The 72,089-nt window shown below is 40.5% G+C and overlaps 1 long non-coding RNA gene and 3 pseudogenes across 4 annotated transcripts in view; all 4 read left to right on the top strand.

The window, feature by feature from the left end:
- The window catches only part of LOC311050186, an 11,096-nt gene extending 6,142 nt beyond the window's left edge, over nucleotides 1-4,954 (top strand). Inside the window, exons 3-4 of the long non-coding RNA XR_014601271.1 lie at nucleotides 2,233-3,854; nucleotides 4,590-4,954. This is a non-coding gene — a long non-coding RNA (uncharacterized lncRNA). The remainder of the gene's footprint in view (nucleotides 1-2,232; nucleotides 3,855-4,589) is intronic.
- A 4,025-nt stretch (nucleotides 4,955-8,979) lies between these two features.
- Nucleotides 8,980-14,812, top strand: LOC311050081 (corrinoid adenosyltransferase MMAB-like; annotated as a pseudogene). The gene is made up of 3 exons: nucleotides 8,980-9,035; nucleotides 9,241-9,377; nucleotides 14,220-14,812. The product of its transcript is annotated as a corrinoid adenosyltransferase MMAB-like (transcript).
- Nucleotides 14,813-19,149: 4,337 nt separating this feature from the next.
- Nucleotides 19,150-22,555, top strand: LOC311050080 (corrinoid adenosyltransferase MMAB-like; annotated as a pseudogene). The gene is made up of 2 exons: nucleotides 19,150-19,312; nucleotides 21,963-22,555. The product of its transcript is annotated as a corrinoid adenosyltransferase MMAB-like (transcript).
- Nucleotides 22,556-26,888: 4,333 nt separating this feature from the next.
- On the top strand, nucleotides 26,889-60,917 carry LOC311050079 (corrinoid adenosyltransferase MMAB-like; annotated as a pseudogene). Its single transcript has 3 exons — nucleotides 26,889-27,051; nucleotides 29,702-30,273; nucleotides 60,855-60,917. The product of its transcript is annotated as a corrinoid adenosyltransferase MMAB-like (transcript).
- Nucleotides 60,918-72,089: the final 11,172 nt, after the last annotated feature.

Raw genomic sequence — 72,089 nt, 5'->3', positions numbered from 1 at the left:
TATTGTTCAATAAAAGGCTTTTTTAATCCGATCGGTGGCTAAGTTCTATGTATTTCCTATTGTTGGTATAATGTATCAGAGTGCAATACACCTCCCAGCCGATAGGGTCACGCAATTGAAAGCATATGAAGACAATTCGGAGAAAATGGTTGGCTATCGGATTAAAAAGCTTTTTATTGAACAATACAGAAGATTCGGGTACTTAGACCCGGGCACTTTAACTTGTAACATCCGTGACCGTGGGGTCAGTATTTTAAATCTGAACGTTTATGTAGATGTACTGGTTGTAAATGTAAAATGTAAAATGTAAAAAAAAAAAAAAAAAAACAGGAACAAGTAGCGCCATGTATGACAGTCATGTTTCAGGGCTAGTACACGCAGTACAGTGTTATAACGTTAGTTTAATCATTGGTTTAGGAGTAGAACCGAACAGTCAAACTATTCTATTTAATCTAGTGTTTAAAATAAATAAATACACATTTTGACTAAATAATTGATTTAAAAAAAAAGATTGTAGATCGTCTATTTTCCCCAAAAAATTGGGCCGGAATTCAAAATGAGTAAAAGTATGAAAGTATTTGCATCAAAGTGGAAATGAAAGTCTTGAGTAAAGTACAAATGCCTCAAAAAGTACAGTACTTGATTACACGTACTTATTTACTCACCTCTGTAATTTAATTCATGAATCCCAGGATCCATTCACTTTTGGACTCCTTTAGACATGATCTGACAGCCTATATGCCTCCTACAGACTATGGTACTTAACAGGTCACACTTGGACCATTGATATGCAGGAGTAGGCAGCTTTTAGCTTTGTTAAAGGTGCGAATGGGGCAGCCAATGCATCACTGCTGTAACGTGAGCCGCCGGCCGCAGTAATGTGTCTTGTTGTCGGAATAGAATTGTTTTTTTTCTGGCAAATCTTGCCCAGGAGTTTGAGCAGCTAGACGGGGTAGGCAGGGTCTTTACTGACTGGGCCATGGCCCCACTGGCCCTCATGACGCTATGCCTCTGGTACAAAGGACCGCAATGGAAACAAGTCATAGTGCTTTCTTGGGTTTAAAATCCTCTTTACAGACCTTGTTTTGAACCGTACTGCCCTGTGCTTGTCTTTGCAAACTGTTAATAAAGTATTCAATCAACTAATCAACCAATCAACTACTTTTTACTATTTGTTTTACTTCTATAGTCAAAAGTAGTGAATTGAGGATGCAAATGTGTAATCTTTCTACACCTGTAGTACATGTACTCAAGTACTGTACTTAAGTGCAATTTTTAGGTATTTGTACTTTACGTGAGTATTTCCAATTTCCAATACTTCTACTTCTACTCCACTACATCTCAGAGGCAAATAGTGTTTAACTCCATTACTATTATTTGACCACTTTAGTTACTAGTTACTTTGTAGATGTAGCTTACAAAACATACACACAACTTCAGCCCTTAAACTTTGGCTATTTGAAAATAGCCGATCTACAAGCTCAAGATCTGCCTTTTTCAAAGCATTTTGTATACACTTGAAAAGTTGCGAAATGGGACCTTCTGCATAATGAACACTTTTACTTTTGGTACTTTTAAAGAGCTGGTGCCATGTTTTTGCACTTTTTCTGTTTTTCATGTGTCTATGAGGTTGATAGAACTTCATTAAGCCCCCCGGTGGTGGTTTTATGGTGTTTTATTATGTCTTCTCTGATTATTTGGAGTTTCTTCCTGGAGGCTGAAATCTTGAGGGTCAAACGTGCCAATAGAGAAACAGCCCTTTAGTGACATCACAGAGCCCCCAAAAAACATACCCTCCCCCTCATTATCATAACACAACAGGTGTGGGCATGAGGAGGAGGAGGGACTAGGACAGGTGGTGCTAAGGTGGTGGAGGAGGTGCTAAAATGAGAACCAGGCATACTTAATGAACTGGAGGCGTGTCCACATAAACATTTTTTTTTTAAACAATTTCTGTACACTTTTTTTTTTTTTTTAAATCCTTACATAATAATAATACCTTATGATCAGGTTTTAGGGTTGAAAAATATCATGACACTCCATCTTTAAGTACATTTTGATACCAATATGTTTGTGCTTTCACTCGAGTACATTTCGAATTCCGGACTTTTACTTGTAACAGAGTATTTCTACATTGCCGTATTGATACTTTTACTTAAGTAAAACAAATTGAGTACCTTTTCCCACCACTGCCTCTCACCTGTCTTCCCGTTGTTTTTGTTTTCAACGCAGTGTGGAATCATCAGGTCCGGCTTCCCTGTGCCGCCAGCGGTAAACGATCAAAGAAGCTTGGATAAGCCCGAGACGCCGCCGCTGGGACCAGTGTTGGACAACAACACCCTTGTACGGACTTCAGAGAAACACCAGAGAACTCGCATCGTAGAAAAGCGTAGAGGAAGAATGGAGGAGCCATGCCGTGACCCGCACGGGGACAGCTGTGTGCCAAAATCTAATTTAGAAAAGCAACAACAGGGAGCTCACGGCGTCGGTGCCAAAATACATTCCGAATTACCGCTGTTGAGTTTATTTCTCAAAGGTCGAGTCGTTCCCTTTTTGGCAGACACGGGAACGACCGTGTCCGCTTTAAGGCAGCAAGATTTGAAATGCTCCTGTAAGAGATGCATAGACACCATAGAGTCCGTCGGTATCCCGATTTATTTGAACGGCAAGATAGTTCAGCATTCGTTTCTCGTGAGCTCTAAGATTCCCATGTCCTTGTTGGGTTGTGATTTATTGAGTAAACTCAGTTTGTAAACTCAATGTTGACGTCCACGTTGAGGTCTTCCTGTGCCTCCCGGCATATGCACTTTAAGACCTGAGGCCGATTCTACAAATCTCTTTTAAATCCTAACAGTTCTCTGAAACACTTGTGTTGCTATAATATCAGTGGTTCTCAGACATTTTCATGTCAAGGACCCCCAAAATGATATGTATTTGGCCGCATAATGTATAACATAATGGTTAAAGTGGTTAAAAAAATAAATAAAAAAAAAGACAGATGCGTTCACAGTCTCAATGGGTTACGCCTCTCCACATGATCCAGAATGCCGCAGCACGCCTGGTCTTCAACCAGACAAAATGTTCACGTCGTCCCCCTTCTCCGCTCCCTCCATTGGCTCCCGGTTTACTGCCCGCCGCACAGAGTACAAAACACTGACGTCGGCCTACAAAGCAACCAAGGGTATGGCACAATATTCAAAGCCTGATCCAACCCTACAACCCATAGATATAGAAACCTAGATACCTCATTGGCCTCTGCAGTTAGTTGTAGCGACTGGTATCTCAATACAAGGCTCTTCCGCAGGGCTGTTTGACTACTGACCAATCACATCGCGTTAACTACTGGCCAATCACAGCACGTCTATCTGACTAGTTTCTGCACGGCTGCCTCTTAAGAAAAGACCCGCCCCACATGCCACTGATTGGCCTACCGAACGCCCCCTTCTGTGACGCACATAGAAGTTTCCAGCTTGCCCTGCTGAAGCGGAAGGAAGTGGAAGGCTAGCCCAAGCCTTATATGGGCTAGCCCTGCGGAACAAGGAAGCGCGCCCGAGATACGAACGCTTCGGAGCCGAAGGAGGCGTCTGCCTTTATATGTCTATGCTACAACCCCTCCCGTTCACTCAGATCAGCTAACACACTGGGAAGCTGTCAGAACCTTCGCTAAAACATCCGGGACAGCGCTTCACACATCCCAGACTCTTCTCCCTTCTGGCTCCCAAACTGTGGAATGAACCCCCCATTGCGGGTAGAACTGTAGACTCACTCCCAATCTTCAGCCGTAATCTGAAGACTCGCCTCTTCAGACTCAACGTTAGCCTGTTACATTTGCCCTAGCCTCGACGGCCTTTCAAGTTTATACAAAGGCTCGCCTTTTATATGAAGACTCGCCTGCAGTGGTGGAAAAAGTACTCAAATGTTTTTCTTAAGTAAAAGTACCAATACTGCAATATAAAAATACTCTGTTACGAGTAAAAGTTCAGAATTAAAAATGTACTTGAGTAAAAGTACAAAAGTATTGGCATCAAAATGTACTTAAAGTATTAAAATTAAAAGTACTAAATATTTGAAAATAGCAGATCTACAAGCTCACAACGCGTCGCGATGCGACGCGTTGTGAGCTTGTACATGTGCTATTTTCAAATAGCCTAGGTATAAAATAGGTTTAATGTGATTAATGGATGTTTCATTATATCATAATTTATATCTGAAAAGTAACTAGTAAATAAAGTTTTCAAATGATTGTAGTGGAGTAAAAGTACAATATTTTCCTCTGAGATGTAGTGGAGTAGAAGTATTGGAAATTGGAAATACTCAAGTAAAGTACAAATACCTCAAAATTGTACTTAAGTACAGTACTTAAGTAAATGTACTTAGTTACTTTACACCACTGATTGTGGGTAGAACTGCAGACTCACTCCCAGTCTTCAGCCGTAATCTGAAGACTCGCCTGTTACATTTGCCCTAGCCTCGACGGCCTTTCAAGTTCATACAAAGGCTAAAATGTAATTTAGATAGCATATTATGTAGACAGATGCCAGGCCATTGTTGATCTGGCATCCTATAGTGTGTATAGTCTCAATGTACAGATTATTGATATTTTTTGATATTCTACTGTTAGACTGATGATAGGTTCTTGGTTTACCTATGATCCTAGATGACCATTTCTATGCATTTGATGTAATCACCTTGTGTTGTCCTTGCTCTGGATTAAGAGCGTCTACTAAATGCCTAAATTGAAAATTGTAATCGTCCGCATTGGGTTGTGATTTATCGAGTAAACTCATGTTGACGTTCATATTCGGTCAAATAAATACACATCAATGATGTTCTTTGCGTGAAACATGATGCTGATGTAACCAATTCATTCACAATTGGTGGAAACAAGTTGAAGATGATAAACATGAAATCTGTAGATTAAACTTTTTCATACTTTAACCCTTTTACTAAAATGTTTTGGAAAGTAAACCTGATGTCTCTCAGTCTCTGCTAGTTGTTATAACATATTAAATGAGACGAACTGGCAGAACAGATCTACCAGTCTCTTATGTCTTTGGAGTTACCAATATATTTTCATGTGTTCAGTTGAGGTTCTGGCTAGAGCAGTGGATCTCAAACTTGTTCATGTCAAGGACCCCCAAATTGACACTTATTAGCCCGCGGACCCCCATTTGAAAAGATAAGCCAGGGACCCCGATAAAAATATTTTTACGGCTCTAGCAGTGATTTTCAATCATTGTAATTTAAAGACCCCCCCCCCCCCAGTTTGACATGCATTAGGCTACGGACCCCCATTTAATGGCATTTCTATCTCTGGGACCCCAATTCATATTGTAAAATCAATGTTAATTTAACTCTGAGAGTGTACAAATGGAACCAAATGGACCCGTTAGGGTCCATTTGGTTCCATTTGTACACTCTTAGAGTTACAGACCCATAAGGGTCCATTTGGTTCCTATAAATCATTTAGCTGGGGACCCCCTGGTATCCCCTCAAGTACCCCTGGGGGTCCCCGGACCCCACTTTGAGAACCAATGGGCTAGAGGCTCTGTCTTTCGGTTTTCATCGGCATCTTCACTTTCCACTGCGGGTAACGGCAATGATGACCCATCGTTGCCCCGTTTTCATCATCACCTTCACCTTTCACCTCTAATCTGTGGAGGCCCTGGTTCCCTCCTGCACCAGGCTGGGGCTGTTCAGTGAAAACCTCTTTAAACACAGGGAGGTCCAGGAAGTCTAGGCAAAATATGACATCAGAGAAAATCATTAAATGTTTTACAATTTCTTTATGCTTGTACCCTCCATTGCTGGCTAAACGGTGCATTGCGTGTAGAGCAGAGGAGGGCTGTGGACAGTTCGCAAACTCGCCTACCGGTGACATCATCGGTAGGCAGGTTTGGTGATTTTAAACAATGACAAATGATTTTATTTTGTATTAAACGAGACCAATGGCTTCTATCAAACATGTCAACTTTCCAGGAACAGGAAGCCTGCTGTTTCTATTAGGTTGAATTCCCCGTTGATGATGTCATTGGTAGGGGGATATCTGATATATTTCCACAGCCGCCCTCTGAGACAGAGTAAACCAAAATTGTACCATAATATAATGAGCATTAGTGAGGACCATTTATATGAAGATAGGTTGAAAATGGCTGAAATGGTCCTTTAAGCTGTGCTTGCACTCTGGAGTCAAAGCAGAAAAGACGAAAAAGGTCAAGAGGGAAGGAAATTGTAGAGTTTTAAGCATGATTAAAGAGTAAAAAATCCAGTATTTAAACTTGTTACTATTTCAAAGAAAAAAAATGTAGGTGCTGACTGTTGATAAAACTGTTTCAAAGAGAAGAGCTCACACAATGCAATAACTTTTTTTTATCATTATTTCTTCACCCTGAAGAAGACATATTACTGTGTCGAAACATTGGTGAAATAAAAAGTTATTGCATCGTGACTACGAGCTGTGCGACTTCTTTTCTTTGAAACAGTCGTTTTATCTCCCGTCCTGTTCAGCACCTCCTCACTACTGGTGTGCGCTCCTGTTCAATTGTTTGCCTTCTTTTTTATTACTGAAATTAATCATGAACGGAAGTTTTTGAATTACCTTTAGAGGTGAATTTGCAATATTTTTTACTATATCCTTTACTTGTACAGTATGTGGTAAAGAATTCAATTTAAAGACTCACAGTGGACTCATAATTGTAGAATTTGTAGCAATTTGATACGTAAAGCCTGTCCTGAACTAGACTGAAAGAACGAGCCCAATCGATGGTCTTGAAGGGCGGAGCCAAACCCAGGCGCTGGATTCCAGCGCCTGGGTTTGGAGCACTCTGATTGGTTAGGAGATAACAAGGTCCTAAGACCAGCGTTCCTGCAAGGTTCTCGCAGGCTTTTTTTCTTTTGAAACAAAAAAAAAGGCATGGGTTTCCGAGGCTAGTCCTGAACCATGATGGTTCGACCAGTCCATTAACGCATCATTCGACCAGCTGTGCTGTGGACACTTAAAACAATGGACTCACACACTGTTCAGTGTTCATACAGCTCCTGCGATAACACAGGTAAGCCTTTCAGAGCGCTGTTTCCTGACACAATAGCGTCCAAATATGCTTGTTTGTCTTAACAAAGCTCTCTTACTGAAGCAGATGGACCTGCATGTCAAACACTACTGTTACCCATCAGTATAAATGTGCACAATAGTAGTTTATTGTAAAGTGCAATGAAAAAAACATTTTTGTGTTTCATGACCCTAAACCTAACTTCCTCTTAGTTTAAAAAGTAACACATGAACAACATTCCATCTGTTCTCTGTAACTGCTATCCATTTTGTATGATCTGCATCTATTTACATGTAAAACAAAACAGCTCTTATGCCCCTGTGTGTGAATGGGAGTATCTCTGCCCTCCACATATTGACCAGTTTAGTCTCTAGAAAGCACATTTGCAAATGATCGCTCCAAATTCCTTCAGAACAGAACCCAGGTAGAACCAGGCGGTGAATACACTACTGTTCACTATACTGTGTTGACTTGAAAATATGTGATTGCACATCACAGCATCTTAGTTGATCTGTGACAAATTGTATATTCTCTAAGATTACAAAGTGTGTTATGGCTTCCAAATGATATGTCATGTTTTTGACTGAAGTGACCACAGTTCACCAATAAACCACACAAGGGTCTAAAAGGTTTGAAATTATTATTTAAAAGACAAATACAGCTACAGTAATACAAATGCTGTGAAACTGTGAGCAAGTCTATCAAAGATTAGTATGTAATGTAACTATATATCTTTAATGAATATGTGCATAGACTATCAACAATGAATGTTGTGCTGTTTTCATTATCAACTGACTTTGAGTGACTTGGAATGTAATATGATTACTATAATTAACATGAACACAGAACTTGAATAGTTCACTGTCAACCTCATTTGCAAATGATTGCTGAACATTCATTCAGAACAATAGAACCAGGCAGAACTAGTTTAGGTGGGAAAACAACTGCTCACTATATTGTGTTGAAAATTATGTGATTGCACATCACTGCATCTTAATCTATCTGTCAGAATGTGTATGTGGCCTGTGTGTTATTGCCTTCCCAAAGGTTATTGATGTTATTGCTAAAATTACCACACAATATATCACCACACAGTACTCGTATAAATCACACATCACAAACCACCTCTTAATTTTTAATGTTTATTAGAAAAAAAGTGTTACGCTGTATGTCAAAATACTTAAAATACGTACAATAATAAAGTTTAATCCAGTGTGATATTATAAACACAGCTACAATACACATAGCTTACAAATACTAACCTTTCAGTCTTATCAGTATACATGAATATATGCATAGACTATCAACAATGAATGTACACTGAATACAGTCTCTCAACTGTGTTTTAAGGCTGAACATGCAAGTGAAGTAACAAACACACTGATTTGGGTTTTGTTCCTGTGTGAATTCCTTGGTGTACTTTAAGGGTTGACATTTTAGTGTCACATCCATAGGGTTTCTCTCTAATGTGAATTTTCTGCTGTATTTGGACATTTTAGAGAAGTCTTACCACAAACTAGCAAAGATTGATAGACACCAGGTTTACTTTTAAAAACATTAAGTAGCCTACTTTGAAGTAAAGTGTGTGAAGTTGCAGTGAGTGTGAAAAAGGTGAATCCACAGATCTAATCAAGTTGTTGTTTCAATCAAGTTGTTGTTTGTTTCAACCAATTGTGAGTGAATTGGTTACATCATCACGTGACACGCAAAGAACAACATCATTTGTATTTATGTGATCGATTGTGAACTTCAATGCCATCAGGTAAACCTCAACATTGAGTTTACAAATTGAGTTTACTCAATAAATCACAGCCCAATACGGACACAGGAAGTTTAGAACTCACAAGAAATGAATGTTGAACTATCATTCCATTCAAATGAATCGGGATAACAACAGACTCTGTGGTCTTTGTGCATTTTGTACAAGAACATGTTAAATCCTGCTGCCTTAAGACAGAAACGGTTGTTCCTGTGTCTGCCAAAAAGGTAACCATTTTTCCTGACAGATACAAACTCAACAGTGGTAAATCTGAGATTTCTTTGGCAACACCACAATCTACCTGTTGTTTCTCTGAATTCAATGTTGTCATACAGTTGTCCCCAAGCTGGTCACAGCATGGGTAATCCAATTTCCCAGTCCACTTTTCTCCAAAGTGAATTCCCTGATGTGTTTCAAGTCTGTACATTTTAGAGAAGGGTTGTCCACACTGGTCACAGCCGCGGTGTCTCGCCTTATCCAAGCTTCTGTGTTTGTTTACTGCTGGGAGCACAGGGAAGCCGGACTGATGATTCGACACTGGGTTGAAAACAAAGACAGCGGGAAGATAGGTGAGAGGTAGAAAGAAACATTACACATGTGCAATCACATCAAGTTGTTCCACATCCTCGATTGACTACGACTAAATAGAAGTAGTCCGAGAGCGATTTGATTTCTTTATTTGGCCTTTTTGAGCAAGCTAAATGAGAACACAAGAAAATAAACCACAACAATCCAGTTGATATACTGTATAACAATAGTACAACTTGACTTAAGTAATGGTTAAGGTTCTAGGATTCTTGAATCAAAGCGTTGTCAGACAAAACAAACAATCAAAATCTAACACACAGCAAAGTTAGAGGTCCGAAACCTCTAACAAAACCAAATATGATAGAACAGGAAACACAAGAGAAAGGAAGAAAAAAATCTTACTGGGGTCTTGATGGTCTTTGGATTCCTCCTTTGGGTTCCTCATCTTCACCTGAAGTCTGGAGTCCACAGACAGATCTGATCAGAACCCTTCTTATACTTGAGAGCCTGAGGTGGGACCACTAACTGCTTTGAATGATTGGCCAAAGGTGGTTCAAAGAACAATTCAACCATCTCTCCACCAATCAGAACCCAACTTACTCCAATACTAGCTCCATCCCTCCCTTCTTCCCTCACACTCATTCAATACCTTTGCCTGCTAAAGCAACTGGCAACTGGTCAATTGATGATCAATGATTTTTGTAGGGCAGTATAATTATAGTTTAAACTTAAAATCAGTGGTTTTCAACCTTTTTCGCATCAAGGACCCCCAAATTGATACATTTTAGATATGCCAGGGACTCAACCATTTAGATTTCTTGGGGGTCCCAATCTACACTGTATCACCATCATCAGTGTTCATTTAACTCTGAGAGTGTACAAATGGAACCAAATGGACCCGTTAGGGTCCATTTTGTTCCATTTGTACACTCTCAGAGTTACAGACATATAAGGGTCAATTTGGTTACTGCTGCTAACTATTAATTTGGCTGGGGACCCCCTGGAACCCCCTCAAGGACCACTGGTGGTCCCCGGACCACTGGTTGAAACCCCCTGCTTTAAATGATGTTCCATATTATCTGTGCCATATATTAAAATATATGGCACATAAATGGTACATAACAATCAGCTCAGTGGCCTTGTGGTTAGAGTGTCTGCCCTGAGGTTGGGAGGTCTCAGTTTGTCCACAAGCCATGATCTGAGTTGAGTTGTGCTGTTTTCATTTAAGTATCTAAGTGACTTTCAGAAGGGATAGTTTTCCTTATTTGGCATTTTTAAGTCAGGGTTAATTAAACAATAGTGTTGCTCTGTATTGTTATTCCTACTGAATGACGATATATCGATGATATAATACAAATTAATAAAAGGTGACTTGAGTAATACTAAAAGCACTTGGATTCTAAAGTGAAGCAACATATAAACAAACTGTGAGACTTTATACTCCATGTGTGAATGCGAGTCTTGTGAATCAAGCAGCCATTAAGATGGATAGGCCAAGTACCTTTAGACAACTCATTTGTATGCAATTACGCCACATTCCTTCAATTTGGGCAGAACAATAGACCATGGTGTGGTGAAAGATCATCTGCTTGTAATACTGTGTTCATAATATAGGGTTTACTTTACACTGCATCTTGTGTTATCTTGCAAAACTGTTATGTGCTCAAACTGATTTGTTGCCTGTCAAAGGGTAGCAGTTATGTTCTACCTAAAAATGTCATGTTTGACATCTTAAACTTGTTTCCATTTGGTTCGTGCTGATAGCTGGAGTACACTGCCTGAACAGGTGATTTGCATTAGTGTTCAGGGCAATTGGCCACTTGTCTATGTTACGATGGGTGCGTTTACATGCACAATATTTATTCATTCAGAATGAACTCATTCCGAATAGAAATGTATACCCAACTGTTTACATGGCACCTGAATAAAAGTATTCCTGTTCCTCAATCGTTTACATGAGCCAAGCATTCATTCGGAATAGAACTCTGGTCATGCGCATGAGTGCTTCGGGCCAGGTTGGGGACGGGGCGGGGGTGTTTGACAGGTAAACATCTGTATTATTTACCTCTGGCAGCCTTGGTAATGAATAATAACAATTTTGGCTACACGTACATGGATCTTTTTCTAAACGCACATTTGTGTGTGCGTTTGGGCCTTTCAGCCACACGCAAACGGTGTTTTTGGACGCTAAAACGGATATTTTTGTAAACGGATAAATAAGTGAAGGTTTTCCAAAACATGCGTTTCAGTGGATCTGTGTGGACATGTAATCCAGAGATTATGAGAAACGATAACGTCATCGCGCATTCGCACATGGTCATTATAATAATAAATAATACAATAATACATAAACACCGGACCGCTCATGGTCATTATAATAATAAATGAAGAGAGAGAGCAACACTTACAGTCTATGAAACAAGGCACGCTCATTTATGGCTAAATAATGTCATACTTAATAATAAGACAGTGGTGGGAAAAGTAGCTCATTCACTGTGTGACGAAAACCCTCTTTCTCTGCGCCAAGTAGAACACACGGCGCGCACACAGAGTGAATGTGGGGTCTGTCGTCCTAAAACACAATCGCCCCGGTGCCCAGAGTCCCTGCTTTATAGTGGTGTTCGATGTTTTTACATTGCCAACTCTCACATGTACATAAACGTTCAGATTTCAAATATAAAGTGCTTACCCCTGAGCCACGGACGTTACAAGGCGATCCGGACCACGATAAGTACCCGTATCTCCCGTATTGTTCAATAAAAAGCATTTTAATCCGATCGTCGGCCATTTTCTCCAAATTTTCTCCGATGCTTTCAACCATGCGACACCAATGGTTGGAAGGTGTATTGCACTCTGATACATTACCAAAATAAAAGAACAGAAAAAGAAAATGGCCGGCAATGGGATTAAAATGCTTTTTATTGAACAATACGGGAGATATGGGTACTTATCACGGTCCAGATTGCCTTGTAACATCCATGGCTCAGGGGTAAGCACTTTATATTTGAAATCTGAACGTTTATGTACATGTGAGAGTTGGCAATGTAAAAAAAAAACGAACACCACTATAAACCAGAGACTCGACAGCGTCATGTGAACCATGGCTACTGTTTGCGCTGCAGCTGAGCCCTAATAATGTTGTTTTCGTTTATGTTCACGTATGCTGTTCACGTATGCTATTAAAATAATGCAGCTATTGCAGTATTGGGCCTTAACATGTGATTACAAATGTATTTGTATTTGGCCCCTCATATATATAATTATAAAATAAATGTAAATATAAAATCTGATATAAAATTGAAACATGCAGCTGATCGATGCGTTTCTGCGTCTACGTGTGGACAGGGATTTTTGTTTATCTTTGTCATGTGGCCAGGGATTCTTTTTAAAAACGGAGGACTAAAATATCCGTTTAGTAAAAGATCCATGTACGTGTAGCCAAGGCCTTAAGTCACGGCTGCCAGAGAGAAATAATAACAAGCCACAGCTCACAATCAATCAAAGCTGCCAGCTATATAGGTAAATGAGGAAGAAGAGAAGAGAGACAATAAAACAAGTTAAGAGAGAGAAGGTAGAGAGAAGGTTTGGTAATGGAAGCACACCGCATCCTGGCTACGGCCATTGGTCTGCTATTGATGAGTTTAATGCAGCAAAATCAGCTCCTGTTATATTTGCTGCTGACCCGGAGGAGGAGCCGGTCGGCGGAGAACTACGCACGTCTGCGACTTGGGCTTGGAGCGCCAGACTCCACATGGCTTGCGCCTCTCCCCCCCCACCCAGAAGCACCGCGCTAGCCAATGACACATGCGCAAAAGAACAAATGTATACCAGTCTGATACCAGTGCGTTTACATGGGCAATGTAGCCCGATTCTATCGGTATATACCAGCCCTTCAAACCCGAATGAAATTTCATTCGGATCAGACCGGTATGGCCATACCGATGCGTTTACATGAGCATTTCTATTCTGAATGAGCATTCATTCCGAATTGAAGTGGAATAAACCTGTCCATGTAAACGCAGCCAGTGTTAGGCAAGAAGCAATGATCTCCACTTTGTGTACTTACATTACAAAGGAGTGTCAATGACTGTATGCTGTTTGAGAGGGGGTTCTATTGTGCTATGCAAACAGGAGTTATTTGGATGCTGACCTGAATGAAAATGGTGAAATTAAGAATGTAATTACATGCTCAACTTGTTGTTTCCAACAATTGTGGATACATTGGTTACAATATCAGCATTATGTGGTGTGTGGAATGGGATGCCTGTTATTTAGACATTATTAGGAATGGTGGTAGTTTTAGTGACAAAAGTAATAATAGCAGTGGGACTGCAGGTGTCACCACCAAAGATAGCAGAGATTGAGAGACACCAGATTTACCTTCCATTGAGGACGTTATTAAGTAAAAGGGTGAGCATGGAAAGGGTGAATCAACAGATTTCATGTTTAATATCTGAAATATGTTTCCACCAGCTGTGAATACATCAAAATAAAACAAAATTAAATGAAAATACAAAACATAATGAAAAAAGCTTAACTGCAATAACCTCGATCTGGAGCTGTAACTCCATATTTGGGCAAGACCGACTGACATAATATGACATATTGATGACACCATATTGGGGCAAGTGATGGACAGGAGCACACAGACTTTGTTGGGTATGCATTTAGATCTTTGTTGAGTTGAGAGAGTTCCTCAGCAGGAATGTTTTACATTAATTATTGGACATTGTAAATATGACAACAGAAAACATGGCTTCAGTAGGCCTAATGATCAAACCGGCTCATCTACTGGCTTGTATTATAAGGGCAGGCAAGTGTCTAGACCTGAACGTGGACATGGACTTCCTTTGTATTTGAGAGACGTTTTGTCACTGGAGAAGGAGACCGTAGGATCCCTAAAATATACACCAAAACTGGAGTTTTTCTAGCACCTTCACCGGGGAACGGAGACCTAAAGGAGACCAGGTGTTTGAAGCATTAGGAAGTGCCGATGAATTGTCATCAGCCATAGCCATAATTCTCTTATCAGCTAGACAGGATACAGTGTGTTATGCAAGATGTGGGCTCAAACATCGCCACCCCTCTGTCATATGCATGAGCAAGTCACGTGACGAAAACCAGATTCTCCCCTCAACCAGTGGTGGACTTGGAACGCTGGATTGATGAATTCACAGACAAACTCCCACCACTCACCAACTTCATCTTACCCTCTGGGGGTAAGAGCAGCGCTACTTTGCATGTACAGTAGCTCGGACAATCAGTCGCAGAGCGGAGCGGCGTGTTGCTCCTATCGTGCGCTCAGGTCAGGCAGATCAAGATGTTGCCACGTTTTTAAACAGGCTGAGTGATTTACCTGTTTACTGTGGCCAGATATGCAGCAATGAACGAAGACAATGAAGAAGAAACAAAAGAAAATAACAATAAAGTAGCCTACATTCTGGGGGAAGGACAAGTGTGGAATGTATACATTTGAATATGCCAGTTTGAAAGTGGTAACATTTGTGTTGCTATCACTGTGCTTCACTTCACAATGATGTTACATGTGGGACTTAAGTAGATGTGTATGACAAATTGGACTGATATTACATTGAGAACATACAGGCAGACAGTGGATCAAATTATTTTGTGCTACATGTTGCACTAAATCCAAAGGTTAGGTTAAGACATTGACAGGGGCCAGTTTGGAATTGCAGCCCCCTGAAGGTGTTTTTTTAGGGCAGTCTTTTTTTAGGGCATCGGACTCAGTGTGCAAGGATGCTGTGCGTGCCTTTTTTCTTTGCGGATTTCTCTCTCTCACATAATCTCTCAAGAGAAAAAAAGAAAAAAAAGATCTTGTATTCCTTTTTTTACCGAATAGGTTCCCAGATTGTTCTTAATGTGGTGAATCAATCCATCCATCCATCCATCAATCCATCCATCCATCCATCAATCCATACATCTTCAACCACTTATCCACTTATTGTCTCCGCCAGGCCGAAAGTCATGGCGAGAGAATATGTTTTACCCCCTGTCCGTCCGTCCGTGTGTGTGTCCATCTGTCCGTTAGCAGCTAATCTCCGGCACCGTTGGCCCGGTCGCTGCGAAACTGCACACACACTCCCTGGATGTTTTTTCACATGGGCCTGTTATAGCGCCACCAGGAGGCCGATTTGTGCAAAATTCATTTTTTGACAATACTCCTACAGATTTTATCCAAACATCATGCGCATGCACACATTTCTACACCCACCCTCACTAATCTTAACCTCCGTAAAACAACGACCTAACCTCAAGAAACACTATTTGTAAAACTAAGAATTCCAAATGATGATCACCTCAACGCATTGTCCGTGTGTCCTGTCCGTGTGTGACCAGCTAATCTCCGTCACTGTCTGCCCGGTCACTGCGAAACTGTGCACACACACTCCCTGGATGCCAGAGCACAACCTCTGCCCCAAGTGGGCCTGTTATAGCGCCACCAGGAGGCCGATTTGTGCGAAACCTATTTTTTAATATTACTCCTACAGATTTTATCCAAACGTCATGCAAATTGGTACACAGCATCTCTACAGTCATGTGATCTACACGTATTTGTCCGATTTCCCATATTCCATCCTGATTGGCTAAGGTTGGCTTCCAAAGTTTGCAGGATTGGTCCGTTTTGAACAAAAGGCCTCAAATTATGCACGCAGCTTGCAATTTTCGTGAAATTTCACACGCACATTCCCACTAGGCAGAGGAAGAAATGCAACCCTTTTCACAATGGCCTGTTATAGCGCCACCAGTAGGTCTAATTTAGCAAAACACATTTTTGGAACAAAATGCCCCAAATCATGAATGCAGTGTCCGCTTGCCGTGAAAGGCCTAGGAATAAATGGCACAACTTTCACATTGGTCTATTATAGCGCCACCAGGACGCCACAATAGCGTACCTGACCTGGCGGAGACCTGTGCTCCGAGTAGCACTTTTTCTAGTTTTCAAATGTTTTTTCTTCATCTGCATTTTCTCCTGAAAGCCATCATCTTTTTCTTCATAATCTATTATGCTTGGACCCCGTTGCCACCTAGAGTTATTTTTTTTATTTTTTTTTATAGTGGGATCACAATTTTGTTTGTCTTTTTATAGGGCTGTTATGTTTTTATAGGGCTGTTATGTTTCAGTTATTGTTGGCAGTCATGACAGCCAGTTCCCACCTGATGTCATGTGGGAGTTCAGACTGCTCCACACCATATTGAATAACTGCTAGCTTGCATAACATCTTCAGATTAGGACATAAATCTAAGATATACAGGTCAGGTGTGTAGTATCCTCCAAAGAGGATAATACGTTCTCCCACCATGCAACAACCCATCCAACATACATTACCACACAGGGCTTTCCCTTTGCTGTGGTGGCTTTCCCACCACAGCAGCTGGGAAGGAATGCGTCTGTCCTTCTTTCAGATGTACTGTCCAGTTAAACATTTCACACACCAGCACCACTTTGTGAATCAGTGCAACTAATTTACAGAAGAGGTTGTCAGAAGGTAGGGTAATATGTCTCCAAAAGTTCCCGACTGGTGTTGTGTTGGAAAATACGACATTTAAAAGGACAATTAACATCTGATGTAATAATGATGTTGTGATATCAGGGCGTGATGACAACATTATATGGAATAGCTAATGACTTTACTCAACCTGAATGGCTATTTTAGCAACATCTATGATCTGAGTTGTGTCAGTACTATGACATCAGTAATCCATATTTGGGCATATTGTGATAAAGACACACTATCTGTGTGAATTGATGACTCCACTGACAGGAGGAAGAGTTATAATGTAGATTTGTGATGCTGAGCTGGAATTAGGACCATGCTTATTAACATTCATTCAATTAAAAAACTATATCAAATCTGCATTCCAGCACCCTGTATGAGTTCCAGTCTGTGCTCTAGGAATATTTTAGTCATGCTGCTTCAGTTGACCTTCATAAATTAGCTTACTGATTACATGCATTTATCTGTTCATAGACATACAGACACACATGCACATACTGCTCACACAACACACACAAGGCATGTGAGGTACAGAGCAAATGCGTTATTCTACAGGAACACAACTCCACTATTAGGCCTCTCTCTCTCTCTCTCTCTCTCTCTCTCTCTCTCTCTCTCTCTCTCTCTCTCTCTCTCTCTCTCTGCTGATGGTGGATGGTGCTCCACCTCCACAGTTCAGCTCCCAGGGGTCTGGTGCGTTGCAAGGGTGACTCCTGTCACCTGCAAACAATGTATGTGAATGTACAGTCTGTGACGCTGATGTGTTATAATGTATTTGTAGTGTTTTATAAATACATTCTGAATCATTCGCAAACACATCTTAAAACGTAATATTTGTGCATCACCCTCACTGAGTCACATTCCTCATTAACTACAAATATAGGAATCAAGAAAAATTATGAAAAACATGACATGCCAAATTGAATTATACAATAAAAAAAAGGTCAAATAAGCAAACACATTTGTATGTAAATTGAATGTTAAAGCTGCTATAGGCCTATCTAGTTATGCCAAAATCTGTCAATCAGACAGATTGACAGATTTTGTCTTGTTGTTTTCTTTAAAAGATTATTGTTTCTCTACAAACACTTAATACAATGTATCTGCTGCTTGTGCATTAGTACGATGTTATTCCAATTAAATAAAATCATCTTAATCAACACGTATTGTCTCAATTATTGTACAAATATGTTAATATCCTTAGCTTACTCAATACATGAATACAACCCATAAATACATGAATATTCATTGAACCCTGATGACTAGCAGGTGATCTCTATATCCAGTGGTGCAATTTTGAGACACTTTTATTTTACCTGAGAATTTTTCAATTGTTTATACTTGATATGTAATTAATATTATACTTAAATTTTGTACTCTTTAGACATTTCTAATCAGACATTTCATTAGTGTGTTTGAAGACATAATTACATTAGTAGCGTATATCATACACTGTACTTCAAATAATGTGCAGCATGGACACACAAACCGACAGTTAAAGATTAGTTCATATTGGGGAAATAGAATAATCTGCAAAAGATATAAGGAACCGTTTGTATTTTGAAAAAAATATATAATACTAATAATTGAATCTATAGGCTGTAACACTAACAGCTTCAGATATTGAAATAAGTAATGTGGGAGCTATATAGGATTTTGAATTATTTTCACATCTATTTTATTTATTGTCTCTGCCAGGCCGAAAGGCATCGTGAGAGTATGTTTTACCCCCTGTCCATCCGTCCATCCGTCCGTGTGTGTGTCTGTGAACAGCTAATTTCTGGCACCATTGGCTTGATCGCACCTGGTCTAGAATATATGAAAGTTTCACTTTTTGAATTACATTACAGAAAAAAATATATACTTTTCCATTATCTTCCTGTAGTGTGCCGTTTGAAAAGGAAGCGCCACTATGTGGTGCCTTACCAGCAAAGCAAGAGTGCTCTCCAGTTCCACAGGAACCTTTTCTGAATGAAGTGCAACCTGTTAATATGGAAATAACAATGCGTTATGTTGCTGTATACGTTACATTTACACATCTACAAAGAGGCAAGGGACAAAGTTTAGTGTATACCGTATAAAGGACAGAAACGGTTGTTCCTGTGTCTGCCAAAAAGGTAACCATTTTTCCTGACAGATACAAACTCAACAGTGGTAAATCTGAGATTTCTTTGGCAACACCACAATCTACCTGTTGTTTCTCTGAATTCAATGTTGTCATACAGTTGTCCCCAAGCTGGTCACAGCATGGGTAATCCAATTTCCCAGTCCACTTTTCTCCAAAGTGAATTCCCTGATGTGTTTCAAGTCTGTACATTTTAGAGAAGGGTTGTCCACACTGGTCACAGCCGCGGTGTCTCGCCTTATCCAAGCTTCTGTGTTTGTTTACTGCTGGGAGCACAGGGAAGCCGGACTGATGATTCGACACTGGGTTGAAAACAAAGACAGCGGGAAGATAGGTGAGAGGTAGAAAGAAACATTACACATGTGCAATCACATCAAGTTGTTCCACATCCTCGATTGACTACGACTAAATAGAAGTAGTCCGAGAGCGATTTGATTTCTTTATTTGGCCTTTTTGAGCAAGCTAAATGAGAACACAAGAAAATAAACCACAACAATCCAGTTGATATACTGTATAACAATAGTACAACTTGACTTAAGTAATGGTTAAGGTTCTAGGATTCTTGAATCAAAGCGTTGTCAGACAAAACAAACAATCAAAATCTAACACACAGCAAAGTTAGAGGTCCGAAACCTCTAACAAAACCAAATATGATAGAACAGGAAACACAAGAGAAAGGAAGAAAAAAATCTTACTGGGGTCTTGATGGTCTTTGGATTCCTCCTTTGGGTTCCTCATCTTCACCTGAAGTCTGGAGTCCACAGACAGATCTGATCAGAACCCTTCTTATACTTGAGAGCCTGAGGTGGGACCACTAACTGCTTTGAATGATTGGCCAAAGGTGGTTCAAAGAACAATTCAACCATCTCTCCACCAATCAGAACCCAACTTACTCCAATACTAGCTCCATCCCTCCCTTCTTCCCTCACACTCATTCAATACCTTTGCCTGCTAAAGCAACTGGCAACTGGTCAATTGATGATCAATGATTTTTGTAGGGCAGTATAATTATAGTTTAAACTTAAAATCAGTGGTTTTCAACCTTTTTCGCATCAAGGACCCCCAAATTGATACATTTTAGATATGCCAGGGACTCAACCATTTAGATTTCTTGGGGGTCCCAATCTACACTGTATCACCATCATCAGTGTTCATTTAACTCTGAGAGTGTACAAATGGAACCAAATGGACCCGTTAGGGTCCATTTTGTTCCATTTGTACACTCTCAGAGTTACAGACATATAAGGGTCAATTTGGTTACTGCTGCTAACTATTAATTTGGCTGGGGACCCCCTGGAACCCCCTCAAGGACCACTGGTGGTCCCCGGACCACTGGTTGAAACCCCCTGCTTTAAATGATGTTCCATATTATTCCATATTATATTAAAATATATGGCACATAAATGGTACATAACAATCAGCTCAGTGGCCTTGTGGTTAGAGTGTCTGCCCTGAGGTTGGGAGGTCTCAGTTTGTCCACAAGCCATGATCTGAGTTGAGTTGTGCTGTTTTCATTTAAGTATCAAAGTGACTTTCAGAAGGGATAGTTTTCCTTATTTGGCATTTTTAAGTCAGGGTTAATTAAACAATAGTGTTGCTCTGTATTGTTATTCCTACTGAATGACGATATATCGATGATATAATACAAATTAATAAAAGGTGACTTGAGTAATACTAAAAGCACTTGGATTCTAAAGTGAAGCAACATATAAACAAACTGTGAGACTTTATACTCCATGTGTGAATGCGAGTCTTGTGAATCAAGCAGCCATTAAGATGGATAGGCCAAGTACCTTTAGACAACTCATTTGTATGCAATTACGCCACATTCCTTCAATTTGGGCAGAACAATAGACCATGGTGTGGTGAAAGATCATCTGCTTGTAATACTGTGTTCATAATATAGGGTTTACTTTACACTGCATCTTGTGTTATCTTGCAAAAATGTTATGTGCTCAAACTGATTTGTTGCCTGTCAAAGGGTAGCAGTTATGTTCTACCTAAAAATGTCATGTTTGACATCTTAAACTTGTTTCCATTTGGTTCGTGCTGATAGCTGGAGTACACTGCCTGAACAGGTGATTTGCATTAGTGTTCAGGGCAATTGGCCACTTGTCTATGTTACATTGTTAGGCAAGAAGCAATGATCTCCACTTTGTGTACTTACATTACAAAGGAGTGTCAATGACTGTATGCTGTTTGAGAGGGGGTTCTATTGTGCTATGCAAACAGGAGTTATTTGGATGCTGACCTGAATGAAAATGGTGAAATTAAGAATGTAATTACATGCTCAACTTGTTGTTTCCAACAATTGTGGATACATTGGTTACAATATCAGCATTATGTGGTGTGTGGAATGGGATGCCTGTTATTTAGACATTATTAGGAATGGTGGTAGTTTTAGTGACAAAAGTAATAATAGCAGTGGGACTGCAGGTGTCACCACCAAAGATAGCAGAGATTGAGAGACACCAGATTTACCTTCCATTGAGGACGTTATTAAGTAAAAGGGTGAGCATGGAAAGGGTGAATCAACAGATTTCATGTTTAATATCTGAAATATGTTTCCACCAGCTGTGAATACATCAAAATAAAACAAAATTAAATGAAAATACAAAACATAATGAAAAAAGCTTAACTGCAATAACCTCGATCTGGAGCTGTAACTCCATATTTGGGCAAGACCGACTGACATAATATGACATATTGATGACACCATATTGGGGCAAGTGATGGACAGGAGCACACAGACTTTGTTGGGTATGCATTTAGATCTTTGTTGAGTTGAGAGAGTTCCTCAGCAGGAATGTTTTACATTAATTATTGGACATTGTAAATATGACAACAGAAAACATGGCTTCAGTAGGCCTAATGATCAAACCGGCTCATCTACTGGCTTGTATTATAAGGGCAGGCAAGTGTCTAGACCTGAACGTGGACATGGACTTCCTTTGTATTTGAGAGACGTTTTGTCACTGGAGAAGGAGACCGTAGGATCCCTAAAATATACACCAAAACTGGAGTTTTTCTAGCACCTTCACCGGGGAACGGAGACCTAAAGGAGACCAGGTGTTTGAAGCATTAGGAAGTGCCGATGAATTGTCATCAGCCATAGCCATAATTCTCTTATCAGCTAGACAGGATACAGTGTGTTATGCAAGATGTGGGCTCAAACATCGCCACCCCTCTGTCATATGCATGAGCAAGTCACGTGACGAAAACCAGATTCTCCCCTCAACCAGTGGTGGACTTGGAACGCTGGATTGATGAATTCACAGACAAACTCCCACCACTCACCAACTTCATCTTACCCTCTGGGGGTAAGAGCAGCGCTACTTTGCATGTACAGTAGCTCGGACAATCAGTCGCAGAGCGGAGCGGCGTGTTGCTCCTATCGTGCGCTCAGGTCAGGCAGATCAAGATGTTGCCACGTTTTTAAACAGGCTGAGTGATTTACCTGTTTACTGTGGCCAGATATGCAGCAATGAACGAAGACAATGAAGAAGAAACAAAAGAAAATAACAATAAAGTAGCCTACATTCTGGGGGAAGGACAAGTGTGGAATGTATACATTTGAATATGCCAGTTTGAAAGTGGTAACATTTGTGTTGCTATCACTGTGCTTCACTTCACAATGATGTTACATGTGGGACTTAAGTAGATGTGTATGACAAATTGGACTGATATTACATTGAGAACATACAGGCAGACAGTGGATCAAATTATTTTGTGCTACATGTTGCACTAAATCCAAAGGTTAGGTTAAGACATTGACAGGGGCCAGTTTGGAATTGCAGCCCCCTGAAGGTGTTTTTTTAGGGCAGTCTTTTTTTAGGGCATCGGACTCAGTGTGCAAGGATGCTGTGCGTGCCTTTTTTCTTTGCGGATTTCTCTCTCTCACATAATCTCTCAAGAGAAAAAAAGAAAAAAAAGATCTTGTATTCCTTTTTTTACCGAATAGGTTCCCAGATTGTTCTTAATGTGGTGAATCAATCCATCCATCCATCCATCAATCCATCCATCCATCCATCAATCCATACATCTTCAACCACTTATCCACTTATTGTCTCCGCCAGGCCGAAAGTCATGGCGAGAGAATATGTTTTACCCCCTGTCCGTCCGTCCGTCCGTCCGTGTGTGTGTCCATCTGTCCGTTAGCAGCTAATCTCCGGCACCGTTGGCCCGGTCGCTGCGAAACTGCACACACACTCCCTGGATGTTTTTTCACATGGGCCTGTTATAGCGCCACCAGGAGGCCGATTTGTGCAAGATTCATTTTTTGACAATACTCCTACAGATTTTATCCAAACATCATGCGCATGCACACATTTCTACACCCACCCTCACTAATCTTAACCTCCGTAAAACAACGACCTAACCTCAAGAAACACTATTTGTAAAACTAAGAATTCCAAATGATGATCACCTCAACGCATTGTCCGTGTGTCCTGTCCGTGTGTGACCAGCTAATCTCCGTCACTGTCTGCCCGGTCACTGCGAAACTGTGCACACACACTCCCTGGATGCCAGAGCACAACCTCTGCCCCAAGTGGGCCTGTTATAGCGCCACCAGGAGGCCGATTTGTGCGAAACCTATTTTTTAATATTACTCCTACAGATTTTATCCAAACGTCATGCAAATTGGTACACAGCATCTCTACAGTCATGTGATCTACACGTATTTGTCCGATTTCCCATATTCCATCCTGATTGGCTAAGGTTGGCTTCCAAAGTTTGCAGGATTGGTCCGTTTTGAACAAAAGGCCTCAAATTATGCACGCAGCTTGCAATTTTCGTGAAATTTCACACGCACATTCCCACTAGGCAGAGGAAGAAATGCAACCCTTTTCACAATGGCCTGTTATAGCGCCACCAGTAGGTCTAATTTAGCAAAACACATTTTTGGAACAAAATGCCCCAAATCATGAATGCAGTGTCCGCTTGCCGTGAAAGGCCTAGGAATAAATGGCACAACTTTCACATTGGTCTATTATAGCGCCACCAGGACGCCACAATAGCGTACCTGACCTGGCGGAGACCTGTGCTCCGAGTAGCACTTTTTCTAGTTTTCAAATGTTTTTTCTTCATCTGCATTTTCTCCTGAAAGCCATCATCTTTTTCTTCATAATCTATTATGCTTGGACCCCGTTGCCACCTAGAGTTATTTTTTTTATTTATTTTTATAGTGGGATCACAATTTTGTTTGTCTTTTTATAGGGCTGTTATGTTTTTATAGGGCTGTTATGTTTCAGTTATTGTTGGCAGTCATGACAGCCAGTTCCCACCTGATGTCATGTGGGAGTTCAGACTGCTCCACACCATATTGAATAACTGCTAGCTTGCATAACATCTTCAGATTAGGACATAAATCTAAGATATACAGGTCAGGTGTGTAGTATCCTCCAAAGAGGATAATACGTTCTCCCACCATGCAACAACCCATCCAACATACATTACCACACAGGGCTTTCCCTTTGCTGTGGTGGCTTTCCCACCACAGCAGCTGGGAAGGAATGCGTCTGTCCTTCTTTCAGATGTACTGTCCAGTTAAACATTTCACACACCAGCACCACTTTGTGAATCAGTGCAACTAATTTACAGAAGAGGTTGTCAGAAGGTAGGGTAATATGTCTCCAAAAGTTCCCGACTGGTGTTGTGTTGGAAAATACGACATTTAAAAGGACAATTAACATCTGATGTAATAATGATGTTGTGATATCAGGGCGTGATGACAACATTATATGGAATAGCTAATGACTTTACTCAACCTGAATGGCTATTTTAGCAACATCTATGATCTGAGTTGTGTCAGTACTATGACATCAGTAATCCATATTTGGGCATATTGTGATAAAGACACACTATCTGTGTGAATTGATGACTCCACTGACAGGAGGAAGAGTTATAATGTAGATTTGTGATGCTGAGCTGGAATTAGGACCATGCTTATTAACATTCATTCAATTAAAAAACTATATCAAATCTGCATTCCAGCACCCTGTATGAGTTCCAGTCTGTGCTCTAGGAATATTTTAGTCATGCTGCTTCAGTTGACCTTCATAAATTAGCTTACTGATTACATGCATTTATCTGTTCATAGACATACAGACACACATGCACATACTGCTCACACAACACACACAAGGCATGTGAGGTACAGAGCAAATGCGTTATTCTACAGGAACACAACTCCACTATTAGGCCTCTCTCTCTCTCTCTCTCTCTCTCTCTCTCTCTCTCTCTCTCTCTCTCTCTCTGCTGATGGTGGATGGTGCTCCACCTCCACAGTTCAGCTCCCAGGGGTCTGGTGCGTTGCAAGGGTGACTCCTGTCACCTGCAAACAATGTATGTGAATGTACAGTCTGTGACGCTGATGTGTTATAATGTATTTGTAGTGTTTTATAAATACATTCTGAATCATTCGCAAACACATCTTAAAACGTAATATTTGTGCATCACCCTCACTGAGTCACATTCCTCATTAACTACAAATATAGGAATCAAGAAAAATTATGAAAAACATGACATGCCAAATTGAATTATACAATAAAAAAAAGGTCAAATAAGCAAACACATTTGTATGTAAATTGAATGTTAAAGCTGCTATAGGCCTATCTAGTTATGCCAAAATCTGTCAATCAGACAGATTGACAGATTTTGTCTTGTTGTTTTCTTTAAAAGATTATTGTTTCTCTACAAACACTTAATACAATGTATCTGCTGCTTGTGCATTAGTACGATGTTATTCCAATTAAATAAAATCATCTTAATCAACACGTATTGTCTCAATTATTGTACAAATATGTTAATATCCTTAGCTTACTCAATACATGAATACAACCCATAAATACATGAATATTCATTGAACCCTGATGACTAGCAGGTGATCTCTATATCCAGTGGTGCAATTTTGAGACACTTTTATTTTACCTGAGAATTTTTCAATTGTTTATACTTGATATGTAATTAATATTATACTTAAATTTTGTACTCTTTAGACATTTCTAATCAGACATTTCATTAGTGTGTTTGAAGACATAATTACATTAGTAGCGTATATCATACACTGTACTTCAAATAATGTGCAGCATGGACACACAAACCGACAGTTAAAGATTAGTTCATATTGGGGAAATAGAATAATCTGCAAAAGATATAAGGAACCGTTTGTATTTTGAAAAAAATATATAATACTAATAATTGAATCTATAGGCTGTAACACTAACAGCTTCAGATATTGAAATAAGTAATGTGGGAGCTATATAGGATTTTGAATTATTTTCACATCTATTTTATTTATTGTCTCTGCCAGGCCGAAAGGCATCGTGAGAGTATGTTTTACCCCCTGTCCATCCGTCCATCCGTCCGTGTGTGTGTCTGTGAACAGCTAATTTCTGGCACCATTGGCTTGATCGCACCTGGTCTAGAATATATGAAAGTTTCACTTTTTGAATTACATTACAGAAAAAAATATATACTTTTCCATTATCTTCCTGTAGTGTGCCGTTTGAAAAGGAAGCGCCACTATGTGGTGCCTTACCAGCAAAGCAAGAGTGCTCTCCAGTTCCACAGGAACCTTTTCTGAATGAAGTGCAACCTGTTAATATGGAAATAACAATGCGTTATGTTGCTGTATACGTTACATTTACACATCTACAAAGAGGCAAGGGACAAAGTTTAGTGTATACCGTATAAAGGACAGAAACGGTTGTTCCTGTGTCTGCCAAAAAGGTAACCATTTTTCCTGACAGATACAAACTCAACAGTGGTAAATCTGAGATTTCTTTGGCAACACCACAATCTACCTGTTGTTTCTCTGAATTCAATGTTGTCATACAGTTGTCCCCAAGCTGGTCACAGCATGGGTAATCCAATTTCCCAGTCCACTTTTCTCCAAAGTGAATTCCCTGATGTGTTTCAAGTCTGTACATTTTAGAGAAGGGTTGTCCACACTGGTCACAGCCGCGGTGTCTCGCCTTATCCAAGCTTCTGTGTTTGTTTACTGCTGGGAGCACAGGGAAGCCGGACTGATGATTCGACACTGGGTTGAAAACAAAGACAGCGGGAAGATAGGTGAGAGGTAGAAAGAAACATTACACATGTGCAATCACATCAAGTTGTTCCACATCCTCGATTGACTACGACTAAATAGAAGTAGTCCGAGAGCGATTTGATTTCTTTATTTGGCCTTTTTGAGCAAGCTAAATGAGAACACAAGAAAATAAACCACAACAATCCAGTTGATATACTGTATAACAATAGTACAACTTGACTTAAGTAATGGTTAAGGTTCTAGGATTCTTGAATCAAAGCGTTGTCAGACAAAACAAACAATCAAAATCTAACACACAGCAAAGTTAGAGGTCCGAAACCTCTAACAAAACCAAATATGATAGAACAGGAAACACAAGAGAAAGGAAGAAAAAAATCTTACTGGGGTCTTGATGGTCTTTGGATTCCTCCTTTGGGTTCCTCATCTTCACCTGAAGTCTGGAGTCCACAGACAGATCTGATCAGAACCCTTCTTATACTTGAGAGCCTGAGGTGGGACCACTAACTGCTTTGAATGATTGGCCAAAGGTGGTTCAAAGAACAATTCAACCATCTCTCCACCAATCAGAACCCAACTTACTCCAATACTAGCTCCATCCCTCCCTTCTTCCCTCACACTCATTCAATACCTTTGCCTGCTAAAGCAACTGGCAACTGGTCAATTGATGATCAATGATTTTTGTAGGGCAGTATAATTATAGTTTAAACTTAAAATCAGTGGTTTTCAACCTTTTTCGCATCAAGGACCCCCAAATTGATACATTTTAGATATGCCAGGGACTCAACCATTTAGATTTCTTGGGGGTCCCAATCTACACTGTATCACCATCATCAGTGTTCATTTAACTCTGAGAGTGTACAAATGGAACCAAATGGACCCGTTAGGGTCCATTTTGTTCCATTTGTACACTCTCAGAGTTACAGACATATAAGGGTCAATTTGGTTACTGCTGCTAACTATTAATTTGGCTGGGGACCCCCTGGAACCCCCTCAAGGACCACTGGTGGTCCCCGGACCACTGGTTGAAACCCCCTGCTTTAAATGATGTTCCATATTATTCCATATTATATTAAAATATATGGCACATAAATGGTACATAACAATCAGCTCAGTGGCCTTGTGGTTAGAGTGTCTGCCCTGAGGTTGGGAGGTCTCAGTTTGTCCACAAGCCATGATCTGAGTTGAGTTGTGCTGTTTTCATTTAAGTATCAAAGTGACTTTCAGAAGGGATAGTTTTCCTTATTTGGCATTTTTAAGTCAGGGTTAATTAAACAATAGTGTTGCTCTGTATTGTTATTCCTACTGAATGACGATATATCGATGATATAATACAAATTAATAAAAGGTGACTTGAGTAATACTAAAAGCACTTGGATTCTAAAGTGAAGCAACATATAAACAAACTGTGAGACTTTATACTCCATGTGTGAATGCGAGTCTTGTGAATCAAGCAGCCATTAAGATGGATAGGCCAAGTACCTTTAGACAACTCATTTGTATGCAATTACGCCACATTCCTTCAATTTGGGCAGAACAATAGACCATGGTGTGGTGAAAGATCATCTGCTTGTAATACTGTGTTCATAATATAGGGTTTACTTTACACTGCATCTTGTGTTATCTTGCAAAAATGTTATGTGCTCAAACTGATTTGTTGCCTGTCAAAGGGTAGCAGTTATGTTCTACCTAAAAATGTCATGTTTGACATCTTAAACTTGTTTCCATTTGGTTCGTGCTGATAGCTGGAGTACACTGCCTGAACAGGTGATTTGCATTAGTGTTCAGGGCAATTGGCCACTTGTCTATGTTACATTGTTAGGCAAGAAGCAATGATCTCCACTTTGTGTACTTACATTACAAAGGAGTGTCAATGACTGTATGCTGTTTGAGAGGGGGTTCTATTGTGCTATGCAAACAGGAGTTATTTGGATGCTGACCTGAATGAAAATGGTGAAATTAAGAATGTAATTACATGCTCAACTTGTTGTTTCCAACAATTGTGGATACATTGGTTACAATATCAGCATTATGTGGTGTGTGGAATGGGATGCCTGTTATTTAGACATTATTAGGAATGGTGGTAGTTTTAGTGACAAAAGTAATAATAGCAGTGGGACTGCAGGTGTCACCACCAAAGATAGCAGAGATTGAGAGACACCAGATTTACCTTCCATTGAGGACGTTATTAAGTAAAAGGGTGAGCATGGAAAGGGTGAATCAACAGATTTCATGTTTAATATCTGAAATATGTTTCCACCAGCTGTGAATACATCAAAATAAAACAAAATTAAATGAAAATACAAAACATAATGAAAAAAGCTTAACTGCAATAACCTCGATCTGGAGCTGTAACTCCATATTTGGGCAAGACCGACTGACATAATATGACATATTGATGACACCATATTGGGGCAAGTGATGGACAGGAGCACACAGACTTTGTTGGGTATGCATTTAGATCTTTGTTGAGTTGAGAGAGTTCCTCAGCAGGAATGTTTTACATTAATTATTGGACATTGTAAATATGACAACAGAAAACATGGCTTCAGTAGGCCTAATGATCAAACCGGCTCATCTACTGGCTTGTATTATAAGGGCAGGCAAGTGTCTAGACCTGAACGTGGACATGGACTTCCTTTGTATTTGAGAGACGTTTTGTCACTGGAGAAGGAGACCGTAGGATCCCTAAAATATACACCAAAACTGGAGTTTTTCTAGCACCTTCACCGGGGAACGGAGACCTAAAGGAGACCAGGTGTTTGAAGCATTAGGAAGTGCCGATGAATTGTCATCAGCCATAGCCATAATTCTCTTATCAGCTAGACAGGATACAGTGTGTTATGCAAGATGTGGGCTCAAACATCGCCACCCCTCTGTCATATGCATGAGCAAGTCACGTGACGAAAACCAGATTCTCCCCTCAACCAGTGGTGGACTTGGAACGCTGGATTGATGAATTCACAGACAAACTCCCACCACTCACCAACTTCATCTTACCCTCTGGGGGTAAGAGCAGCGCTACTTTGCATGTACAGTAGCTCGGACAATCAGTCGCAGAGCGGAGCGGCGTGTTGCTCCTATCGTGCGCTCAGGTCAGGCAGATCAAGATGTTGCCACGTTTTTAAACAGGCTGAGTGATTTACCTGTTTACTGTGGCCAGATATGCAGCAATGAACGAAGACAATGAAGAAGAAACAAAAGAAAATAACAATAAAGTAGCCTACATTCTGGGGGAAGGACAAGTGTGGAATGTATACATTTGAATATGCCAGTTTGAAAGTGGTAACATTTGTGTTGCTATCACTGTGCTTCACTTCACAATGATGTTACATGTGGGACTTAAGTAGATGTGTATGACAAATTGGACTGATATTACATTGAGAACATACAGGCAGACAGTGGATCAAATTATTTTGTGCTACATGTTGCACTAAATCCAAAGGTTAGGTTAAGACATTGACAGGGGCCAGTTTGGAATTGCAGCCCCCTGAAGGTGTTTTTTTAGGGCAGTCTTTTTTTAGGGCATCGGACTCAGTGTGCAAGGATGCTGTGCGTGCCTTTTTTCTTTGCGGATTTCTCTCTCTCACATAATCTCTCAAGAGAAAAAAAGAAAAAAAAGATCTTGTATTCCTTTTTTTACCGAATAGGTTCCCAGATTGTTCTTAATGTGGTGAATCAATCCATCCATCCATCCATCAATCCATCCATCCATCCATCAATCCATACATCTTCAACCACTTATCCACTTATTGTCTCCGCCAGGCCGAAAGTCATGGCGAGAGAATATGTTTTACCCCCTGTCCGTCCGTCCGTCCGTCCGTGTGTGTGTCCATCTGTCCGTTAGCAGCTAATCTCCGGCACCGTTGGCCCGGTCGCTGCGAAACTGCACACACACTCCCTGGATGTTTTTTCACATGGGCCTGTTATAGCGCCACCAGGAGGCCGATTTGTGCAAGATTCATTTTTTGACAATACTCCTACAGATTTTATCCAAACATCATGCGCATGCACACATTTCTACACCCACCCTCACTAATCTTAACCTCCGTAAAACAACGACCTAACCTCAAGAAACACTATTTGTAAAACTAAGAATTCCAAATGATGATCACCTCAACGCATTGTCCGTGTGTCCTGTCCGTGTGTGACCAGCTAATCTCCGTCACTGTCTGCCCGGTCACTGCGAAACTGTGCACACACACTCCCTGGATGCCAGAGCACAACCTCTGCCCCAAGTGGGCCTGTTATAGCGCCACCAGGAGGCCGATTTGTGCGAAACCTATTTTTTAATATTACTCCTACAGATTTTATCCAAACGTCATGCAAATTGGTACACAGCATCTCTACAGTCATGTGATCTACACGTATTTGTCCGATTTCCCATATTCCATCCTGATTGGCTAAGGTTGGCTTCCAAAGTTTGCAGGATTGGTCCGTTTTGAACAAAAGGCCTCAAATTATGCACGCAGCTTGCAATTTTCGTGAAATTTCACACGCACATTCCCACTAGGCAGAGGAAGAAATGCAACCCTTTTCACAATGGCCTGTTATAGCGCCACCAGTAGGTCTAATTTAGCAAAACACATTTTTGGAACAAAATGCCCCAAATCATGAATGCAGTGTCCGCTTGCCGTGAAAGGCCTAGGAATAAATGGCACAACTTTCACATTGGTCTATTATAGCGCCACCAGGACGCCACAATAGCGTACCTGACCTGGCGGAGACCTGTGCTCCGAGTAGCACTTTTTCTAGTTTTCAAATGTTTTTTCTTCATCTGCATTTTCTCCTGAAAGCCATCATCTTTTTCTTCATAATCTATTATGCTTGGACCCCGTTGCCACCTAGAGTTATTTTTTTTATTTATTTTTATAGTGGGATCACAATTTTGTTTGTCTTTTTATAGGGCTGTTATGTTTCAGTTATTGTTGGCAGTCATGACAGCCAGTTCCCACCTGATGTCATGTGGGAGTTCAGACTGCTCCACACCATATTGAATAACTGCTAGCTTGCATAACATCTTCAGATTAGGACATAAATCTAAGATATACAGGTCAGGTGTGTAGTATCCTCCAAAGAGGATAATACGTTCTCCCACCATGCAACAACCCATCCAACATACATTACCACACAGGGCTTTCCCTTTGCTGTGGTGGCTTTCCCACCACAGCAGCTGGGAAGGAATACGTCTGTCCTTCTTTCAGATGTACTGTCCAGTTAAACATTTCACACACCAGCACCACTTTGTGAATCAGTGCAACTAATTTACAGAAGAGGTTGTCAGAAGGTAGGGTAATATGTCTCCAAAAGTTCCCGACTGGTGTTGTGTTGGAAAATACGACATTTAAAAGGACAATTAACATCTGATGTAATAATGATGTTGTGATATCAGGGCGTGATGACAACATTATATGGAATAGCTAATGACTTTACTCAACCTGAATGGCTATTTTAGCAACATCTATGATCTGAGTTGTGTCAGTACTATGACATCAGTAATCCATATTTGGGCATATTGTGATAAAGACACACTATCTGTGTGAATTGATGACTCCACTGACAGGAGGAAGAGTTATAATGTAGATTTGTGATGCTGAGCTGGAATTAGGACCATGCTTATTAACATTCATTCAATTAAAAAACTATATCAAATCTGCATTCCAGCACCCTGTATGAGTTCCAGTCTGTGCTCTAGGAATATTTTAGTCATGCTGCTTCAGTTGACCTTCATAAATTAGCTTACTGATTACATGCATTTATCTGTTCATAGACATACAGACACACATGCACATACTGCTCACACAACACACACAAGGCATGTGAGGTACAGAGCAAATGCGTTATTCTACAGGAACACAACTCCACTATTAGGCCTCTCTCTCTCTCTCTCTCTCTCTCTCTCTCTCTCTCTCTCTCTCTCTCTCTCTCTCTCTCTCTCTCTCTCTCTGCTGATGGTGGATGGTGCTCCACCTCCACAGTTCAGCTCCCAGGGGTCTGGTGCGTTGCAAGGGTGACTCCTGTCACCTGCAAACAATGTATGTGAATGTACAGTCTGTGACGCTGATGTGTTATAATGTATTTGTAGTGTTTTATAAATACATTCTGAATCATTCGCAAACACATCTTAAAACGTAATATTTGTGCATCACCCTCACTGAGTCACATTCCTCATTAACTACAAATATAGGAATCAAGAAAAATTATGAAAAACATGACATGCCAAATTGAATTATACAATAAAAAAAAGGTCAAATAAGCAAACACATTTGTATGTAAATTGAATGTTAAAGCTGCTATAGGCCTATCTAGTTATGCCAAAATCTGTCAATCAGACAGATTGACAGATTTTGTCTTGTTGTTTTCTTTAAAAGATTATTGTTTCTCTACAAACACTTAATACAATGTATCTGCTGCTTGTGCATTAGTACGATGTTATTCCAATTAAATAAAATCATCTTAATCAACACGTATTGTCTCAATTATTGTACAAATATGTTAATATCCTTAGCTTACTCAATACATGAATACAACCCATAAATACATGAATATTCATTGAACCCTGATGACTAGCAGGTGATCTCTATATCCAGTGGTGCAATTTTGAGACACTTTTATTTTACCTGAGAATTTTTCAATTGTTTATACTTGATATGTAATTAATATTATACTTATATTTTGTACTCTTTAGACATTTCTAATCAGACATTTCATTAGTGTGTTTGAAGACATAATTACATTAGTAGCGTATATCATACACTGTACTTCAAATAATGTGCAGCATGGACACACAAACCGACAGTTAAAGATTAGTTCATATTGGGGAAATAGAATAATCTGCAAAAGATATAAGGAACCGTTTGTATTTTGAAAAAAATATATAATACTAATAATTGAATCTATAGGCTGTAACACTAACAGCTTCAGATATTGAAATAAGTAATGTGGGAGCTATATAGGATTTTGAATTATTTTCACATCTATTTTATTTATTGTCTCTGCCAGGCCGAAAGGCATCGTGAGAGTATGTTTTACCCCCTGTCCATCCGTCCATCCGTCCGTGTGTGTGTCTGTGAACAGCTAATTTCTGGCACCATTGGCTTGATCGCACCTGGTCTAGAATATATGAAAGTTTCACTTTTTGAATTACATTACAGAAAAAAATATATACTTTTCCATTATCTTCCTGTAGTGTGCCGTTTGAAAAGGAAGCGCCACTATGTGGTGCCTTACCAGCAAAGCAAGAGTGCTCTCCAGTTCCACAGGAACCTTTTCTGAATGAAGTGCAACCTGTTAATATGGAAATAACAATGCGTTATGTTGCTGTATACGTTACATTTACACATCTACAAAGAGGCAAGGGACAAAGTTTAGTGTATACCGTATAAAGGGCCTTTCACACCAAGCACAAAACAAGTTCAATTTCAAGTGGATGCCAGTGTCCACATCACAACCATAACAGACAATGGTGAACGATAGTTACCCTTATATAGTTCTATTGCTTTGTGTGAACAGCCCTTAAGATGAGCAGCAGCGTATTTTACTGTATGATGTTCCTCTTTTGAAAACCATGCCTGACACCCCTGATAAGAGTGTCTGCTCGGAATTGTTATCCTCTGGAGAGACCGTAACAAACATTGGTTGCTATATATGGGAATATAGATTTGAACTAGAAATATATACTTGCTGTGTCTAATTATGTTGGTGTAAAGTTTTACAACTAGTAGGCCAACCCGATCTCATACAACACGGTGAAATAGCACGGATTGACACTCCGTACATAGACGACTACAAAACCTGAAAAGCCGTGCATAGGAGCCACGAATCCCCTCCATTGACTTTGTTATGTTTTGGACCAAGTCGGAGGCGCGCAGTCTCAAGCGAACTGGAGCCACGGGAGGGACCACCGAGCGAGCTAAAGCGAGCGAGTTGCCGTCCCGAACGTTGCGACGTTCGCTTGAGACTACTCAGCGCCGTCCGAGTTATGTACCGATGGGCACAGAATGGTAGCAGAGGGACTGCTCTGCTTCCGGGTTGCCGTGGGATTCGCGCCTCCTATGCACGGCTTTTCGGGTTTTCTAGTCGTCTATTTACGGCATTGTCAACCCGTGCTATTTCACTGTGTTGATATCAGCTATCATAATCATCATCTTCGTCGGCATAGTCAGATAATAGTTTGGGCAGTGGTGTAAAGTAACTAAGTACATTTACTCAAGTACTGTACTTAAGTACACTTTTGAGGATTTTTTACTTTGCTGGAGTAGCCTATTTCCCATTTTCAGTACTTTTACTTCTACTCCACTACATCTCAGAGGCAAATATTGTACTTTTACTCCACTACAATTATTTGAAAACATTAGTTACTAGTTACTTTGCAGATATAAATATATTGCATTATAAAACATACATTAACCACATCAGCCCTATTTTATACCTAGGCTATTTGAAAATAGCAGATCTACAAGCTTACAACGCGTCGCGATACGACATGTTGAGAGCTTGTAGATCTGCTATTTTCAAACATTTTAGTACTTTTACTTTTGGTACTTTATGTACATTTTGATGCCAACACCTTTGTACTTTTACTCAAGTACATTTTGAACACAGGCCTTTTACTTGTAACAGAGTATTTTTATATTGTGGTATTGCTACTTTTAAGTACAATATCTGAGTACTTCTTCCACCACTGTCAGAGAATAGTTTGGGTAATATTTCATACATGTGAATCTAAATGTAGTTTTTTTTCCTACATTGACCATCTTAATGGAGATAAGATGCTGATTTCCTTTTCCAGCAGCACTTGGCAAAACTGCTGTCCAGACGCCATCTAGTGTCCATCAGCAGACACTACATGTGTCTGGCTGCTATAAACCACCTCTCACACCTTTTCATGTCAAGGACCCCCAAATTAATGTATGCATTTGGCCACGGACCCCCATATGAAATGATGTTGTGCCAGGGACCCCCCCAGGGACCCCCAGAAGAGAAGATTTATGTTAAGAAATTAAACATTATTAAACATTTCCCACACATTTTCGAGATTTTTCAAAACATTTCTAAAATATCAGTGGCGCGCTGTGAGCTTGTATATCTGATATTTAATATGGATAACGTGGTTAAAATGATTGTGATGCTGTATTAAATAATTTTGCTGGGGACCCCCTGAAACCTCACCAAGGACCCCTGGGGGTCCTCGGATCCCACTTTGAGAAACAGAAGCTATAAATAAAACAAGTTCATATTGATGTGTGGTTTTAAATAGACAATTTATTCAAATATGTAAATTGTCTCATTAAATTTGCACGATTTAAAGAAGAAGAATCACATATCAGCTGAATGTCCAACATGTTTTATTATTATTTTTACTCATATGCATATTGAGAATAGATGGACTTTACTTGTAACAGAGTATCTATGTTTATATTATCACTACCTTTACTATAACAAGTTTATCATTTGTTTATAATAATTTAAGTGAATATAAAAGTTTGAATATAAGCTACTTCTTCCACCACTCGCCTACTATCACAGGAAGAGAGAGAGAGAGTGTGTGTGTGTGTGTGTGGGTGTGTGTGTGTGTGTGTGTGTGTGTGTGTGTGTGTGTGTGTGTGTGTGCGCGCGCGTGCGTGTGCGCGCGCGTGCGTGTGGTGCGTGTGCGGACGTGGGCGTGGGCGCACTCTCATTTTGCAGAATGTCCCATTTCACAAGTTTCCAAAATGTATAAAAATGCTTTGAAAATAGCAGATCTACAAGCTCACAACGCATCGCTTTGCGTTGTGAGCTTGTAGATCAGCTATTTGCATAGGGCTGAAGTGGTTAATGTATGTTTTGTAATAGTAATAAAAAAATACAAAGTAACTAGTAACTAATGTTTTCAAATAAATGTAGTGGAGTAAAAGTACAATATTTGCCTCTGAGATGTAGTGGAGTAGAAGCAAAAGTATTGGAAATTGGAAATACTCAAGTAAAGCACAAACACCTCAAAATTGTACTTAAGTACAGTACTTGAGTAAATGTACTTAGTTACTTTACAACACTGCATCCTCCACACAGGAGTAGATTATTTAGTTGATGACTTGAGCAGACTGGGGATCAATTCACTCTGCAGGGTGAAGATCTGGTTGGAAAACGGAAACGAAAATGATGCGTCCACGTACGCGTTCAACACACCGGATCCAGTAGGCGGGGCTCTAGACCGGATGTGAATACGGGTTTAACACGACGGCTGGTTTGAATTGTTTGGTGTGCGACCATAGAGTTGTGTGCGACACACGCCGCTCTGCTCTAGAAGGTAAACTAATGTTTGATTTATATCAACATGACACGTTTTTATCCACTACTATTTAACATCATTATTATTTAAACATTCGAGGTGTTCTAGGACTGTGAATTATTATGACACAAATTGGACATAAATATGAAATATTGTGTTTTACAACCGAGGGAGAAAATGCATCAAACTAGTCATTTTGATCAGTCAGAGTTTTACCTCATAGATATGCAAATAAGTCAACATTGAGAAAATACAACTATAATAGTCTTGATTCAAGGCTATTGCAACAAACATTTGTTCCAAATGATCACATCTAAATGTCACCTAAAGTTTAAACCTTAAACCACGCTCACTGTGTGGGGGTTTGTAGATCTAACCCCACCATACAAACATTACATTCATGAGGGGTTTATAATCTAATTAGGCCTCGGATCAAGACTGGTCAGGGATTTTATTTATGATGTTTGTTGGTAGTTTTAAACGTATCATAAATCCGCATAAATGAACCCAATCCAACACATAAAGCGTTTAAACCCAAAGCCACGCATGTTACCCGTCCAGACGGGTCAGGTTTGTTCCGTAATGTTACTTAACGTTGAATAAAGATGTGTTTTAATCACGCGTGTGTCTGAACGCCGTTCTATTTCCACATTCACTTGGAGTGTAATACCTGCGGTCACCTGCTGCGCCACACCAAATAGTGTGGTTTTCTGTGTTTTAAGGCTCGTGCGTCTACATGTCTGTATACATTGTAATTATAAGGTGATTATCTTAAAGCCACATATGTTATCCGTACATACGGGGTGTTGGTGTTCTCTTGATATTCAGTATAGTTTAATAAAGAAGTGTTTTAATCCCGTCTGTGGAGGAACATCATTGTATTTCCTAGATTACATGGGGTGTAATACCGGCCTTTACCTGCTTTATCAGCGCCACTTACACCCATTGAATGATGTACAGTGATATTCTGACAGACCAGATTAAAGCATTTATTAATTGAATAATACGGAATATTACTGAAGACAAAGGGTGCGTATGGTGGGATAACATCTGTAGCTTTGGGATAAACACTTTATATTTAGAGTAATATACATTTATCAAGATGTTTGAGACTTTAACATGGAACTAACTACAAACACTATTTTTTGGAGAGTGTTCAAGAATGTCATAGATAGGATTATAATTAGCTCTGGTCCAGAGCGTTAGTGAGTTCTCTGTTTGATTGATTGATTGATGTACTTTATTTAGTAAGACATGAGAACAGTACATGGCAGTACATAACAGTACATGGAAGTACAAATTCGCAATACAAGGTCTACTAAACTGGATAGCTCAGTTAAGCACGTAGCTTGTTTAAGATGAGATCCCCATGCACACAAATCATGTTGACATATAAGAGACAGACAGATATACACACTACTATACAGAATGTCATACAATCAGTTTACAGGTTACTGGTATGAAGTATGAAGGGTGAAAAATATGTACAAAAAAGAAAGAGAGGGGGGGGGGGGGTAGGTTAGGTTAGGACATGGGGTAGGTTAGGACTTGGACAGGGGCCATTTTTGAATTGCAGCCTCCTGAAGGTGTATCTTTAGGGCATTTTTGAAAGTAAGTAGGGTTTTACACTCCTTTACTCCTTTTGGTAGGCATTCCACATTTTAGATGAATAGCATGAGAAAGAGTTCATTCCCTTTGTTGTGCCAAATCTGGGTTGAACATGGTTTGTGGAGCTGCCTCTGGTGTTATGATCATGGACTTGATTAACATTTTGGAAGTATTTTGACAAATACAGGGGGATCCCAATGTTGTGGTGTATCTTAAAGACCAGGCCCATAGCAAGTTGCTGTACTCTGTCCTCAACCCTAAGCCATCCAAGCCTAGCAAAATGGGCATGGGTTAGATGGGCTTTGTAATTGAGGCCAAGAAGTAGCCTTACAAGTTTGTTTTGGGATGTTTGGAGCCTTGTTTTTAGGGCCTTGGAGGTGTTGTGATACCACGAGGTGCATGCATAATCATAATGACCTTGTATGAGGGCCCCTACAAGAATCTTCAGAGTATTCTTACTGACTTTACGAACAAGCCTCCACATCCTCCGTGTTATTTTGTGGACCTTTTTGATCGTCTTTTCAGCGTTTTTGTCACCTGAGAGGTTTGCCTCCAAGATGGAACCCAGGTAGGTAATTTCCTCCTTTCTTGTGATAACATTTTCACCCACTTTGATCGTGAAACTCTCAGCCTTTCTAAGGTTAGGGTTGGACCCAAAGAGGATGGATTCAGTTTTACCCAGGTGTAATGAGAGTTTGTTGTCGGAGAGCCAGATTGAGATCTTGTTGAGTTCAGTGCTGAGAGTTTTCTCAACCTGCAGCCTGTCCCTGTCTGAGACCAGCAGAGCCGAGTCATCTGCGAACAGGAACAGTTTGCAGTCGCAAGCTGAGGACATATCATTCACATATATCAGGAACAGTAGTGGTCCTAGTATGCTTCCTTGAGGAACACCACAAGTCACTGGGAGGGGAGGGGACTGGGTGCCGTTTACTTCCACCACTTGCTCCCTCCCTTCCAGGTAGGATCTCATCCAGTTCACCGACGTGTCATCAAAGCCTATTGCTTTGAGCTTATTGATCATAATTGGGTGATTAACGGTGTCAAAAGCCTTCTGGAGGTCCAGCATGACCATGCCGCAATATTTGCCCTTGTCGACATCTTGTTTGATAGAGTCGTTCAAATAGAGAAGGCATGTGTCAGTGGAGTGGTTTGTTCTGAAACCAGATTGGAATTCGTAAATTAGATTTTTTTCGGCAAGGTACTTATCAACCTGTTCATAGACTATTTTTTCCATGACTTTCGAGATGGAGCTAAGAATAGAAATAGGGCGGTAGTTGCCAGGGTCTAATTGGTTTCCTTTTTTGTACAGAGGGGTCACTCTTGCTTTTTTGAAGTCGTTAGGGACCCGTCCCTGTATGATGGAGAGGTTTATTATGTGGGTAATGATTGGGGCAATGGAGGCGGCTGAGTCTTTTAGAAATTTAGCGGGGATGTTGTCGGGACCTAACGCTCTGCCAGGCGGTCGGCTCTGCTTATAGACGAGGAATTCCACTTCCCTGCGAGTGCTCCAACTGTAGTAAAAAAAAAAAAACACTTCGCTACTCACCACAACAAAGACTGTTTTGTGTTGTTGAAAGTCTATTCTCGGAGGTGGGAGGCCTCTCAGCACCCCCACCTTATCTGTATAATACACTTTTTGTCTTTGATCAGAAAAGAAAATATTCCACCGGAAGGCAAAATCTGGTCATTAGAAAAATGCCATTGACCAGATCTGTAGGAGGCGCAGTGGAGTAACCAAAAACATTTTTTTTCATCCGGTGAAATATTTTCTTTTCTGGACAAAAAGTGTATTTTACAGAGAAGGAGGGGTGCTGAGAGGCTTCCCACCTCCGAGAATAGACTTTAAACAACATAAAACAACCTTTGTTTTGGTTAGTAGCGAAGTGGTTTGGTTTATTTGTACTACAGTTGGAGCCCTCACAGGACAGTGGAATTCCTTGTCTATAAGCAGAGAAGAGCGCCTGGCAGAGCGTTAGAGAGAACTCACTGACTCTCTGGACCAGGGCTATCATAATAACAAAACCTTATGTGTACAGCACCTTTCACATTTCATACTTTTCATAAAATATCTAGAACAAAACAAATGTAAAAGCCTAAGATAGGAGAGATAACGGCGCTACATTGTAATTGTGATTAAAAACTCTTTAATCTTTAGATTAATCTAAAAATAAATATCTATATAAAAATCGATAACAATAAATCTATGAGTCTTGATCCAATGCTAAGATGAAACTATAATATCGTCTCCATCGGGAGGAAACCTCATTATGTCCTAAACTGTTACTTTTCAGGATAAAAAAATGGCAAAAGTAGCAGATCTACAAACGTGTCGCTTTGCGCCACGTTTCGAGCTTGTAGATCTTCTACTGTTGATGCTTTATACGTATATTAACACTAGCCTAAAAAACGTAAAGGTAGGGTAAGTGATTTACTATGGTTAAAATAAGTGTTAAATGGCTCTATATTGTGATAGTACTCATTGCTATAGAGTGTTTGTTCAGTAACAGTGTTAAATAGATCTATATTGTGATAGTAATCATTACTATAGAATATTTGTTCAGTAACAGTGTTAAATAGCTCTATTGTGATAGTACTCATTACTATAGAGTGTTTGTTCAGTAAAAGGAGTCTCCCATGTCTATCCAGCTCTTTATTAAACAGAACATGCATTTTCAGTGCCCTCTCCTGATTGGCTTAAATTGTGTCACCTACCTTAACATGTACTATATTGTGTTTACTAAAGAGCTGGAGAGACCCCTGTGACCAAACAAACGCTCTGTAGCAATGATTATTTATATCAGAATATAATACTTTAACCTTTTAAAAAAATACCAAAAATATAACTTACCCTACCTTTAAGGAATATATATATATTTGTCTTTTTTTTTTTTTTTTACAATCTTAATATCATATTCTACAATAATATTAAATGTAATGTTGGTGTATATCTGTGTCTTGCAGGTTAATCATGTGGTGACCTTCTGCAGAGTGGACTAAATCTACTTCATATAGTGAGTTAAAAACGCTGAGTCATGACTTCTAGCTATGACTCAGCGTTTGACTCGCTGTATGAGTTCTACAGTGAAGGTCCTGGATGGATGGAGTCATCAGGAGATAGCTGGTAATAGAGTGTCTGTAACTCAAGACAAGGGGCAGGAAGATGGAACTTCGACGCAGCAACGAGCCCTGAGAGCTGAAACGTATAACGGTGCCAACGAACGCTCTCCGTTGGAGATACAAGGCGTACGGTGCTCGGGACGTGGTGCCATACAACCTACGCGGCTCTATTAATACCAGCTATCTTCAACCATGCGGCGGGAGACCCCACACGGTACGTACCTGGATCACACCTAGCCAGCAGTGGTGGAAAGTAACTAGGTGCATTTACTTGAGTACTGTATTAAGTACAATTTCAAGGGATTTGTACTTTACTTGAGTATTTCCAAATTTCAATACTTTTACTTTTACTCCACTACATCTCGGATCCAAATATTGTACTTTTTACTTCACTACATTTATTTGAAAACTTTAGTTACTAGTTACTTTGTAGATTTTAATTATAATTACAAAAAATGTATTAACCACTTCAGCCCTATATACATTTCGGCCATTTGAAAATAGCCCATCTACAAGCTCACAATGTGTTGCGATGCGACACATTGTGAGCTTGTAGATCTGCTATTTTCAAAAGATTTTAATATATTTTGAAATTTGTGAAACGGGATATTCTACATAATGAGTACTTTTATTGTTGGTACTTTAAGTACATTTTGATACCAGTGCCTTTGTACTTTCACTCAAGTGAATTTTGAATTGCGGACTTTTACTTGTAACAGAGTATTTCTACATTGCGGTATTGATACTTTTACTTAAGTAAAAAAAAACAGTATTTTTTCCACCACTGCTGGCCATTATAAACTAGGGCTGTGTCACCATTATGTTGTATTAAATGTAAGTTGATGATTCATTGTCACATAAATGATTGCGATCAAAGATTTAATTGTGTTTTTGACGTTGAGCATTAGAACATTATGAATACAAATGTAATTTATTTTTGGCTTTTAGGGCTTCGTAAATAAAAGTTGCACAAAGTAGATATGACAAATAATATACATCATTTAATTACAACAAATACATCCATAGTGGGATTAGCAGAGTCATAATAGCCAATCTAAGCTCAAAACGTGTCGCATCGCAACATGTTTTGAGCTGGTAGTTCTGCTATTTCCACAAAATGTTTGAAAATATATTAATATTTATAACATGGTAATGATTATGACGATTATGCAAAACATAATTGCAAATTCAAATAATTGCAATTAGGCTATTATGTAATAATTGTGACCGGTCTAGTATAAACCCTAGGGTTTATACTCATGGTAACTGATGACTGATATCAGACCACACTTTGAGAGACACTGGTCTAGTATAAACCCTAGGGTTTAACCCTAGGGTTTATACTCATGGTAACTGATGACTGATATCAGACCACACTTTGAGAGCCACTGGTCTAGTATAAACCCTAGTGTTTATACTCATGGTAACTGATGACTGGTATGAGAGCCACTGGTCTAGTGGCTGAGAGCTGAACCAAGACGTCTGTGGTTTTATTTTCAAGCCGAATCCCAACCCTCAACATCCTGCCTCCACCAGTGTTAGGGAGAAATTGGTGACCTGACAAAAGATGTGTCCATCTTGTGGACTTCACATGTCAAACATCCAAAGTCAATCGCTGTTAGTTTATGAACGGAGTTGCTCTGTTCATAAACAAACAAACGGTTGTTATTTACATTTGGACATGGTGATGTTTTTGTTAAGTCCACGAGATGGTCGCATGTTTTCAGAAGGTCACCAATTTCACCGTAACACAACACCTTGCTGGAGGTAGGAGGCACACACTGGAGTTTTGGAATCAGCGGCCATATTGGAAATAAGTTGGGCCTCTTCCTCACTTCCCTTCACAGGTGTTACCAATGATGCTAATGAAGGCTCTGTTCCAAACGGACCCTTACGGGTGTGTAACTCTTTGAGTATACAGATGGAAACAAATCACAGGTCAGTTTAGTTCCATTTGTACACTCAGAGTTATGGGTGTCCTTTGAGAACCACTGTGCTACACTAAATAGAACAGTGCCTTCATTAGTATCATTGGTAACACATGTGAAGGAAGTAAGGAAGAGGCCCAATCCTTGGCCAAATGCATATTTATTTGGGGTATGAAAATTTGATATGAAACTTTTGAGAGCCACCGTCTTTAGTTGTTTCTGGAACTTGATGAAATGATAAGCAGTGTAGACTTTACTTGAACATGGTGTTTGATACAGGAATAGACGGCACCTCTTTGCTAAATTGGCAATGTTTCTCCCAAAATGTAAAACAAATGAAGAATTTGCAAAATGTTCTTAAAGCAGGGGCCTTCAACAGGGGGCCCGGGACCCAGAGTTACTACAGGGGGTCCACCAAATCTTTTTTACATTAACCACTTGAACCCTAGCATCCCTTTGCTGAGGAGAACTTAAGCCAAAAATAGCAGATCTACAAGCTCACAACGCCTCGCGCTGCAAGGCGTAGTGAGCTTGTAGATCGGCTATTTTTAGCAAAGAGTTATAGGTGTAGAGGGAAAAAAGAGCAGCAAAAGTTTATCTCAAACACAATTTTATACAATATAGAGGGGGTCCCTGCTTCATCTCTCTCTCAGCTAGGGGGTCCTTGGTCTGAAAACGTTGATGACCCCTGTCTTAAAGGGATATTTTAAAACACCTTTTCCTATGGATTAGTCACCCCATGGAGACTTGAATTCATGGATATGTTTTTGTTTTTGTCTGATTCCTAAACCAATAATTTGATGACCGGCAGCGGTTCCGGTAGGAGACACAAAGAGTCTCCTTTGTGTCTCCTACCGGAACCGCTGCCTGCCGGTCCATAATTCAAGGCTCCATGGGGTGACTAATCGATAGAAAAGAAGTACGTTTTTGGGTGAACTATCCCTTTTTAAGTAATGTAAAGTATACATGATGTGAACATGTACGGGTGAGTACATCATTATCAGACCTAAAACGTATTGTTTTATGCCCACAGTGGCTGTAGGCCAGTCAAGCATCTTCAAATCATGTACTTAAAGGAGTTGTTCACCCAAAAAAATACTTATTTTCTATAAATTGCACACCCCATGAAGCCTTGAATTCATGATTTTGTTTTAGTTAGTCTTATTACTAAGCCAATAATTTGATGACCGGGTGTATTTCCGGTAGGAGACACAAATAATTTACTGTGTCTCCTACCGGATACATAAGCCGGTAGGAGACGGGAATCTAATTATTGGCGACAAAAACAAATCCATGAATTCAAGGCTTCATGGCATGTGCAATTGATAGAAAATAAGTCATTTTGTGGGTGAACTACTCCTTTAAGTTACTTAATTACTTACTTTGAGGAATATAAATGGCCAATTACACATTGAAGTGCCCACTTTTCCCGGGTGCCCACTCTTCTGGTTACAAAAATGTTATTTTCAAACATGTCCAATGTTCATGTACAATTAAATCCTTAATCGCAATTATTTGTGACAATTACTCAAGTAAAATGCCATAATGGTGGCACAGCCCTGTCAGTGACCAGCTTATGGCTCTACAGACCATCTTGGCTTCCAAAATGTCACCCTGTAAGGCCTGCTCAACTCAACGTTTTTGTTTTATTTTTTGTGTCTTTACAGAACACGAAGATGACAAGAAGTAGACGTCCGTAAGTGAAGATGACAGGAAGGTAGGAACCTTTTGATTGCAGCTGCTGCTTGTTAAGGGGGCTACATGCTACCATACCATGTATGTGGTCATTTGCGTCGTCTATCGTTTCACGTCATTTGCAGCGCGTCATTTGTGGGTAAAGCTTCATCACGTCGGTCCACATCACATAGGACCATGTGCCTTTCTGTGATGTGGATTTATATGATTTTATTTATTGTTTCACGTCATTTGCGCCCAAAGCTTTGATCACATCGGTCCACATCACATACGACCATATGTGGTCGTAACTTCTCCTCTTTTTCTCTATTCTTTGCTTTAATAAAGCAATAACAAAATTATTTGTTATTATTTACTTTTGTGTCTGAGTTATTTGATCGATTTTTTATTTTTGTCTATCTTTCTTTTCACAAACACATTTCTTTCTTCTTGCCTGTCTATTGCACTAGTTCTTCACTAGTGGTTTGTGTGATGTGGTGATGTGATTTATGTCTGGTATCATTATGGTAGCATGTAGCCCCATTAACACTGTGTTAACAGTCATCTATGCTGTAGGTCTGTGCAAACTAAAAGAGAAGGCAAATGATGTGCGTAGTGTCATTTGCTTCTTTCTTAGTGTTTTTTTTATTTCATTTGCTGTTGTCTGAGTCGTGGCTGCTGTTCAAGGTAAGTGATAGTAGTGACACGGTCTATCATTGGTTGTCGGGCAGAAACCATATATATATATATTTTTTTTTTGTCGTAAAGACATTTCTTTACTTGGTCATACCGTGTGACGGTGTCACACACTAAAGCAGTACAAACAGCCGATCTACAAGCTCACAACGCAAAAGATCATGATAATTACATTGGATCCATTGGCACACAGGTTATTTTGTGTCTATTTTAAAAAGTAACAATTTTGGACATACAAGGTTTCTGCCTGACCTCCATACTTTAACTTCCCCTCTTTTCTCTTCATTATTTGCTTGAATAAAGTTATAACTTTTTTTCCTTCTAGTGTGTCTTTGAGTTTTTTACAAATGGAACCAAATGGACCCATCACTGGTCCATTTGGTTCTATTTGTAGTAGGCCTACTGACAGTATACGTATCCAGGCTGTTTATGTAATGACAGGGTACAGTATATGTAGGCTTACGCTAAGCTGTATAATATAGTGACAGGGTACAGTATATGTATACTAGGTTGTATAATATAGTATATGTGGCTCTTGGTCACATAGCAAACTCACATAGTTAAACCTATTTGTGCTTTATCTATTTTTGATAAAGTAAAAAATATAGCTTTTTTTTGCCCTGTCATAGTATCAACTAAACATTTTTTTAGCTTTAACTGTAAAATTTGCACTATCAGCGCCGCTTGCGTTGCGTCATTTAACGGGTGGCGGGCCAGCGGTTTGCGTCGTTTGCGTTCAATGCCCGTCATTCGTGAAGAATATGTAAGGGACTGGACCAGTTTTTTTTTATTGGGTCACAGCCAGCGTTTTTGTGATTTATGTCTCGTAGCATTTCGCGTCATTTGCGTTTTGATTTGATTTGCGTCGCGTCTCAGGATTTCACGTCATATCCGTGCAGGTAAGTCTTCATCACGTCAGCCCACATCACATAAGTCCATGGTGTAGTGTAGTGTAGTATGTGATGTGGATTGATGTGATGTATGTGTTGTCATTTCACAACACATGCGGGTAAAAATTACATTTGATTTCACGTCGCTTCCGTCATATGCAGGTAAGTCTTCATCACGTCAGCCCACATCACATATGACCGTACACGGGGGCCGTATGTGATGTGCATTGATGTGATGTATGTCTTGTGTTGTGTCATTTCACAACATATGCGGGTAAAACATCATCACGTTAGTCCACATCACATATGAACATATGTGGAGGTATGTGATGCATGTCGTCCTTTACGTCGTGTGTCGTTTCGCGTAATTTTATTGCCGTTTTACCGTTTCAGGCTATTTGCGAGTAAAGCTTCATCACGTTAATCCACATCACATAATAATAATAATAATAATAATAATAACATCACATTACTGGTCGTAGGGTTAGGGTTATATGTGATGTGGATTTATGTGATTTTGTGATTATTTCACAACATTTGCGGATAGCTCGTCATTCACATCGGTCGGCAATTTTTTCTTTTAGGCGAGGTACACGCCGTTGTTTACACTAGGTCAGAACAGGGAGAGATGTAGGGCCATCATTCATATCATATGCATTTAACCCATTAAGACCTGGAACTGTGTCATTTTTAGATTTTAGCTAAAAAGCTTTATTTTACACTTTGGCTATTCAAAAATAGCAGATATGCAAGCTCATAGCGCAGCACCGAGCGCCGCGCTATGAGCTTGTAGATCTGTTATTTTTGAAAATGTGTGCAAATCTTTGAATATATATTTAAAGCAAATATTTTTAACTCAAATCTTTGCTTCTGGGGGGGGGGTCCCTGGAACAAAATATTTTGATGGGTGTCCGCGGCCAAATACATATCAATTTGGTGGTCCTTGACATGAAAAAGTTTGAGAACCAATGATATAGAAACTTATGTTTTTCAGAAAACTGTTGGGATTTAGGAGACATGTAGAATCGGCTTCAGGTCTTAAAGGGTTAATGACTTTGGTTATTCCTGTTGCTTGTGTTGTATGTTGTGTATTAATGTCATTCATAGTGTTGTATGTTGTGTACTAATGTCATTCATGCTGTTGCTGTATTGCTGACAAATATTGGCACAATTGATTTTGCGTTGCGTCATTTGCGGTAAATCTTAATCACGCCAATCCACATCACATATGACCAGTATGTGATGTGAAGGTGTTTGACGGATGTCGGCATGTGCATCACGTATAGTTACTCGTTATTTGTGCCGTCATTTGCGTGTAAAGCTTCATCACGTCAATCCACATCACATAATAATAATAATAATAATAATAATAATAATATAAACGATACATACAACCATATGACCAGTATGTGATGTGGACTTCGTTTCACGTTGTTTGCGTACAATGCTCGTCATTTGGCAGGAGAATAATGAAGAAAATGGACTGATGCTGGACTGAGACTGATGCAGAGAACATGAAACAAAGAATGTTGCTGCCATTGCGTCATATGCGCCTAGTATGATTTATGTCAATCGTTCACAAATGATGTAAATTATACGAGTCTCTCTATCTATCCCTCTCTCTGTCTCTTTATCCCTCATCTCTCTATCTCTCCCCCTGCTAAGTATGTTGGTGAATGTAATGCACATTACAAAGTGCTTTGGTTAAAGGTACTATAGATAAATGCACCATTTAAATTGTAAACTTTGAATTGAACTCATAGGCATCAGCTAGCAGCCACTGTGACACTGTGTAAGAGGCAGTTCAGTCACTGTAGACTGTATTACTCCTGGAAAATAAAATACACATTAGTCACAACTGTGTGATTGCATTCTAAACATTACAGTCATAACTGATGTCATTCAAAATGTGTAAGCTCTATATTTAACAGCTACCAGGCATTGTGCCACTGCAGAGGTTCCCAAACCTTTTAGCTCAGGAACCAAACTAGTGAAGATAATAGATTTGCAAGCTCACATCGAGCATGTAAATCTATTTTCACCTCTTTTTTTTGGTTTTGTTTCTAATTTATTGCTTAGATTCGTTGTTTTCACGAAATGGCACATGTTCTATTTTGCTTGCTTCTTATATGTGCTTTTAATTCATTTTAATTGTACTATTTGACCCCAGGAAAAATAGTCACTGTTTGAATCTGGATCTGAAATTATCAATAAACAAGCAATGGCAAAAACACACTGGAATGTAAACATTTCAGTGTAAAGATTTTCATAACATTTTAGCTCGAGACCCAAAAGAGAAATGTGATGTCTCCCTGGGACCTAGTGAGAATAGCAGATCTACAAGCTCGGCTTGTAGATCTGCTATTTTCATTACTCTCATGTTAATATTTTAAATGGAATTTCTTTGATTTTTGTTTTAAATGTATCGGGTTCTTTTGAAACAGGAACGTTTTACTACTCTAAATATGTTATTTTATTCATGTAAAACAAATGTAGGATACTAAAAGGAAAGAGGAATATTTACTGACTGATCTCAAAAACAAATGAAAACTGGCAGAAATAAAGACTCACTCCATAAAAACCTTAAGGAAAACTCCTTAGACAGAGACTAAGAACATATATCTTTATTTTAGTTTTTCTATGTTCATCAAGTGCTCCAAGCGCTCAAAGTGAAAAGTGCAGCAACACACATTTAGGTCGTAGGACCATCGTCAGTGCTATATCATCAGATGTAATCATTTGCAATTAAAGCTTCATCACGTCAGTCCACATCACATAATGACCGTAATGTAGTGTAGTGTAGTATGTGATGTGGATTTCTGTGTTGTCATTTGTGGGTAAAGCTTCATTATTCATGCCGGTCAATAGGCGAGGCACTGACGATGGTCCTTTGACCCAAACGTTTGCTGCTGCACTTTTCACTTTTAGTACTTGGAGCTCTTTATGAGCATGAACAAATAAAACACTAATATATTGTTTTAGTCTCTGTCTAAGGTGTTTTTCTTAAGGTTTTTGTGGAGTGAGTCTTTTCTTCAACCGGTTTTCCTTTTGTATAAAGATGTTAACATGGCTTCACATTTATGGTCTGTAAATTATTAAATCATTACACTCTAAAAAAATAAAAAATGTTTGGAGGAATCAAGATGTTATTTCACACTTGTAAGTTCTGTGGACATTTTTGTTTTGATTAAAAATATGATCTATATATTGTTTACTCTATTAAAAGTATTATCAGGTTTTTATTAAAACAATGTCCACTTAGCTTTAAAAAAGTGTTGAATAAAATATAGTTCCTATAAAAATGATCTTAATTGTGATCTTAATTGTGAAAGTTAATTCAATGTTGCTCATGTACAGAGCGTTAACCGATAGGGTTATGTTTTCATCTGCCGTAGTTGTAGATCTTTGAAATGTGTAAATCAGTGGTTCTCAACCTTTATTCTGGATCTGACCACTTAAAGGGATATTTCACTTTCAAAAAAACTTTTGGTCATTTTATGGTCTACTCAGGCCCTTGTGAACCCCCCAGACAGTTTTTAAGTTGCTTGATTCAGTATTTAGATATTTGATATTCATTTTATCAGCCACGCCCCCTTCCTATACAAACCCATTGTAACTTCAAACTCAATTTTTAACCCGTTTAACCATCAAAAACACCCGTCCTTGGTTCTGGTGACTCACCCTGCCCTCCTAATGCATGAGAGGGCCGTGTTTTTTTGATAACTTTTTTCATTTATTTTTAATATATATATATTTTTAAATGAAAAAATTAAATACAAAAAAAAATATTAAAAATAAATGAAAAAAGTTATCAAAAAAACACGGCCCTCTCATGCATTAGGAGGGCAGGGTGAGTCACCAGAACCAAGGACGGGTGTTTTTGATGGTTAAACGGGTTAAAAATAGAGTTTGAAGTTACAATGGGTTTGTATAGGAAGGGGGCGTGGCTGGCAAAATGAATATCAAATATCTAAATACTGAATCAAGCAACTTAAAAACTGTCTGGGGGGTTCACAAAAGCCTGAGTAGACCATAAAATGACCAAAAGTTTTTTTTTGAAAGTGAAATATCCCTTTAACATGGCAGCCGTGTTAAATGGACAGATGGGTGGGCCTTTTCAGAGCATGCCTTAAAGACTAATCAATCCATTGAAACTAACTTAGTACTAAGTTATTTATTTGGTATAACTTTTTTATATTAAATCTTAATGTTTTTGCCAATTATTTAGGCGTAGAACCACTGGTTTAAATTTTAACTAAATATAAGTTGTACGTTAAACAAATGGAAAAAAAATATATATATGCTAATACCTTTTTTTCTCCCTACTTTATAGAATTGCTTTTTTTTTATTTACTTTGTGAAATTTGCGTGAGCTTGTAGATCTTCACTCTTGTAGATTTTCATTATTTTCTTTTCTTTATGGAATTTCTTATATAGTATTTTCTTAAATGACATTCTTTTGAATGTTTTATTTTCGTGACATTGATCTTGTAGATTGGCCATTTTCACTTTTTATAATGTTTTTTTGGACGTCAACAATATTCCTATATGTCATATCTGCTCCATGCAGAACAAACAATGTCATTTTCAAATGTATTTAATAAATGTTCAATGAACTGTAATCCACGGGCCAATCACCTGCTGGACGCTTTGATTGAATACTTTATTAACAGGTTGGGGGGGGGGGGGGTCATGACCCAAGAAAATGTGTCCCCGACCCACTATTGAGTCCCGACCCATAACTTGGGAAACAGTGGACCAGGGTCCATTTGGTTCCATTTGTTGCCTTAAATGTATGAGGTTCTTTGAAAATTGTAAACTTTATTTCTGTAAATGTTTTATTTTTTAATTGTAGGAAACCAAAAGGAAAGAGGAATATTTTCTGACTGTAGCTAGTCTCAAAAACAAAGCAAAACTGGCAGAAAAAAAGACTCCCTCCACAAACTCCTTAGACGGAGACCAAGAAAAGCTACTTTTGTTTTATTTGTTTCATGTTCATGAAGTGCTCCAAGTGCTCAAAGTGAAAAGTGCAGCAGCACACATTTAGGTCATAGGACCATCGTCAGTGCTATATCATCAGATCTAATCATTTGCGGTTAAAGCTTCATCACGTCAGTCCATATCACATATGACCATAGTGTGTGTGGTGTAGTGTAGTGTAGTATGTGATGTGGACTTATGTCTCGTATCATTTCGCGTAATTTGATTTGCGTCTCGTCTTACCATTTCACGTCCCTTAAGTCATTTGCAGGTAAGTCTTCATCACGTCAGTCCACATCACATATGACCATAGGCGCTGTATGTGATGTGGATTTATGTGTTGTCATTTGCGGGTAAAGCTTCATTATTCACGCCGGTCAATAGGCGAGGCACTGATGATGGTCCTTTGACCCAAACGTGTGCTGCTGCATTTTTCACTTTTAGCACTTGGAGCACTTTATGAGAATGAAAAAAATAAAACACTTAATATATTTGCTTAGTCGCGGTCTTAGGAGTTTTCCTTAAGGTTTTTGGGGAGTGAAAACATGGCTACCTATTTATGGTCTGTTCATGAATTTTCCATGGCCAGTCATTTGGGATCAATATAAGTAGGAAAAAAGGCTGTTATTTTAGTCAGGACTTTAACATGGCAGCTGTGTTAAGTGGTTAAACTAAATTGGTAAATGGATGAACTGTGACAGGATAGATGAGGGAGGTCAGCAAGAGTTTTTTTTTTGTTGCAAATATTCATTTGATTATCTGTTTGTTGTATCTATCTGTGTTTTGTTTTAGTTTTCCTCCTTTTATTGTTGTTTTACTGTTAATTATTGACATGTATTTTGTGGTATTGTTTTCCTGTTTTCTTCTTGGTCGTCATGACTTCATAGGACTGTCAAAATTACATAATAGCATTAGTCTTTGATGGATAATATCATTGGAAATTATGTAACATTTGCACAGAAAATGACTTCGCTAGCACTTTCAGTTGTAATGTACGTTTTGTTTTAACTTTTACTGTATTTTAATGTGATGTTTTTTATTTAAATTGTATTTATTGTATGCTCTTTTTATAAAAGGCGCTACATCACTAAACATTACCGTATCTAATCTCAATAGGCTCATTATCTGTAACTGTACAGCTGTGCTGCTTCAGTAGTAATTGTAGTCGAGTAAAAGTACAATATTTGCCTCTGAGATGGATGGTGGAGTAAAAGTACTGAAAATTGGAAATACTCCAGTAAAGTAAAAAAAATGCCTCAGATGCTGGGTTCATTTGTTGACCTGGCATTCTATAGTTTCTATGTACAGATTATTATTTTATTATACTGTTTAGACTGATGCTAGGTTCTTGGTTTACCTGTGATCCTAGTTTACTGAGACACTACACTGTCTCTACATTCTATGTATGTGTTTACCTTGTTAATTGTAAGTCATTCTGGATAAAGAGTATAGATGAATATCTACATTGTAAATTGTGAAGTGACTTTACTGTTGAAATGTAAATGAGTGAATGTTACCATGTGATTTGTAAATAACAACAAAACAAAAACAAAGGCTCTGGTGTGGTTCTCCTGGTTTACCGGGATGGGGTTCAATTCCCTGCAGTGCCCTGCTCATTGTTGTATTTACCCTTGTATATGGTTTGTTTATTCTTTATATTCATATTGTGTATTTACCCTTACATGGTTTTTCTTCATGTTTATAGTGTTATAGTTACCCTTACATGGTTTATGTTGTATTCTTTAGGTTCATAGTGTTATATTTACCCTTACATGGTTTATGTTTTATTCTTTTGTTCATAGTGTTGTATTTATCCTTACATGGTTTATTCTTCATGTTCATTGTGTAGGGTTGGGATCTTTCATTAAAATTGTTGATGACAAAATGGACCATTACAGGTTTGTAACTCTTTAGTGTACAAATGGAACCAAATGGACCCGTTATGGTGATCCTTGGTCCGGCACGAAGTGTCGAGCTTGGACATCTGCTATATTTGAACATTTTCGAAGGCCTGCTCTTGTCCCCCGACGGCCAGCTCGCCTTTTTCGCCGTTTCCATGCTATGATCCCCACCGAGACAAAGGGAAGATCTCCCACCACCCAGCCGAGTGGAGGGTTATACGCGAAAAAGTCCGGAGTTCTGTGTGCGATCGCAGTGCTGATGTCCAGAAGTGCTTGTCTGTCAACTCCTTAGACACCCGACGGTGTAGGAAAAAAAGAAAAGGCTTAAAAATACTAAAAAGAGGGGCGTCCGCTGGCCTAGCGGTCCAGGCGCATACCACATGCTGGTAATCCAGCTTGACAGCGTGTCGCGGGTAAGACTCCCGATCCCGACGACCTTTGCAGAATGTCATCCCCCATTTCCTGTCAGCCTACTATCCTATCAATAAAGGCAGAAAAAGCCCAAAAAATATCTTTAAAAAAAAAAAAATACTAAAAAGAAGGAAAAATGTTGCGACGCTGAGGAGTGTGTACGGAAGCAGCCTTCCCCCTCCATTGGCGCTCCCATATAATGGGAATTCAATACCCATATAACAATGAATTCAATACCCATAATTCTAGCTTCACATGTGTGAAAATGACTAGTTTGATGCATTTCCTCCCTCGCACAATATTTCATATTTATGTCAATTTTTGTGTCATAATAATTCACAGTCCTAGAACACCTCGAATGTTTAAATAATAATGGTGTTAAATATCGGTGGATAAACCGTGGATTTCTACTACACTGCACTATACCACTATACTATATATACTGTATATTATCTTAATATTCTTATATTATACCATTATATACTACATACACATTATTGCTGTACTATATCATCATATATTACACTATTATATGTGCTACTATTGTTACTGTTACTACCTGCACTGTATCTCTCTCTCTCTCTCTCTCTCTCTCTCTCTCTCTCTCTCTCTCTCTCTCTCTCTCTCTCTCTCTCTCTCTCTCTCTCTCTCTCTCTCTCTCTCTCTCTCTCTCTCTCTCTCTCTCTCTCTCTCTCTCTCTCTCTCTCTCTCTCTCTCTCTCTCTCTCTCTCTCTCTCTCTCTCTCTCTCTCTCTCTCTCTCTCGCGCGCGCGCACAGTAGAAATGCAATAATATCTGGCTAAATATGAATCTGTTCTGGACTCATTCTACCTGAGACAGCAATATCCAATATCACAGGTGACACATAATAGACATCTAAATGATATTATGAAAATAACTGCCCAGAAACAGGTCGCTGACATTGACAGGTTGGTTAAAGCAAAGAAAGTGTCTGGAAGCATTAAGTGACTGACATGACATGTCATGCTGGCTACCCCATGTAAAATAGCCATTGCTATTTAAAAAAAGAAAGAAAATCAGTTAAAAGGTTACAGTAAAATCACCATTTCTGCTGGCAATGGGACCAGAGACGGATTCATTAATTCCTGGCAGTTAATGAGTAAACTAATTATGTTGGGGACAACCCACTCATCGACCCCACTTAGAGAACTACAGCATCTGTATCATAAAATATAAGTCAGTATTATGCATGGTTAATCTTGCACACTTATTCCCAAACAATGAAACGTGTATATAGTATAACGTCAATCTGTCCTAAATCCTAAAGGAAACTGATATTCTCTCAAGTTTTCTCTGTGACACACTGTATCTTAGGGGGAAAGATTGACATATTTGCGTAGCGTAATTTGACATAAATGTAAGGTGCTATAAAGTAACGATGTTATTCAGGGGTGCTGTGAATTAAAAGGTTATTTACAGGGATGACCTGAGACATATATATATATATATATATATAAAGTGGACACTATATTAACGGTGCATCTGCACTAATTTAGCTGGTGTGATGCATAGACATATAAAGGTAGACGCCTCCTCCGGCTCTGAAGCGTCTGTATCTCGGGCACGTTTCCGCTTCCGCAGGGCTAGCGGGAAACTTCCGAGTGCGTCACAGAAGGGGGCGTTCAGTAGGCCAATCAGAGGCAGGTGGGGGCGGAACAACTAGATTCTGACAAGTCCTGGAAAAGACACGCTGTGATTGGCCAGTGGCCTAGTCACTTTGAGTGGCAGCTTCCCTGTATTCGATACAGGTCGCTGCAATGAACTGCAGAGGCCAATGAGGTATCTAGGTTTCTATATCTATGGTGTGATGTCCCACTCTAGGCTACAGTGGGTGTGTGTCAGTTGGGTTGCCTAACCCTGCTTATTCCTAGGTGAGCAGGCCTGTAATCAGGCTTGATGGCTCATGGAGGGCACCTGGGCCCGGTGCCTCCGGAGCCTACAAGGCTCATGTCATTCTCTCTTAAGAGAGACTCACAGAGACGACAGACCTGCCAGCACTCTTCCCTCAGTGCTCCATGTTCTTTTTCTTATAGGCTCGGCTTTCCATCCACACACCTGCACTATAAACCATATTCCACACATCCATAGTATACACATTCATACACCACTGATTTACTAGGCTGCCCTAGCGCGTCTGATATCTGGTCTAGAGGGGCGGGTTCAAAATCTCCGGAGAGAGAATCCGTGGGCTCCCATTGGTTCACCGATCTGTGCGCCCGCCTCTGCTCCGCGCCCCTCCTCCTTCCCCAATGTGCAGCATTGAGAGCCCTGACGTCACAACATTTGGAGCAACGCCCACTGCACTCTAGTTGGTTGGGGAAATTAAAGGTTGACTCCCACTTCCTATGCCAGGAATGTCAACACCCTGGTCCAGGCTCTTATTTTTGAGAAAAACGCGAAGGAAAATACAAGCCTGGAGATCAAGGCTACTGATTTACTGACTCCACACATCGCAGTGTCCTTATCTCATCTGTTCCGTTATGCCATCCATTTATATCGTAGTTGATTATGTTATAGGTTAATTCTTTAATAAACATTTGTTATTGATTTTACACCTGATGTTCCTTCCCTTATTTGTCATGGATTTGAGCCAGCCATGACACATGGGGACACCCTGCCCCCCTGGATTCACAATTTATCTGTGCCAGATTACATAATCTGCCATAGTGTTTCTTCAAAAGAAACTAGGGTCATGTGATCAAGATGTATGAGTCAGACCCCATTCCAATTGGCTATGACTGGCTTCCAAAGGGCCCTGGGTAGGCAACCCGGCCTGGCGGAGACCTGTGCTCTGTGGAGCACACTTTTCTAGTTTTACATGTAAATAGATGCAGATCATACAAAATGGATAGCAGTTACAGAGAACAGATGGAATGTTGTTCATGTGTTTTTAGCGGCGCTAGCCGCTCTATACCTTTAGGTATAGAGCGGATCCTGCTCTATACCTGACTTTGTCCGTGTGCGTACGTCAACGTTCTGATTGGTCAGGTGCGTCAACAAAGTGATTGGTCAAGCTTCACGTGACACATGGCTATAAACACATTATAAACACATATCGATGACAAAATGCAACGCGCCACGCCGCTCTGTAGAAAGTAAACTGATGTTTGATTTATATCAACATTTTTTAACACGTTTTTATTTCAATTCAATTCAATTTTATTAAAGTGTCAAATCACAACAAGTTGTCTCAAGACACTTTACATGTAGAGAAGAGACCCGCCAATCCCACCCTGAACAAGCAATTTTTGCGACAGTGGCAACGAAAAACTCCCTCTTGACTGGAAGAAACGTCAGGCAGGCCCTAGGCTGGCGGCCTTCTGCCTCGACCGTGTGTGTGTGTGTGTGTGTGTGTGTGTGAGAGAGAGAGAGAGAGAGAGAGAGAAAAAATGTGGGAAAAAACATCCAGAATATTCCTCACTCACAAGGGAAATGAAACTCATTTTGAGCTGTAGCTAAACTATGGTTCTTTAGCATCGCCATGTCCATGTCAGGCCTGTTCCTGTGAGAGCAACACCTTCAAAAAGTGGCTACAACTGATAGTGTTGAATAGAATGCCAATCAGAGACCCATTGTCAGCGGAGGAGAGACAGAGCCTCTCTACAGCCTTTAATCAACGGGTCTTCATCAGCTGGGCAGTTGGGGGTGGGGGTGGGGGTGGGGGTGAGCAGCAGCAGCAGCGTCTTTTACTGTATGATTTTCCTCTTTTGAAAACCATGCCTGACACTCCTGATAGAGTGTCTATTCAGAATTGTTATTCTCTGGAGAGACCGTAACAAACATTGGTTGCTATATATGGGAATATAGATTGTAACCAAAAATATATATTTGCTGTGTCTAATTATGTTGGTGTAAAGTTTTACAACTAGTTGGCCAACCCGATCTCATACAACGCAGTGAAATAGCACGGACTGACATGCCGTACATAGACGACATGTAGACGACAAAGTACTCATTGTGCAGAATGTTCCATTTCACAAGTTCATAATGTTTACAAATCTTTTAAAAATAGCAGATCTACAAGCTCACAATGTGTCACGACGCATTGTTAACTTGTAGATAGGCTATTTTCAAATGGCCAAAATATATATAGGGCTTATGTATGTATGTTACAGGTAGATTGGCATTCCAGGTAGAATGGAAAAGAAGCGCTTATTTTCACCGCCCGTCCGCTCACCAGGCATTTCTGTAGAACCAACGCTAGAGGGCAATAAAAGCCAGTCCCACACCACACACGCGCACAACACAAACGAGCACGCACACATGCATGCGCGCACACACGCATGCGCGCGCACACACACACACACACACACGCGCGCGCGCACAAGGGGGCGAGCCTGAGGTGGCGGGGGCGAGCCTGAGGGGGCGGGGGCGAGCCTGAGGGGGCGGGGGCGAGCCTGAGGGGGCGGGGGCGGGCTGGCGGGCTATGTTAGTGCAGCGAGTGGCAGTTCAATGGGGCAAACCATAGAGGGGCAAATGCAGTCCCCACAACATCATTTACGATTCTGTCCCTATCAGTACATAACTCGAACGGCGCTGATTCGAATCAGCAGACCATCGGCTGGTCGTCGCGGGCACTCGCGTCTGGAGGCGCTCGGGGGCGACTTCCTCAGCCTCAAGGTCTGCTGATTCGGCGCGCCTCGGTCATGGTCCAAAACTATACTTTATCGGTGAAAAAAAGTAGTCCGCGGTTGTTTGAAAAAGTAATGTCCCAAGCGGCAGTCAAACCCAGACTTCCACTGGTAGTGGATGGGGAGTTTAATGATTATCGAAGTGCGCCACTGCAGCTGGTATGTATGTGCATCCATGTTGTCCTCGTCGCCGTCCTCCTGGCATCGCAGCCCCGCACCGAGCCTAAAAACAAGCGCTCCACTTCCATTCTACCTGGAATGCCAATCTACCTGTGACATATATATAAGTGGTTTATGTATGTTTTGTGAGAATAATCTAAATAATCATCTGAATCTGCAAAGTAACTAGTAACTAAAGCTGTCAAATAATTGTAGTGGAGTAGAAGTACAATATTTACCTCTGAGATGTAGTGGAGTAGAAGTAAAAGTATTGCAAATAGGAAATACTCCAGTAAAGTAAAAATTCCTCAAAAGTGTACTCAAGTACAGTACTTAAGTAAATGTACTTTGTTGCTTTACACCACTGGAAATACGATAAATACAAACTACCGTTATATACAGAAAACTTTGCTGCTATTTGTCCCAAAGGTTTCATTCAAAGTGAAGTGAATGCAAAGCAGTGAAATATTGATGCCATTTGTTTGAAAATATATCCCCAAGCCAACTTTTCCTATACTTGGATGTCTAACTTTTATGGTTTTGTAAGATAGTTTTCTATAAGTAACACAGTTCTGTTTGCACATTTTTTTTTGTTATAATTGTACCTACGTAGTTTTTTTTATTGTTTTGTTCCACTTTTGCTTTGGCAATATAAACGTATGTGTTCGCATGCCAATAAAGCCCATTTGAATTGAATTGAATTGATTTGAATTGAGACAGAGAGAGATAACCCTTTGATCAAGATGATTGTCAGAGAACTGTAAATGACTGAATCACCTGAAAAGGTTTTTGATCAGGCTGTATATCAAAGAACTGTGAATGATTGAATGAAAGAGAAAGAGAGAGCAGCAGAACATATAAATATTATACCCTGAACCTCAGTCCATACATTGAGGCTTGTGGACTTGACCGAACGGACGAGCTCTTATAATAACTACAAGAAGTACGTTTTGAGAAGCTATTACTTTCTTCTACCCAGCCGTTGTTGGATATCCTACTCAAGATAAGTCAAGTAAGTAGAATTGCCTTGGGTTTTTCCTTTTGACATTTAATGATGATGTATTGAGTGATTCAATAAATCTAATATATATATATATATATATATATATATATATATATATATATATATATATATATATATATATATATATATATATATATATATATATATATTAGTTAAACCGCTCTGTCAACTCTTCCTTAACTCTTTATATTACTGATAAAGGCTGCTCAGTGAACATGTATTTATTTCAGTAGTTATTTAATGTAAGTAAATGTAGAGCTTCACTGCAGGCTTTGCTTCTGATGTTTTGTCTGAAATACAAAACTAAACATTGTCTCTAGTGTGTCTATAGGCTATCATAGCTCACACGATCGACATATTTCTTGTGTGTCATGCCAGTTTGGCAATATTTTACTTTTTACTGAATTATTTGAAAACTTTATTGAAAGGTTACTTTGTTGATTTAGATGAATTATTACATATGAATGCCTCATTTTGGAATGCAACCTAACATGTGTTTTTCTTGTGATGTCTGCAGGTCAAGTGGGGCGTAAAGGACAGCAGCAACCACTACACTTTGAAGCAGGTGACAGAGGAGTGATTCACTGTGGGAGAGCCCTGCACCGAAATCCCTCAGAAGAAAGCACCAATGTCTCGGTACCAAGAAAAGATCTCCTCCTCACCGGCCTCCATCAAAGGCCCAGTCAAATATGGGGAGCTCATTGTCCTGGGGTATGAAACAATTCACTTATTCATATTCATTGAATAGGCTCTGTGCACAGCAGCCATATTGGAAAGAAATTCGTCCTCCTCTTTACTTCCTTACTTAATGTATGTACATCGTATATAATCTGGCCAGGTTGATCCTATGACTCTTCGCCATGAAGCTCCATAATAAGACTCTGCCCACGCATACTTGCTGTTCCAAATATCTAAAACCAAACTAAACTTGTCACAAGCTTGCTTTATTAACCCCAGCGCTCCCGCCACTGTTTCATTTCCTCTTCACAGGCACAACGGGGACGAGTCCAGGACGAAAAGCCACTTCTCTTTGTACCAGAGACCCAAGGCCAACGGTTTGAGACCAGGCACTGTACACAAGGACTGCACTGCACAGGCAGTTAAGGTACAGTCAGTGGTGGAAGAAGTACGCAGATTTGGGACTTTAGTAAAAGTAACAAAAGAACAGAGTAAAAAAAATATACTTTCTTACTTGAGTCAAAAGTATTGCCATCAAAACAATACTTTTTTAGTATCAAAATGCGGAATGGCCACTTCAGAATCATACACCATGTTATAGGACAATAATTATTGGTCATTACACACTTAAGCCTATTTTATACTTAAGATATTCAAAAAGCTCACAAGCTCATTTAAGCTTGTAGATCTTACTTACATAATTAATATCCCCCCCAGGCGTTAAATATGCTGACGAGTCTTAAGTCTTAAAGGGATAGTTCAACCCTAAAATCACTTTGTTTCTATCCATTAGTCACCCCATGGAGACTTGAATTCACGGACATTTTTTGTATTTTGTCGCATTCCTAAGCCAATAATCTGACGACCGGCAGCACCGGTCCGCTGGCCATCAAATTATTGTCTTAGGAATGCGACAAAAACTAAAAAAATATCCATGAATTCAAGTTTCCATGGGGTGACTAATGGATTGAATAAAAGTCATTTTGGGGGTGAACTATCCCTTTAAGTGTTTGAGTTGATAACTCCTAAGATGGTGGCGTTATTACTTGATTTCCACCTATGAAGACCTGGAAATATAGGACGTGCAAAATAGGATCCTCAGAGTCATAAGGGTTCATTTGGTTCCTAATTATCCTGTACCTGGGGTCCCCTGGAACCCCCTCAATGACTCCTGGGAAAGTGGTAAGGTACCACGTGACATTTGAAAATAGCATGTGGTTTCAAAGTGGGAGCAGTACCAAAGTACATTGAATAGAGTAGTACTGCACATTTGAGTACCTGTACTTTACTCAAGTATTTATTTGTATGTGTGTATACTTGACTCCCACTACAAGACACATATTGTACTTTTCACTCCACTCCACTCCTATGATACATTAACCAGAGCCCTTCGAATATATTGAAAATAGCTGATCTACAAGCTCACTGTGAGCTTATAGCTCTGCTATTGTAACAATTATTGACTTTTTAATTCTTGGAAAACATTTCAATTGTTTGGAAAATGTCTAACTTGCAATACAGTAATGACTTGATATTAAACATAAAATGTTTCTTCTTTTCTTTTTCTTTCTTTTTACTTAATTTATTTTTAAAAGCAAATGTTCCATTACTTTAACTTGCTTTAACAAATTTGACAGAACGACTTTACTTGCTGTTTTGTAATGTTTGAGGAGAATCTATGCTTTGACTCAAGTCCTGAGGTTGAGTCCTTTGTCCAGAGGTGGATGTTTTTAACAGTGAACGTCGCTGTGTTCCATAGTGCGTTGGTTCTCAAAGTGGGGTCCGGGGACCCCCAGGGGTCCTTGGGGGAGTTCCAGGGGGTCCCCAGCTAAATGATGGATAGTTAGGAACCAAATGGACCCTTATGGGTCTGTAACTCTGAGAGTGTACAAATGGAACCAAATGGACCCGTTAGGGTCCATTTGGTTCCATTTGTACACTCTCAGAGTTAAATTGACATAGATTTTACAATATAAATTGCGGTCGAAGTGATATAAATGCCATTAAATGGGGGTCCGTAGCCCTAATGCATGTCAAACTGGGGGTCCTTGAAATGAGAATGGTTGAGAATCACTGCTAGAGCCGTACAAAATCTTCTCTTATGGGGGTCCCTGGCATATCTTTTGAAATGGGGGTCCGCAGGCTAATAAGTGTCAATTTGGGGGTCCTTGACATGAAAAAGTTTGAGAACCACTGCCATAGTGGATGTTTGTAACAGTGAACGTCTCTGTGTTCCATAGGCGATCACCATGATGGACCAGCACAGCATATCCTACGCTCTCTCCCAAGCCTCCACGGTCGTGGTGGAATACGCTTCTGACACAAACACGGACATGTTTCAGGTCTGTAGGATGCATTGTGTATACATTATGTTTTGTGCTACATAAACCAGCCATTCACAACCTGTTGCCCGTGAGGATATTGGGCCCCCAAATAATTTCCAAAACACTAAGATTGTATTGATAAGATAACCAATACATCTATATATAAATAGGAACTTAAAGTAGGCCATGCTACGTTAGTTGCCACTGATCCAAGGTGGAACACAATAGATTGATTGATCATAAAAAAAAATGCATGCTATATTCTGATAGAGTGTTTGTTCAGTAAGAAACGTGTCTCTCCAGATCTTTAGTAAACACAACACATGTTTTCACTAAAGAATTAGCAGACAAAATTGGAACTGGAACATTTGATGCTGCTGGTCTTCTCTCCTGATTGGGGGCTAAGCAGGGTTAAGTGTCTTGCTAGGACTCGAACCGGGGACCTTCTGTTTCCCAGGCGGCCTCTCTACCCATTCAGCTATCACCACCCTCCTATTAATGAATAACAAAAATGGCACGTCCAAAATAGACAGTAGGGTGAAAGTGGTTGATTACAGTGCATGTAAACAAGCTGTGAGTAATGTGAAACTCCTTGTGTGTTTGTCTGTAACAGATCGGGCGGTCCACAGAGAGTCCCATTGACTTTGTGGTGAAGGACACGGTGCCCGACAGCAAGGCCGTTCAGGACACCGTCTCGCGCTTCGCCTGCCGCATCGTCTGCCAGAGGAGCCTGTTATGGAAAAATAATATTCCGTACGGATGAAGTTTTAAGGTTGTTTATTCGGAAGATTTTAGCAGAGAGACAGCATACAGCAACACTGAGAAGCAGGGCTCCAGCCCTGCTCCAGCAGCCCATCGGGGCACCAGCCTCCCAAACACCCATGTTACACAGTCTTTATACCCCACATTGTACCAATGATACTATCCTAAATAGTCATATAAGGTATGTACTAATTATAAGAGAGCCAAATACACAGTTAAGGATGCTCTCCTAAATGGTCATAGAAGGTCTGGACTAAAGATAAGAGAGACACAAACATAGTTACACAAATACATATAGCTGACACAGTGACTGTAGCATGGGAGATCCAGATCAGCTGTTAGATTGACAGCTGTAGTTGAGAAAAGTGGTTGTCTCGACTAAAGAACCCTGCTGTGTGACTACTATTCTAGGGCCAAAATATAGATAGATACATAGAAGATACTGAACAGGTTGGCATTCTAAAATAGCCATTACATTCCAGAATTTTTTGTTTTTGTACATGAATAATCATATTCATGTACAACCGACAGGAGATTTTTAGAATGACAAAGCTATATATTTTCTCAACCATTTACTGTATGATCAATCAGACAAAACTATTAGGAGACAGCAGGACGTGCGACTTATAACTGCTGCATAATTGCCTGACACAGAAGGCATCACTGACTCTGCCGTTAACCTAATCATAATATCCAAAGTAGATCTACTTGTTTAGGTTTGAGAGTTTTGAGAGCTTCTCACTCAATTTTGTATACAATTTAGTATAATGTCAAATCTATCTCTGTTTGTACCTTAAATCTCTGTTTCTCAAGGCTGAGGGCATTTACCAATTCTATGCACTATTTAAGTACAGTTGTTTACCATTTCTCATAAATGGAAGGACTCCCACCTCGGACTCTCCGTCTACACGGACTATGTACAGTTCCTGTACAGTTTTTTTCCAGATGTCGACTCTGAATGGACTCACACCATAATTGATTTCACCCTTCCAGACGTTGATTTGCCAGAGATTAGGCAGTACGAAGAAATATTTTACACATTAGTTATCGAATATAGTTTTCCAGTCTTCATGGCTCTTTCCTCCATCTTCACTTGGCGTACGGGTCCATTTGGTTATGTCTCTGACAGCACTGTTCAGTGGCTGGCTTTTTTTTTCTTTTCTTGGTCCTCCTGCAGTGCAAAGTCTCTTAGTGTTTGACCAGGTGTCGGTTTCGTCACCTCCGCTGTTACATGGTGTCATTGTTGATGTTGTTGGTGCTGCTGCAGCTCTGCTACTTCCCTCTGCGGCTTGAAGCTGTTCCCTTGATGTCATCACAGAATATATTTATCTGCGAGGCTCCAATCGTGTAGTTTGTTGAAGAAGCTGCAATGAGAAGCGTGAATCCAGGTATCCCTCTCAGCTACTTTCACCCCGGTCGGAGTGATGAGAAGAACTTGGTAAGGCCCCGTCCACCGAGGTTGATACCAGTACTGTCGTCTCAGGTCCTTCACCACGATCCAATCGCCAGGTTCCAAGCTGTGCAACTGTCCTGCTTTTGGGTCTGGAAGCGCTGCTTTGAAAAAATCTTCTTCCCAAAAAGTCCTTCACCCTTAAGTTCTTTTGATCCAGTATCCATAATCATAATTATGATGATGAAATATGAATCCTGCCGACAACGCCAACTGTTATGGAAAAATAATATTCCGTACGGATGAAGTTTTAAGGTTGTTTATTCGGAAGATTTTAGCAGAGAGACAGCATACAGCAACACTGAGAAGCAGGGCTCCAGCCCTGCTCCAGCAGCCCATCGGGGCACCAGCCTCCCAAACACCCATGTTACACAGTCTTTATACCCCACATTGTACCAATGATACTATCCTAAATAGTCATATAAGGTATGTACTAATTATAAGAGAGCCAAATACACAGTTAAGGATGCTCTCCTAAATGGTCATAGAAGGTCTGGACTAAAGATAAGAGAGACACAAACATAGTTACACAAATACATATAGCTGACACAGTGACTGTAGCATGGGAGATCCAGATCAGCTGTTAGATTGACAGCTGTAGTTGAGAAAAGTGGTTGTCTCGACTAAAGAACCCTGCTGTGTGACTACTATTCTAGGGCCAAAATATAGATAGATACATAGAAGATACTGAACAGGTTGGCATTCTAAAATAGCCATTACAAGCCCGCCCTATGTTGCGCGCGTCTACGCCGCCGGCTTCGACTCCTCCAAGAACATCTTCCTGGGTGTAGGTTATGTAAATGTCAGATGAAATGTCTCATACACAATTGTGTCTGTGCGACTGTGCAGGGATTCATAACTTGTTTGATTAATTGATTAATCCATCTTGAACAAAATGCATTCAAAATGAATACCTCGAAAATAGGCAGTCGCAGCGCGTTGCAATGCGGAGGCGACGATTGACAGTCAAAATCCCTCAACAGCGACACCCGCAGGCAAAGATTTCTTTTATCATTGCAGCTTTAGAAATCAGAGAGAAAAAAATCATCCTGCCATGGATCACTGGAGTGGATTTTTCAGTTAAAACTTTTAATACACGTTTGGAAGGACCATGATAAATACTTTTAATGTGTTGTGAGACTAAATGTCATAAAACCTTTAAGGAAAAAATCTGAGGATTCTTTCACCACCTTCCTCCCCCCGCAGGAGAAGGCAGTTAAATTTACGACGCCTGATGAACAGATGGACGGACTGACCACCAACGGCGTGCTGGTGATGCACCCGCTCCATGGCTTCACTCGGGACTCCAAGCCCGGCCTGTGGAGGGAGATATCGGTGTGCGGCAACGTCCTCACCCTTCGGGAGACCTATCAGCAACCTGGGAAGATGGTGAGGACTAATATACAGTATACATGTTCACGTCAAACAGCACACGTGCACACAGTGGTGGAAAAAAGTACTCAAATGTTTTTTTAAGTAAAAGTATCAATACTGCAATGTAGAAGTACTCTGTTACAAGTAAAAGTCCCGTGATCTACAAGCTCACAACGCGTTATTTTTATGTATGTCTTTACCCTCCCCAAACAAATTTGCACAAGCACTCAAAGTACCACAAAATGGAAATAAGCTCTTGCTTTGTTTTATGCTTTTGAGAAAGTATCTACAAAATCTATGTTCATCATATAGTACTGTATGTGCATTCTTGTCTAAAAAAACATCAACCAAATCTTATAAATGTTCTCATGTTCCCGTCCAGGTGGACAGTGAGTCCCAGAAACTGATGGACGGCTCGCTGATTGATCTGTGTGGTGTAACCCTCCTGTGGCGCACGGCCGAGGGCCTGGCGCGCATGCCCACCATGGAACACCTGGAGGTCCAGCGCCAGAAGCTTTATGCCGGGCCGACCAATCAGCCCCCCAGGTCCCAGCAGCCAGCCGACCAATCAGCCACCCAGGTCCCAGCAGCCAGCCGACCAATCAGCCACCCAGGTCCCAGCAGCCAGCCGACCAATCAGCCACCCAGGTCCCAGCAGCCAGCCGACCAATCAGCCACCCAGGTCCCAGCAGCCAGCCGACCAATCAGCCACCCAGGTCCCAGCAGCCAGCCGACCAATCAGCCACCCAGGTCCCAGCTTCCAGCCAACCAATCAGCCACCCAGGTCCCAGCAGCCACCCAGGTCCCAGCTGCCAGCCGACCAATCAGCCACCCAGGTCCCAGCAGCCAGCCGACCAATCAGCCACTCAGGTCCCAGCAGCCAGCCGACCAAGCAGCCACCCAGGTCCCAGCTGCCAGCCGACCAATCAGCCACCCAGGTCCCAGCAGCCAGCCGACCAATCAGCCACTCAGGTCCCAGCAGCCAGCCGACCAAGCAGCCACCCAGGTCCCAGCTGCCAGCCGACCAATCAGCCCCCCAGGTCCCAGCTGCCAGCCGACCAATCAGCCACCCAGGTCCCAGCAGCCAGCCGACCAATCAGCCACCCAGGTCCCAGCAGCCAGCCGACCAATCAGCCACCCAGGTCCCAGCTGCCAGCCGACCAATCGGCCACCCAGGTCCCAGCAGCCAGCCGACCAATCGGCCACCCAGGTCCCAGCTTCCAGCCGACCAATCGGCCACCCAGGTCTCAGCTGCCAGATGACCAGTCAGCCACCCAGCTGCCAGCTGACCCGTCGAATATGAAAACAGTACGAGCATGAGCAGCGACACTGAAATGATCCTTGCAGAGATTCGAACCTTCCGACAAGAGGTTAATGGACAACTGGAGACACTGAATGTGTCTCATTTTGTACCATTTTCTGATGGATCTAAAGTGTACCATTTTCCATTTGTATGTGTTAATTATGGTTAAAAGTGTCAGTGCCTCTCAGGCAGCCTGCAACGTTGTTTTGGTCTGATGCGCTCCTTCTGGTATGTCAACGATATTAGATAGCAGGTTAACCTCGTTGCCACACGGATTTGTTGTTATGAACGTTGTGCATAAATGTCACCATCACCCTGGTTGCCCAGGAAACGGAGCAAGTCGAGACACAACTGACGGCTGGCGTGATGACGAAAGGCGTAACCCCACGTTATGTGTATACAACTCTTTATCTTTGTTTTTACGTCAGAAGAATATATCTGGAACCATGCTTTTCCGACGCTTGTGAGATTGTTTCTCTGGAATAAACCCAAATACTATTATAATAATATGTTTCCTCCATTTATTGATGTTATTGATTCATATACTGTCGTATATGTATGGACCGGTATTCACTAGGGGAAAATTATTTAATTTTGTATTTACTTGGTTCATGTGTATTTTCTCTACCTCTGCGTCATGAAGAACATGCAATGCTTCTCGTCCTAAAAGCTCGACAGAGTTGTATGGTTTTCACAGCTTATTCCGCTCTCACAAACCGGACTGCCTCAAACTGATGAAGACTGAATACAGCTTCTTCTCACGAGCATGCCGCCACCTGCCCTATGTGCTTATGTTTCTGTTCACCTGTGTTTATTACACTTACAGATCATTTGTGGATTCCGCGCAGAGAGAGCGCTTATGTCACTGAATGTGTGCATTTCTGAATGAAGGATAACATCCAGGGACGTACTGGGCCCCTAATTCAGCCTGGGAATCTCAGATAGAGAGGCCCTTAGGGTGAAATTATTTTGTCTCCGGCCGCGCGCCGAGGTCCCAAATACTAACCGTTGAGCGGTATATTAAACATTTACAATGAAAAATATACAATAATGATAAAATACTGCAACTGGAGGTAATGGAAGGAAGAGTTAGGTTTTGGGTACAATAGTTTATAATTTAGTAGCAGCTTCAAAAATAAGCAGATAATGTGCAATCGCTAATCAATTGCAGCGGTGCTCAATCAAATGCACAAGAGGAGTCAAGTATATACTGCTCAAAAAAAGTTCGGAAACTTAACTTCGGTCAATTATATCTCCCCTTTAATAATACCAATTGGTATTGTGTTTTATATCATTTTTATCGTTGATTAGTCACCTTTACAACGAGGTACAGCTTGTAAGGATCGTGCATTTGTGGAATGAGCAACACAGCTAAACGTGTGGGTAGCGCCTCCAAAAAATTTGCCAAAATCACCCAATATGCTTCTGTTGGTAATCACTCTTGTTTTGAGCAACCTGTCAGCACACACCTGCTGAGAGGTGTGTGCCAGTAGTCACAGGTGTGTGACTGCCTCACAGGTGAGTGACTGGCACCTGAACATGGGTTCTTCAACTTTGTTGAGTTTGTACTCCAAGCAGCAACACTGCCCCCATGGAAAGATGCCACGTTTGTCCCTTCAGGATAAGGCCCGTGCAATAGGGCAAGTGAAGCTGGTGTTCCGTTATGCAGAGTGACAGCATTATTTGGTGTTAGCCCTGGTACCATTTCCAAACTTAGGACCAAGTTCTGTGAGACAGGTGAAGTCAACAAGGAAGACAACATCCCAAGACCCCTTGCTTCACTGAGGAACCATAGATTTACAGGCAAGATTTGCACAACGGTACCAAAGACAGATGTCAAAGTTGCAGGGTCCATGCTCAGGTTCCAGTCACACACCTGTGACTGGCACACACCTGCCTACAAATGGTACCAGGGCTGACAACAGGGCTGACATCAAATAATGCGTAATCTGCGTAACGGAACACCAGCTTCACTTGCCCTATTGCACGGGCCTTATCCTGAAGGGACAAACGTGGCAGTCCATGGGGGCAGTGTTGCTGCTTGGAGCATACATAAACTCAACAAAGTTGCAGAACCCATGTTCAGGTGCCAGTCACTCACCTGTGAGGCAGTCACACACCTGTGACTACTGGCACACACCTCTCAGCAGGTGTGTGCTGGCAGGTTGTTCAAAACAAGAGCGATTACCAACAGAAGCATATTGGGTGATTTTGGCACATTTTTTGGAGGCGCTACCCACACGTTTAGCTGTGTTGCTCATTCCAAGAATGCACGATCCTTACAAGCTGTACCTTGTTGTAAAGGTGACTAATCAACGATAAAAATCATATAAAACACAATACCAATTGGTATTATTAAAGGGGAGATATAATTGACCGAAGTTAAGTTTCCGAACTTTTTTTGAGCAGTTTACATAGAATAGGATAGGAAATAAAAAAGAAGCAGTAGTAGAGGACTATATGAATGGGTGAGTATGATTACATGAAAAAATGTGTCTGCATTCATTCAGAACTTTGGCTAGTTAGCTGAAGTATAGAAAACTAGGGTTGGCTATTAATGATCTGAAAATGTTTCTTTTATAGGCTAGATCTATTGGCTATATGAGGATGACATAACAGGAAATTCTTAACTTATACATAGTGAAGGCTGTAATGTGCGTACTGTGTATGTGCAAATACTTTTTATTGTAACAGCAAAGTCCTTCAGGGCGCTATTAAGGGCGACTTAAATCCAGGTGTTATGCGGTAATTAAGTAATAACGCCATTAAGTAATAACACGACTTAGAATGACTCACCGCATACTGCTGGTCAGACCACGTCTTAAGTGCAAAAAGAAATGTTTGGTTGTAAGGACACCGGCAGTTTAACTAATCCGTGCTCAGTCAATTCTGAACCGATTCTTATAATTCTCTATAATCATGGTATGGGAAGGGTGCGTCCTCTGGTCTGAGCCTTGCGTTGAAGTCACCCAGAGCTGGGACGTCTCGGACCGCTGTTGGTGGGTGAGTACGCGACTATGACTGTTGTTACTGGGTTGCCCGAGAACTCTGCGATAAGGATCCTATCGGTGTGATGGTAAACCCGACAGAGACGCTTACGCGCCAGAGAACCCAGCATTAGCCCTACGCCCCCCTGTTAAAGCCTGGGCCTCGTTTCGCCATGCAGATGCAGTGATGAACGTGCATCTCTCCACTCTGCGGTACACGATCCGGTCATCAGTGTGTACTCCTCTGTGTTCCTGGATTCCCAGGATCTCCACTCCCCGTTCCTCGGCACGGTGTGCTAGTTCTACCAATCTAGCGTCTTCTCTCACTGTATGCGTTGAAGGTTCCCATTACAAATGGTCTCCGACAGCGCAAGAGTGCATTGGACGGGGTGCCGTGATCGGACAGGACCCTCCCTTGCGGGTTTGGGATCCTATCGTAATGTTGTCCTCCGGGAGGAGGTCCAGCACCACCATCTGCTGCGATGTTCATGCGAACTCCCACCGCTGGAAGTATAGGATTTGGGATGACTTTGTTCTCCATAGTTGGCTTTACTATGCTGATTAAGGGCTATGGGGCGCAACTCCTTGCAGTCCTGGTTTTAGTTCAGAGTGTCCTTCTCCTAGATGGTTTGCCTTCCATGGCTATGAGCCCCATCCACCCATGCTGTTTGCCCATAGCTGGGACAGTGGTTGGCAGGCGCCAGGGCGTGTCCACACACCGGTGGGCCAGCGCCTCTGGGGCCCACTGTTGCTCCGAGATCCGAGATCCCCTACAGTTTAGCCTGGGACCTCAAGGTACCCAGCTACCGCGTGTGGCCACGAGGAGGCACTGCAGAAGTTTTGGCAGAGGAGTGGCTTTGTACCAGCAGAAGGA

This window comes from Gymnoscopelus microlampas (assembly GCF_963454915.1).
Source record: "Gymnoscopelus microlampas genome assembly, chromosome: 8".
NCBI lineage: Eukaryota > Metazoa > Chordata > Actinopteri > Myctophiformes > Myctophidae > Gymnoscopelus > Gymnoscopelus microlampas.
The sequence above is the reverse complement of the archived record's forward strand: the minus strand, read 5'-3'. Positions and strand labels throughout refer to the sequence as shown.